The 70,373-nt window shown below is 31.5% G+C and overlaps 6 protein-coding genes and 1 pseudogene across 8 annotated transcripts; 1 reads left to right on the plus strand and 6 right to left on the minus strand.

Moving 5' to 3' along the window:
* The first annotated feature begins 7,145 nt into the window (after positions 1 to 7,145).
* Positions 7,146 to 10,328, plus strand: LOC105630054 (cytokinin riboside 5'-monophosphate phosphoribohydrolase LOG1). The gene is given in 8 exon segments (XM_089724015.1): positions 7,146 to 7,417; positions 7,509 to 7,606; positions 7,792 to 7,822; positions 7,912 to 8,011; positions 8,084 to 8,154; positions 9,934 to 10,077; positions 10,162 to 10,215; positions 10,217 to 10,328. Coding segments are annotated over 8 exon segments (630 nt in total). The 5' UTR covers positions 7,146 to 7,321; the 3' UTR covers positions 10,253 to 10,328.
* Positions 10,329 to 10,599: 271 nt separating this feature from the next.
* On the minus strand, positions 10,600 to 14,192 carry SUB1 (calcium ion binding protein). Its single transcript, XM_012211699.4, has 2 exons — positions 12,122 to 14,192; positions 10,600 to 10,801 (listed from the first exon to the last, which is right to left on the minus strand). The coding sequence occupies exon 1, from the start codon at positions 13,800 to 13,802 to the stop codon at positions 12,126 to 12,128; it is 1,677 nt and encodes a 558-aa protein (XP_012067089.1). The 5' UTR covers positions 13,803 to 14,192; the 3' UTR covers positions 10,600 to 10,801; positions 12,122 to 12,125.
* Positions 14,193 to 26,376: 12,184 nt separating this feature from the next.
* Positions 26,377 to 28,979, minus strand: LOC149494532 (protochlorophyllide-dependent translocon component 52, chloroplastic-like; annotated as a pseudogene).
* A 2,251-nt stretch (positions 28,980 to 31,230) lies between these two features.
* LOC149494533 (serine carboxypeptidase-like 17) lies at positions 31,231 to 35,134 on the minus strand. Its single transcript, XM_089723739.1, has 14 exons — positions 34,999 to 35,134; positions 34,734 to 34,876; positions 34,401 to 34,480; positions 34,190 to 34,312; positions 33,960 to 34,062; positions 33,818 to 33,855; positions 33,647 to 33,748; positions 33,413 to 33,493; positions 33,164 to 33,325; positions 32,935 to 33,006; positions 32,109 to 32,242; positions 31,889 to 32,002; positions 31,570 to 31,624; positions 31,231 to 31,481 (listed from the first exon to the last, which is right to left on the minus strand). The coding sequence occupies exons 1-14, from the start codon at positions 35,118 to 35,120 to the stop codon at positions 31,398 to 31,400; spliced, it is 1,413 nt and encodes a 470-aa protein (XP_089579865.1). The 5' UTR covers positions 35,121 to 35,134; the 3' UTR covers positions 31,231 to 31,397.
* Positions 35,135 to 37,991: 2,857 nt separating this feature from the next.
* Positions 37,992 to 43,674, minus strand: LOC149494534 (serine carboxypeptidase-like 17). Its single transcript, XM_089724007.1, has 14 exons — positions 43,528 to 43,674; positions 43,006 to 43,148; positions 42,739 to 42,818; positions 42,281 to 42,403; positions 41,752 to 41,854; positions 41,625 to 41,662; positions 40,722 to 40,823; positions 40,443 to 40,523; positions 40,235 to 40,345; positions 39,565 to 39,636; positions 39,331 to 39,464; positions 38,342 to 38,455; positions 38,153 to 38,207; positions 37,992 to 38,075 (listed from the first exon to the last, which is right to left on the minus strand). Exons 1-14 carry the CDS (start codon positions 43,659 to 43,661, stop codon positions 37,992 to 37,994), a joined length of 1,374 nt encoding a protein of 457 aa, XP_089580133.1. The 5' UTR covers positions 43,662 to 43,674.
* A 9,787-nt stretch (positions 43,675 to 53,461) lies between these two features.
* On the minus strand, positions 53,462 to 56,422 carry LOC105630023 (2-oxoglutarate (2OG) and Fe(II)-dependent oxygenase superfamily protein). 3 transcript variants are annotated; one of them, XM_020677763.3, is made up of 5 exons: positions 55,587 to 56,420; positions 55,294 to 55,469; positions 54,626 to 54,696; positions 54,445 to 54,543; positions 53,462 to 53,813 (listed from the first exon to the last, which is right to left on the minus strand). In XM_020677763.3, exons 1-5 carry the CDS (start codon positions 56,253 to 56,255, stop codon positions 53,791 to 53,793), a joined length of 1,038 nt encoding a protein of 345 aa, XP_020533422.1. In that variant the 5' UTR covers positions 56,256 to 56,420; the 3' UTR covers positions 53,462 to 53,790. The 3 variants fall into 3 exon arrangements, with proteins under 3 accessions (XP_020533422.1, XP_012067091.1, XP_020533423.1); XM_012211701.4 differs by having other exon boundaries at positions 53,462 to 54,543; positions 55,587 to 56,414; XM_020677764.3 differs by lacking the exon at positions 53,462 to 53,813 and having other exon boundaries at positions 54,334 to 54,556; positions 55,587 to 56,422.
* A 180-nt stretch (positions 56,423 to 56,602) lies between these two features.
* Positions 56,603 to 60,771, minus strand: LOC105630024 (protochlorophyllide-dependent translocon component 52, chloroplastic). Its single transcript, XM_089723624.1, has 7 exons — positions 60,166 to 60,771; positions 59,596 to 59,783; positions 59,386 to 59,476; positions 59,077 to 59,286; positions 58,755 to 58,952; positions 57,651 to 57,838; positions 56,603 to 57,102 (listed from the first exon to the last, which is right to left on the minus strand). The coding sequence occupies exons 1-7, from the start codon at positions 60,688 to 60,690 to the stop codon at positions 56,847 to 56,849; spliced, it is 1,656 nt and encodes a 551-aa protein (XP_089579750.1). The 5' UTR covers positions 60,691 to 60,771; the 3' UTR covers positions 56,603 to 56,846.
* Between the last annotated feature and the right edge of the window lie 9,602 nt (positions 60,772 to 70,373).

The following is a 70,373-nucleotide window of genomic DNA, read 5'->3' on the forward strand; positions in this document are numbered from 1 at the left end:
AAGTCAATCAGTTTGTAACGTCTCGACTCGGTTTATTCGGGTTTACGGGTGGACCGGGAAGGGATGTTACAATCCATTTGCAAACCTTAATGATCGGACCCATTTGCATAATAATTGCCTTTGGGGTTTATCTAAATAATAACATGCCTTTGGAAACTTTCTAATAAGTACAGATTGCTTGAGTTATGGTCGACGATAAATTTCCTTTATGTCTGCTCTCGCTTTTGCATTATCCTTGGATTTCCCCTCAATGTTCATAACAGTGTTGAATAGATTTCAAACACATTTTTTTCTATGTGCATCACATCAAGGTTATGATGGATAAGAAGTGAACTCCAGTATAGCAAATCCCAAAAGATGCTTCGCTTTTTCCATCCGCTATTCCTGCCAATTCTACCATTTACCTCTTCTGCACCTAACTCTGTAACTTTCATAAGCCTCAAATCTTCAATTTCTTGTAATATTTTAGCCCCAGACTTCACAAGCGGAGGGGGATCAGCAATAGTCATGTTCTTTCTAAAGTATTGTCGATTCCTCCTCCAAGGGTGAGATTCTGCTAAGAATTTGCGATGACAATCAAACCAATATCATTTACCTCCTTTTTTAGTGTAAATGCATTAGTGTTTTCCACGCAATGAGGACAAACCAATTCGCCTGCCGTACTCCACCCAGATAACATTCCAAATGCTGGAAAATCTCTGATGGTCCAAAGCAAAGCAGCTCGCATTATGAAATTCTGATTGCCCGAAATATCGAACGTTTCAACCCCACACTCCCATAAATAATTAAGTTCGGCAATCAAAGGTTGCAGAAATACATCAATTTTGTATTTTGGATTATTAGGGCTAGATACAATAACACACAAAAACATGTATTCATCTTTTATACACATTGAGTGTGGTAGATTATATAGTGTGACAATGACAAGCCATGATGAATATTGTTGTCCTGATTGTCCAAACGACTGAAACCCATCCATACAAAGTCCCAATCTCACATTTCTCATATCAGTAGCAAACACAGGATGATTTTTATCAAAGTGTTTCTAGGCTTTAGAGTCTGATGAATGAGTCATTGTACCATCCTCATATTCATGCAAAGCATGCCATCTCATGTGTTCGACTGTTGCTTTAGATTCATATAACCTTGCAAAACAAGGAACAAGAGGGAAATAATACATTTTCTTGAAAGCCTTCTCTCTTTGTACTCTACCAGTCCCTTGACCCCACCGTCGATATTTTGGAAGATTATAAAACTTGCATTCTCTTAATTCAGAGTCAACACCCTAGTATATCATACAATTATTTCAACAAGAATCAATCTTTTTTACGGGTAGCCCTAATCCCTGAACTAATTTTTTTTTCGGTAAAAATTATCCACCATCGAATGGCCTTCAGGCAACATTTCTTTTGCTAACTGCACAAAATCATCGTAACACCTTTCTGAAAAATGGTGCGCCGCTTTCATGTGCAGTAATCGTGCCACTACAGATAGAACTGAATGATTCTTGCATCCAGGCCATAGTTCACTGTTAGCTGCACTTAGCATGTCAAACAATTGTTGTGCTGCATAGTTTGGCTATTCCTCCATATTATCCCAACGAAATTCTGCTTTACCTGCATCGATTACCATATCATTGTATCGATTATCATACTGAAATTGATAAAACTGACCTTTTGAACTTACAAAAATAGAGTGGCCTGACCCGCTGGAAACTCAAGGTTCACCATGATGTATCCATTTGTAATAATTTTCCACGAATCCATTTTTGCATAAATGAAGTTTAATTGTATCGATATCTAAGAAGGTTATATTTTGACACTTCTTATGATTACATGGATACCTCAACTTATTACCATCCATACAACTGGGATTACCAATTGCAAACTGTATAAACGATTCCAATCCTTATAAGAATTCTTATCTTAATATCCCATTGACCCTGTACCTTCAGTATATCCAATCTCGATTATTCCGCATTTTTTTACCCAATTAACACTCTATTTATAAAGGGCAAATTATATGTAGTTGCATTAGTCCTAAATCATCTTTTGAAACATGCCAAAAGTAATGTTCCATTTACATTTGTAACTTATTAAATTTATTTTTATAATAAGGGTAACTATATATATGTAAACTCACTAAGGTTATTATTTCTAACTAAGGTTATATATATATATATATATATATATACTTACTGTAATATTAGTAAGTGTACGATTTCTCATATTCAGTTTTTAAAAAAATTTCAGCAGCACTTCGGCATAACATAATCAATTCTCAAGTCAAAATACACTAATATAAACACTTCTATATCATCCCAACATTCTCCAAATCAAAATGGCCACTACTAGGCCTCCAACTCAAACGCATCATTCATGTGATTTCCAATCAAATGAAAATACAAATCAACATAAACTAATTTAAAAAAATTAATTTTAATACATAATATAGAGTTGGTTTTTTAAATTTGATTAGTGATTACTATTAAATTACACTCATTAATTTTTTTTAAATTACAATTATTTCAATACTATAACTAGTGTCATAAATTACAATCATTAATTTTTTTTTTTTTACAAATTACAATTAACGAAATATTTTCATTTTTGTTTTACTCTCTTTCAGGCTTATCTTTCGGTCTTTACATAATTACTAGAGAGTAGAGACCCATTATATTCTTTTATATAACTTTAAAAATAAAACTTAAATTAACATTTTCACATTTATATTTCGAATTATTTTTTAAATTTGAAACAAATATTAGATAATTTCTGAAGTCAATAATCCGATGCAAACTATGTTAATTGAACCAAAACTATATATAAATACTACATAAATACAAGTTGTATACCCGTAATATATATTGTTTTAGTAACATACTTTTAAATTTTAAAATTTTATTTTCTTTAAATTAAAATATATGAAATTATTTGTGTAGAAATCACAAAAAATATTACTTGTTACTTTACTTTTTTACTGACTTGTTTACAGAATTGGAGAAAAAAAAATATTACTGAAATGAATTTTTCTATAATATTCAAATTATTTTTTTAATTGAACGATTACCATTTTTTATGTTATTTAAAAGTAGTGTTTATTAAGCTGAATTTCCTTCTTTTCCATTTAGTCAAAAATTAATTATACTAAGTAAGTTAATAAAAGAAAATAAATGTATACTATTATTTCAATTGTATTCATTACTAATTTATTTAGTCATTTTTTTATTTAAATAATTGTTATTTCTTAAAATAAGTCATTTGTTTACTTAACTATGTATTTCTTATATTATTTGCTATTGATATTTACTAAGTATTTTTCATTTTTCATTTAGTCACTACAAACACTATTTCGTTAATTGCATTCAAATTGAAAAAAAAAAAAACAAAGAAAAAAAAACAATCATAACTATAATAATAACTACAAAAAATGAAATTGCATTCACATTGAAAACGAAATCCACAAAAAAAAGACAACAAGAGGCATTCTTGACTAGGCGAACGCGAACGAAGAGGGAGGAAGAATCTCCGGCGACAAGGGCTTCTCTGGCCACCAGCGCTGCAACAGAGCGGAGAAGGAGCCCGCTGGGCTGGGAACGGCTGCGACAAAGAGGAGAAGGGGGAGGAAGAACGAGCTGCGCTCACGCAAGGCGACCAAAGGCTTATGAAGCCTTATTTTTTTGCGATCAATTAAAAAATCGATCACAATTTTTAATCATGCGATGTCATTTTGTTGTCAGAAAAATTGCGATCGACTTGCGACCAACATAATCAGTCGCAAATCGGTCAAGAGTCGGTCGCATAACGAAAACTAAATTTGGTGCTGAACTGCAGTGTGCAATTTTGTGACTGATTTTGAATCTGTCGCAAATTCGGTCGCAAATTAGTCACAATAGGATTGCAAAATGAAAACCAAACTGGCGGGAATTATTAGCACTACAATTAGCAACGAATCTAACTTTAGTCGTAAATTTTGTCGCCGTTTGGTTGCAAATTCATCGGTGGATATACAATCTACCAATCATCGCAATTGGTTGCAATATCATGGCAACATTGCAACCGATTTACGTCGGTCGCAAAAGTATGTTTTTTTTTTTTTTTTTTTGTAGTGTAGCATCTTTTATTATTTGGATAGTAATGTAGAAAGAAGCGCAAATCTTCTCTCTAATAGAAGGAAGAAATTTGAAAGTAATAAAATCAGACTTGTAGAAAGACCATAGTATCGAACAGTGGCCATAAATAGCCATCACGTGGAGCAAACGATCACCTATGGCACAAATGTTATGCTCAAGTTTATTTTTTGTATAAATGGTTTGTTGTTATTCTTCCTATGTAAAACTATATAAACATATTAATCTGTATCTCATAACTATATACAGTTTTCTTTTAATGAAATTTATAGTTTGAAAAAAATATTGAGTCATAGGATTGATCAACGTTCAATGAAGGAAATTTATTTCAACAAGTTATAGCTTAAAATATAAAGATGTTCACTTATTTCTTATTTTGTCTGAACTTTTCTTTTTCCAAGAGAAAAAAAAAATTATTTAATAAGATAAAAAAATACTGAAATATAATATCTTTAAGATGCTATAATTTAAAAAAGGGTAAATAATTATTCCTTTAAAAAAAAAGGTAAATAACTCTTTAGTCTCTAGATTTAGATATAATTATAATTTCATACCTTTCATATAACAAATTCACTGATTAGTTTGCGAGATGTAGTTCTGTTAAATTATTTAGTTATTTCATTCAAAAAGTGTCATTTTACATCGTTAAATATTCTTTTATATTTGATAATTTTGGTCCTTCATATTTAATTTCATATTTAATACAACGTTACTATTGAATCCTTCATATGTATTATCAAATTATTATTTAGTCCCTCATTTTGTACAGGAAGGACTAAATAATTTAATGAAACTAAACCTCATAGATTAATCAGTATATTTACCAAACACGAGGATAAAGTTGTAATTATAACTTTATTTGAGAGATTAATTAAATAATTATTTTACATTTTTTCAAAAGAAATATTTTGAAATATAAGAATAAATTAGGAATTTAAATGGTAAAAGTATTGGAGAAGGAAAGATTCGAACCTGGATTTATTATGGTCGTAATGCACTTACTACCAAGCTATGTCTTGGTGTACAATGGTAAAAAGAAAGTTGATCGTACTCTTAAAACATAAAAATTTAATGTTAAAGAAATTTAGCATTAGTATTATCTTAGTATGCATAAAGCTTGAAGTAAAAATAGTTAAGATGACTAAAATATGGCCCTAACTGCATAAGTGGTTATTTGAAAATTTGTAACTTGCAATTATTGTAGTATGTATGGATTATATAATTGTTGTTGGTGATTTGGTGAGTCCAGCTTATAATTGATATTATGGACATAATAACTTTAAAAAAAAAAGAAAAAAGAAAAAATAAAAAATGTTTTAGAACATTGTTGGAGTGTCGTTTAGAATAGAGGATTAGCGTTTTTGTATACCAATAAAAAGAAAGTACGTTTTGATATTAGCTTAGAGGTTATTTGTTGGGCTGAATTTTGAATTTGAATGAATAGCTTATTAAGCTGAATGATTAAGAAATGATTGTTGAATGATTGATCATTATATTATATTATTTTATAATTTTGGAATGTTATATCTTTTATCAATAACTTATATAGTTTATTGAATTTGCTGGAAAAAGAAATTTTCTCATTCAAACAAAATTTAGCTTATAAATTCAGATAACCAGCTTATTGATTAACTCCAGATAAACAAGCTTATTTATTATTATTATTATTATTATTATTATTATTAGATGAATTTTAAATGTTGAATATGAATCCACTGACTTATTAAGCTAAATAATTAAAAATCAATAATTGGTTGTTCACCATTTATTGAGAAGTGATATATAATGTCAATTATATTGATTGCAAAGTGATTAATTAAGAAGTGATATATAATGTCAATTTTATAATTATAGGGAGAATTTTATTTTTTTTTCATGCAATGAATTACATAACTTACTGAATCAGCTATAAAAATAAACTTTTTCATTCTGCCAAAATTTGATTTGCAAATTTAGAGATAAGTACACTTATTTCATTATTATTTGAATCAATAAGTTGGAGGTTGAATAAACTGTTATTGAATTGAAACAATTCAGAAAACAAATTAACATTTTGAATGTATTTTATTATTTTCCTCAGAATTTGTTAAAAATATAGGATTTTTTTTTTTTTTTTTTTTGTTAATTTGGTTCCAGCTATGTATGAATTGGAGACTTCATATTTCTGAAATTGATTTTAATATTATTAAATTAAAATTCATTATTAAAATTTTTAGTTTGGTTTAGGTTTAAGGTAAGATAGAATCTCTATGTACCTTTGAACTAAATAGTCATTTTATTAATATTTTATTGATTTTTTTTTTGTTAATCAACTTAAAAAATTCATCAAATATTTACCCTTAGGAAAAACACATCAAATTTTATAAATCTCATTAACCTACAGGGATTAAATAATAATTCACCCTAAATTCTTCTACCAACTTTGGCTGAAGGACTCGCTATTAGTTAAACCAAAGGCATGGTTTTAACCTTTAGCTTTTAGGGTTTTCCATTTAAATATATATTCTAAGAAAGTATAATAGGATTTGTCCAATTATGGCAACGTGGCAAAAGAATAGCCAACTGTCTCATATGTAGGGTAGCAGATGACTTTATTTTTTAATACAATAATTGAACTGATATGCATTTTTTTTTTTTTTTTATAACAGCCCGGTATCAGAAGTTTACTGGTCTGATTATTCTAGATTTGCACTGGACAGACCTACGAAGAGGGCAAAGCATTCACTTTCGAGTGTTTAAAAGTACACTCTATACCTAAAACTCGAATTTAAAATCTTTAATTAAGAAAAAATGGATTTCTGCCATCAATTTCAGTCGGGAGGGAGAACTGATATGCCTATTAGTTTGTTAGTTGAGTAATAGACATTATTTACTGGGGTTTCCGATCCGAGAGGGAAAAAAAAAAAAAAAAGAACAGTAATGCATATATATATATATATATATATTGTAGTTGTAAGGTGCACCCACCAAGCAAGTTGAATATAGAAAACAAAGTTTGGAAAGAAAGAGAGAATCTCCTTTGACCCAAAAACTTGCATTATTACTCATTTTATGGACCATGAAACATAATTTCTCACGTGTCATGCAAGTCCTACAAACAGTGTTCAGATTAAAAATTTTTTAAAATTAATTTATATATACACTCATTTGTGGAGGAGTACTTGACTCTATAGTGTTTGTTTAACATTAAAAATGGGAAAGTTCAAAAGGGTTTGTGTGTTTTGTGGAAGTAATTTAGGAAATAAAAAGATTTTTAGTGATGCAGCTCTTGATCTTGGAAGACAACTGGTCAGTCTCTTTCTCTTTAAAGCTGTCTCTCTAATTCTTGAGCTTTTTAGCAGGATTTATGAAAGGGATTAGTAACTAATTTAATTTGCAGGTGGAAAGACAGATGGATTTAGTATATGGAGGAGGGAATTTTGGGTTGATGGGTCTTGTTTCTCAAACAGTTCATGATGGTGGACGCCATGTTCTGGGGTAAGTAATATATATATGTGGAGATATCATGTAGATACATGCAAAAATTGACTTTTTTATCAAAAACTTGAGAGCTCCAGAATGCTGTTCTTGTTTTTCTTTGTTAATGGATGATATAATTAAGTTTTATATATTGTTTTATTTCATCTCTTTAATTCACTTCAATAATTTTTTTTTTTGGCTAGAGTTATCCCAACAGCTCTTATCCCAGTAGAGGTATATGAATTACCTCTCAATTTGTCTTTTTCTCTCTTGAATGTGTTTGTATATATATGCATGTGTTTGTACCAATGATTTGTTATCAGATTTCAGGTCATGCAGTGGGAGAAGTATTGATTGTATCTGATATGCATGAAAGGAAGGCTGAGATGTTTAGGAGAGCTGATGCTTTCGTTGCTCTTCCTGGTATATATATTTAGTTTCTTTAATGGATTTTTTATTTTCTTTAATATATTTATTAATTTTTGGTTCATGAAGGAGGGTATGGAACCTTGGAGGAGTTGCTTGAGATTATAACATGGTCTCAACTTGGAATCCATGACAAACCAGTTAAGTTTTGTTGCATCTTTCTTTTCATTTGTTTGTAATTATATATCAATGTATGTTAATTAAGGCAATTAATTTTGAAAGAGATGCCTAAATTCAAAAGAAACTTTTTTGCTATATATATATATATATATATATATATATATATGAAGAATTATACAATATGAATTCAAGTTATTCTAAAATATAAAAGAAAAATGATTTTTTTTTTGTAAACAAAATCTAAAAATTACATTAATCTTATTCCAAAAAATAGCAGTTCATTTTAATTTGAAATAAATTAAATATGGCCAAGAGTCAAAACCTCATGAGGTTTTTTTTTTTTTTTTTTTTGAATGCTTCTTTAAACTTTTATAATATTTTTTTCAACCACTATTTGTAGTTTTGCTTATTCTAATTAGTAGTTAGCAGAAGACCATTTCAAGTCTAGATTAGAAAAGATAGGAATCAATAGTAACTAACTACTCCTTAAAAAAAAAAAAAAAAAAAAAAAAAAAAAAAAAAAAAAAAAAACGCTTAAAACTATTTTTCAATTTCTTTTGTCTGGTTTTGGAAATTCCTTAATTACTTTGGAAAATCTATTGGTAAAAAATGAATTCTCTCTGTTAATTAACTAATTTTACTTAATTTCATAGAAGTGGAAATTTAAAATAATAATAATAATAATAACAAAAATGCATCCAAGTGGTAACTCAAACCAACTATTTTTATTGGATTTTGTTTTAATAATTTAAAATTATTCTGAAATTAAATCATTTTTTTACCATTTCAGTCCATGTTATGTTGGTCTACATATATAAATGTTGGTCTCTTTCTCTATTTTAGGGCATCAACCAGTTGAGTTGCTTTACCCTAGCTTGTGCTCTTTAACTCCTATTACTTGAATAAATTTATTTTGCAGTGCATATAAATATTTTGAGTCAGAAATATAAATTACTAGTTGTGATCTGCAATTTGGGCGCTGCATTTTTATATTTTATTTAAATAATAATGATTATAAAAATATTATATAATTAATTATATTTAAAATCTCAAAACATAAAATTGATTGTTTGAAATTTTATAAAAGAATGCACATCACTTCAAAAGGTAATAAATTAAATTGATTTGTCTCTGCAACACTTTAAATTCAAATGAGTTCCAATAACCACAAATAATAAGATGCATTAGATTCATATTTGAATACTATAATTACATTTTTGTATTTATTTTAATTGATATATTGATATTATTTTTTAAAATAAAATTATTTTTATTTTAATATTATAAAAAAAATCTAAAAAGCTCTTATGAATATCCTATTTTATTAGACTTTATCTTAATAATTTTTTATGATCAACTTTAAATATTTAAAATATATCTCAAGCAATCTAATCAAAATGTAAGTAAAAATAAATGAAAATTATATATATACTCTGGATAATTTTTAAAGAAAAATATACTCTTGCATAAAACTCTTGAATGCAATTTTTGAAATTGGTCTCTCCCGCTGCATAAATTATTATGATAGAAATAATAAAAAAAAAAAATTGTATATTTACTTAAAAGGTCTTCTTCATTCACTTGAATTAAGAACATATCCCCATTCATATAGTGCGAGCTGTAATATATTCAATGTTAGCTATCTAAATATCTAAATATTTGGCTCCCTATTTAAATTTTTTTCTTTATTATTTTTATACAAGTTTACAAATCAACTTGGTTCATGCATAAAATATTATGCATATATATATAATATGTTATTTAAAATTATTTAATTAAAAAAAAAAAAAAAAAAGCAGGTGGGTCTCTTAAACATAGATGGGTATTATGATAGCTTGCTTGGATTGTTTGACAAAGGTGTAGAAGAGGGATTCATCAAACCTTGTGCAAGAAACATTCTCATTTCTGCAAAAAGTGCTCAAGACTTGATCCACAAGATGGAGGTATTTAATTATATATATATATACCTACCAATTTAGTACATTTCAATTTTTGATGAGATAAATTATTTGGATGTGTTTTTGTAGGACTATATACCTCTTCATGATCAAGTTGCACCAAGTCAGAGCTGGAGAACACAAGAAAACAATGCAAATATATAGTTGTTTGCTCTCATAATTGTAAAAATAATTGATTCAATACACATCAAATAATGTATTAAATTTCCATTAATGCAATATTTGATTTTAGAATACCTCTTCAGAATTTTTTTACAAAAAGTATTTCAAAATTTTTCCTGACTTATACTTTGCCTTCGATCGAAATTAATTTGATCAGAGAGGATATTTTTGAAATAAAAGTTTCATATAGCAGATTCCAAACAAGTTTGAGAATAAATAACTGAGTGGAGCTTGATAGCAGAAAAAAGCTCCAAGCTCCAAGATTGCTCTTAGTTCTAATTTTCAAGCTCTAGCTCGACTTGAATTGGTACTTGAAATACTCACCTCAAATTAACTCTAACTCGATTAATCATTAAAAGGATATATAAATTTATTTATTAGTATCAAACTCAAACTCAAACAAATTTCAAATCAGCTCCAGTTCGAGTTTGAATTCGGCATGTCAATCGAGTTGTTTACTAATACTTGAATTCTGCTGAAGCAAATTCAAACAAAACCCCTGTAGCTTGACTCACTCACCCTCACAAAGCACAGATTTTTAACACAACTACAAGACGAAAGAAAATGCAAACAGAAGGATCAGTCCAGTGTCAAAAGGGTAAACTCTACTGATAGGAAAGAAATACTGAACATATGCAAATGTACTAGATTATAGAGATCTTGCTGACTATAGAAGTTGAGAAATTAATTAACATCATAGAATAGAACTCATCGAATAAAAAGAAAAAAACATAAATTTCTACAACTAATGATTGAAGGAGACATCATAATGAATCCAGAAGGGCAATATGGCTGTTCTATAACTAATGGTGGAAGGAGAATTGAGTGGCTGTTCTATAACTAATGGTGGAAGGAGAATTGAGAGGCAGCTCAACAGGAGAAACATGGTGTTGAATAGAGACGTAATTGGTTCAGTAACTCAAAAAAAGAAGTCTTATACAGAAATTCTCACCAATCTGTAGCATCTGTTATTAATTTTCTCCTTGATTTCTAGTTGTCTAATTACATATAACATTTTCTGCTTGCTTCTCCTAGTTCTCAAATAAAATTGTTCAAAACATAGATGAAGCAAACTACACAGCAGGACAGAAATGAACTCTATAAACATGCATCTTGTTGTAAGAGACAGAGATATATATAAAATGACCAAATCATTGCCAATTATCAATTTCAAATACCAAAAATAAGCCTAAACACATTTCCCGTTGTTTGGTAAAAATGAATTTGAAATATAAAATTTATTTGCAAATGCTAGAATTTGATTTACTTGTGTAATTCCGTAAAACTTGACTTTCATAAGAGCGAAATGAATATTTTCAATCATATACCAGCCAAATATAAAAAGTTGAAAACATGAAATTGAAATTCCAATCTGTGAAGATTCGTAGCATTGCATACCTCTGTAAGGTTTACAACTACTAGTGAAAACTCATACACATAAATCTCAATGCCAGAGAATTCAAGGAAATCAAAAGTACTCATAATGTAACTTCACTTATTAAACTATCATAATAGGCAAAATTGGATGTTCACCAAGAAACAAGAGAGTCATTTACTTACTTTGAGAACAGATCTTAAGAGAACAGAACAAAATAAAGGCACATATAGTTAGAGAAGATATTAAATAAATGAATAAATCACATCCATTCACTTCAGCAAAGATCATAAGAGAATAGAAAAAACTGCAAATTTATATTACAGATATATGGATGTCATGTTCAGTTGGAATTGCCAATCAATAGAATAGAAGAACAACAAAAAAAGACAGGAGTAGCCAAAAATGAGCTCAATAATATATTTCTCTAACTGAACAAGAAATCAAGTGGTATGAATCAATTTGGAAAAAGAGTGTGAAGTAGCATCCAACCTTGTTAGCATGTATTGATCCCATCCTTGCAGTCGCTCGTCAAATTATAAAATGTTTCAACACGTGTCTTTGCCCTGTAAAGAACCTCAGTGTCCACTGCAACTCTCATGTACCCATCAAACTCAACCGGCCGTCCATTATTCAACAGCACTGTTTCATTGTACCAATCACTGGTATTACCCCACAACTCCTTGTAATCATCAAGCAAATGAACCTTAAAGTGAGATCTCAATTTATCGAAGTAATTGTAGAATGGCTCATTGGTTGCAATATACAGATTCCTCCAAGGCTGAATCATGCCTTGAAGCTTTGCAACGAGTGCATCAGGTGAAGTATCAGCATCCAAATGAGGCCAGAGTTCCTTATTCTGTGCTTTCTCTCCTCGAACCACATGAACTGCATCAAAATCCCAGTCCATTCGCCCACTGATAGCTGTAACTATGTTCATCAACCTCTTTGATTTCCAAAGTGCATACCATGGCCTCTGAATGTACTTTGAAGCTTCTCCTTCGCACACCCGGTACCAATAATTTTCTGGCTCCGGAGCATCAAACTGCCTCCATATAATTGTGCTCCTATCTTTCTTCAATTGCATTGGTGTCATCTTATGTGTCACAATCTTCCTAACTGGCAATTTCTTCTTATGAGCGCGATCCCATTTCTTCCAATTTCTCAAAAATTCACTCTCTTCTACAATTGATGCCACCTCCTTAAGATGCTCAAAATCAAAATAATACCGAAAATCTTTCCCTTCCTCATCCTTCCCACTTGAAGTATAACTACTTGCTAAGCATAAACTCAAATCCATCACAAATGTCCTGTTCAAATACATAGCTTCCCCTAATCCACACAAGAAACTCCACATATAATGATTCATTCCTTTACAATAATCCCCTCCCCTTGAATAATACAAATACTTCCCTTTCCTAAAGTTCACCTCCGATCCCAAGCTCGGGATTGTGTCATTTATCTCCTCATCACGAAACGATGATACAACTTTTGGAGTATTTCCACCATTTCTGGTAGTATTAATTCTACTTCTTTGTCTTCGAGCATTAATGCCCGAATGCCAACCATTAGCATGCACAATCTTATAAGTACAATTCTCTCCAATTCCAACCTGAAACCTCCTAAAATCTCTATACTTTCTCCAGGACTTCTCCTTCTTGTTTCGAAACCTCCATGCCACATCACACTCATCTGGCTTTGATCCATTGACAGGAGTTTGATATTCAAAAAACACAATTGACTTAAACCACTTCAAATTAAACTTCTCAACCGCTATCAAAACCCTAGGATCTGAGCAATTCACAACCTTCAAATCCTCACAACCAGATGATTGGAGGGTCATATTAGTGACTTTCTCCTCAGATTTCTCAATCACTTGCTCAGTTATTGGTTCAATCACTGAAGCAGGTGGTACTGCAGGGGCTTGCACGGATTGCAAATCCTCACCAGTTTTGAGAATTGAATTATCATTTTTAAAAGTTGCATTTTCACTTTGAGTAAAGAATTTAGTAAGGGCGGGAGCTGATTCTAGCCATGGATCCGGAGGTTGGTAAGTGATAGCAATAACTGTAAATATTAAAACTGAAAATACAAAAACTGAGAAACATAAATTGCTTATTAACTTTATCAGGTTTTGCCCAATAGGCTCAGTTGCTGGATTTGTCTCTTTCATGGGTTCTTTAGCTCAACCTTTAAGAATCCAAATTTTGAAATCTACCCAGATCTTAAAAACAACCAAGAAAAATGAAAAGATCCAAACCCAAATTTACTAATGCCACATACATTCATGAGTTCTCTTCATTTTTTCCAAGACCGAGTAGTAAAAACTTGAAATCAGTTAAGAAACTAGAGAGAAATATGAAAAAATGAAAGAGGTAGGATTGGATATACTTACAAGGAATTGAAAAAGAGCTCAGATCTAAAATTGAAGAAAATTTTGAATAAGAGATTCTACCGTTACTGCGTGGGGAAGAAATGATGGGAATGGCTTTGGTTAGAAGTTAAGCAAAAGATTTGTCTGAACTCGAAAGTAGAAGAGTGAGTTGTTGCCAGCAGTGGGCTGTAATTAACACCTGATAATTGTTTGATGCCGCGTCATAATCCAAGGATTTGTCATTTGGAGGTTAAACAAAACCCATACGTGTTAACGCTTTAAATTTAGGCTTTTTTACTATAGTAAAATCAAGGTACTTAAATTTTATAGTAATATTAACTTTTAACTTGTAATATTTACAATATTTCATAATATTCCATAGAAAACTAATTATTTTTTTGTAAAAATACTTTTTAATAAATATTTTTAAATATTTTATAAAAGAAGGATATTTGTTGTAAAAAGTAATGATGTACAAAATAAAAAAGTATAATCATACGTAATTTGTAATATGTATAAATATTTTGTAAAGGGCAGTGTTAAATGGCACAAATTGTGCCTACCACAACATGTGTATAGTAAATATAAATTATCCATAATGCCTTTAATATATTTAATTATTTTTTGGATAGAGAAAAGTGAGAAAGACCCCTTAATCAAATTAAACTATCAAATAAAGGTGCAATGTTCTCATTGTCATTGTCATTGCCATTGCTTGCCGGACTAACGCCGACCACCGTGCTTGATGACCGAAAAATCAAACCAACCCAAAACCTTGCCCTCTACATATATCAAAATGATGAAAATTTCATGAGGGATTTAATTTTGTTATCAATTTACTGTTGTGCGAACTACTTGAGCTTTTATTCTATTCTAACTACATAATCAACAAGAGGAGCAGGTCTCTTAAGAGCATACTATACTACATGAAAAAGAAGGAAAAGAAGCTTAAATTTCTATTCAAACTTCCAGGAATCACACTACTTTCATTTAAAGCAAGAAGTCTTAAAAGGGCTTTAAAGTAGAGCTAGGAGACGGATCTGAATACTGCCACACTCAAGGAACATGCCAACGAAGCTTAAGGGTAAGAAGATCAAAGTAAGGACTAGAGAAATGCGTATTTTATTAATTTTATCGATTTCATCAAAAATTCCAAACTCAAATTCAAATTTCAATTCACATAATCTTTCACTAAATCTTTAAGTGAATACAAAATCAAGTTTACTTTTATAGAAAACTATGAATTCAAGGTTACCTCAATTAAAAAATGCAGCCAGAATTGCAAAGCCCAACTGAAAAATTCAAAAATAATCAAAATTGAATTTCTTAGTTCACAAAAATATGAACTTGATCAACCAAATGATGACTAGAAATAGACTTAATATAACTAGAGTTGTATTTTGCAACCTTGTTCACGTTATACGGTGTCCGAGTTCAACCCGAGAAGGAGAGACAGTAAGTTATTTCGCTTGACGTAACAAAAGAGAAGATAATGAAGAAAATGACATTTACTCTCCCTCAAACTATTTATAGTCTGATTCAATCTGATTAGAGTTCGATTCTATCTGAATCACAAAATCTTGATTTCTTTAGTTTTTTAGTGATTTAACTTAATTGATTAGATTATTATGCATTGATTGATTATATTAAGAAATAAATGTGTTAATTGATTTTACATACTTCTCTTAATCATTAGAAGACTTTCCATATCCATTAGAATGATGATCTTAAAATCAGGTATAGTTCTAAGAATTGAGATTCAATACCTTAATTAGCAAATATTATTAACTAATGTCAAGGTATTTCAAATCATTGAAATATAACTACAATCTTTTTAATTACTACCTAGTATTATTCTATATAATAATAATAATAATAATAATAATAATAATAATAATAATAATAATAATAACATCATCAAAACGGCGTAATTTTGATGTAGTAAGTTTAAATCAATCCTTAACCAAAACTATATCATGCTAACTATGCTAATTATCATTCTTATTCTAATTGCATCACAATTATAGACATTCTAATTATAATTAGCATTATAATCAAATTTAGTATTAACTTATATTATATGATTATAACTATTATAATAGTACTATAATTATAGAATTTCTTATTATTACTAATTTATAATCTAACCTATTCATATTCTAACAATATTGTATACTAGTATAATTATAATTTACTGTTATAATCAAACTTAATACTAACTTCTATTATATGATTATACCTATTATAATTACTATTATCATTCTAATACTACTATAATCACAGAATTTTCAATTATTACTAATTTATAATCAAACATATTCATATTCTACATTATTGCATACTCGTATAATTATTAATTATGATTATAATTACAATTATAGCCAAATAAACTAAGTTAAAATGGTTCTCTTTGATAATACTAGGCGTTACATCTACTAAGTATTATAAAGCTAAGTATAACTACTTTACTAAAAGGACTAATAACCTTATAGACAAATGAATAATCTAATTATACTAATATGTAATATTGTTAGATTATAAATAGATTTAAATATAAACTAGTGATAATTAGAAATTTTATAATTATAGCACCATGAGAATGATAGTGATAATCATAATAGTTGTAATCATATAATAGAAGTTATTATAATATTAAGTTTGACTAATTATAATTAGAATGTCTATAATTATAATAGAATTAGAATTTAAAGGATAATTAGCATACTTGATAGTTTTACTTGTGGGTTGATTTAAATTCCCTGCATCAAAACTATATCGTTGTGATGGTAAAATGAGTATTATTATTATTATTATTATTATTATTATTAATGGTTTGAAATATCTTGATATTGATTAATTACGTATGCTAATTATTAATTAACACATTGAATCGAAATTCCTAGAATTATGCCTTATGTTAAGATTATCATCATTTCAATGGATATAGAAAGTCTTCTAATGATCAAGAAAAGTATGTAAAAATCAATTAATGCATTTATTTCTCAATTTAATCTAATTAATACAACAAGTTAAACTGCTAGAAAAAAAAAAAAAGAAACCAAGACTTTTATGATTCAAACCGAATCGAATTTAAATCAGACCAAATGGGACTATAATTAGTTCGAGAGGAGAGAGAAAATTCTACTTTCTTCTTCCTCCCCTCCTTTGTTGCCTCTTATGATAGAGGTCGACTTACTGCCTCTCCTTCTCCAATCAAACTCCGGTCATCGATTGTTTAACAAGAATAAAATGGCAAAATACTCCTCCATTTACGAAAAACCTATATTCGGTCACCATTTGGTCGATTGAGTTCCTATTTTGGGACTAAGAAATTCAAGTTTTGTTGTTTTGAGTTTTCCAGTTGGATTTCACGATTCTGGCCATATAATCCTTATTGAGATAAGCTTGAATTAATAGTTTTCTATGAACTAAACTTGATTCTGTGTTGACTTGATTTGGTGGAAGGATTTTATGGATTGAAATTTAGGTTTGAGTTTAGTAAATTTGGTGCTTTATTGAAATTGATAAAAAATTTATAGAAATTGATAGTAGAACTAAGATCCTCACAAAATTCTGATCATTTTAATATATAAAAAGCAACTTTTTGAATTGGTTCCATTTTTGGCCACCATGTATGGTTGTTGGCAGTGACGGTCCTCACAAAGTCCGATTGATTGAAACTCATAACATTCGTCATATCACAAAACAAACTATTTAAATTCTTTAAGGACATTACTGTCTTTTTATGTCATATCATAAAACAAAATTTTAAATTCTCTAAGGGCATTCCTGTCCTTTTACCACAGTGCAACTGGACTGTCCCAGGCACAACTTGTTTCAAAACTATTTATCGTTTTGTAAAAGATGGTAATTTTTTTATATAATTATCGAATTATAAAATAATATCTCTAATTGGAAATATTTTGTTATAATTGTTAATAATTTATAAAAGTGATTATTTTCTTTAACATGTCGAATACACAATAATGACTCTGACCATCAACATTTTGTAATACTTCCTAGCAATTTATATTATTTCTCTTAAAGTTGCCAGATTACAAATTAATAGGTCTAATTTCCAATATTTTATAATACTTTTATATTATTTTGGAAAAGCTAGTTGTTTTTTTATTACAATTTCAATTGTCACTATTTTTGTAATTTTCCTAATCTATTGTAAAAAAGATTGTATTTTTTATAAAGTCAGTGGTCTATAAAATAATAGCTTCAGTTGCTAATATTTTGTAATATATGAATTTAGGCTAGCCTATGTCGGATCTATTATTTATCAAAAAAAAAGCTATAGGCTCACTCATGGACTAAACTAATAAAAATAGAGATTTTTTAAATATCATTCCGATTTTATCCTTTTCTAGGGTATAGTTAGAAATACACTCATTTGAAAAAACTTATTTTCATTAGTTCAGTCACCAATGAACTCATATATTCAATCTAGGTAAATCAATCTCGTAATATATTCAAATACATTGTAAGATGATGTTTTTTTGTAAAGTTGCAAGATTATAAAATAAGAGCTCTAATTGCCATTATATATAATATTTCTTAATATTTTGTAAAAGGTACTTATTACTTATAAAAATTGGTGATTTAAAAAATTAAAGCTCTACTTGTCAATATTTTGTAATATTTTCAAGTATTTTATAAAATGTGGATTTTTTTATAAAATTACTGAATTACAATATAATATATTTAAATTCCAATATTTTGTAAACAAAATTTAATATTTTGTAAAAAGTATAAGTAAGGAAATTTCCTTAATCAATTTCATTTTTAAAATAAGGATTTACATTTAGGTTCAATTTGATATTCACAAAGCCCTGTTCTTTTAATAGTTGTTATCTTTCTCAATAAATATCAGTTGTTTTATTAACATTTCATTTTGTTTTTGAAGAAATGCTGTGCTCAGTGCATATTATTAATATCAAAAAGATAATGAATCAAACAAGAAAGAAGGAGGACATATCCCCCCCATTCAAAACCAGACATAGAATTAGCCGCCCTTACTACTGAATGAGCGATTTGATTCACTGGCTTCCTAACAAAAGTGTATGAAACATCCTGGAGCTCATTAAGAAGAGGCCCTTACTATTGCGTATAACCATTCCCAAGCCAAAAGAGCCATTTGCTAGAATTGCCACATCCATGTTGCATTTATATTGATTTGTTAATGGAGCTTGCCACACCACTAAACCTTTAACAGGTCGAGCCACCATTGATGAGGATAATCTACCTGCCTTGATTCAAGCAAACTAGCTTGAGCTCTATTCAGAATATGCTGAGGCTGGTGAGACTTATTTTGCGAGACCACATCATTTCGATGGTTCAAAATACTGCAGATCATCATACACAACTCCTCCTTTTGCTCCTTGCTGATTTTATTAAAAACATGATCCAGTTATAGAATAACACATGGAAAAGGTTGTCAGCCCACAACTGTCAAAAGCCAAACCGAGCGAGCAAAAGGATAAGAATACAAAACATGTAGGTCTGTTTCTGGGGCATCACCACATACTGGACAAAAATCGTCCATTTTGACACGACATTTTCTTAAACTGACTTTGCAAGGGAGAGCCTAATGTAAAATTCACCACACCAGTAATTGTACTTTCCTCGATACCATGATTTGCCATAATTTATGCCATGGAAAGTTTGCATTGCCATGATCAAGAAGTTGACCTTCATTAGCCACCTTATACCCTTCTTTTTCCATATATTCCCCTTTTCTATTCAAATTCCAAGTCCAATCACTTGCAAATCGTGATCGAGCCAAAGGAATCTGAAGATAAGCTTAGCATCCCTGTGTATGAAGGCAGATTGAATTAATTTCTCATTCCAACGATTGTTTACTATAAGTTCAGACACCATGCTCGAAGTAGAATCCCCCATGAACTCTATTTGAATAGTAGGATTAGAAGTGTCTAAAAGCCAAGGGTCCTTCTATATATGAATAAAGTTACAATCACCAACCCTCTTACAACAACCATTCCGCAAAATCGTTCTTGTTAAAATTGCCTTAGAATTCTAAGATTCACACTACAAGTCTATATTGGTTAGCCACATGTTTTTCATGGCTTATACTAGTCTTTGGTTGGCTAAGGAAATTCAATATTGGTTGGTTATGTTGGTGAGCTAACTTGGACTAGGATGGCACATCTTCAACAATGGAAGGAAGACTTAAAATTTGTTCACATGGTGATTCACCTCTATATAAGGCAACCTTGCTTGGAGCAAATTCATTACATCTAACAAGAGAAATTCATCCAAGAGAGCAATCCTCCAAGACTTAAACTATCCACTCTCTTCATATACCACCTCTTCATATATATACACACTTCTATTATATTCATTGAGTGTAGTGAGGTGTTATCTTGAGTGTAATTTTGTGTGGGTGTAAAATCATTTGTCTCTCCATATTTTTCATAGTGCATTTACTCCTCTCTCACCCCGTGGTTTTTTCCCTCTACATTGGAGGGTTTCCACGTAAATCTTGTGTCTCTTCCATTTATTATTTTACTTCTCATTTTATCATCAATTACCAAAACTAAATATTTGTCCATTACCACGCTAAATCCGCAACAAACTGGTATCAGACCGTTGTAATATTTATTTGGGTTTCACAATATGGCTTCTGTCATGAAATTTGATGTTGAGAAGTTTGATGGAAAAATTAGTTTTGGCATTTGGCGAGTTCAGATGATGGCCGTTCTCACCCAACATCTGTTGAAAAAGGCCCTTGCAGGAAAGGCGAAAAAGCCGAACACCATGTCGGATGAAGATTGGGAAGACTTAGATGAAAAAGCCTTGTCAGCAATCCAACTTTGTTTATCCAAAGAAGTTCTGCGAGAGGTTATCAAGGAGGATACAGCTGCAGGTTTGTGGCTTAAGTTGGAGTCATTGTATATGACGAAGAGTCTTGCCAACAAGATTCGTCTCAAGGAGCACCTCTATACCATTAAGATGGTCGAAGGTACACCCATTCAAACTCACCTTGATGAGTTTTATTCCATCATAGTTGATTTGGAAAATTTGGATGTTGAAATCAATGATGAAGATAAAGCTGTTTTGTTAGTTTGCTCACTCCCCAGGTCATACCGTAACTTTAAAGATATTATGTTATACGGTGGTAATGAGACCCTAAAATTTGATGATGTCAAACAAAATCTCTTATCAAAAGAAAAATATGACTATGAAAATAATTCAAAGGATGAAGCTGAAGGGTTAATTGTTAGGGGGAGAACTATGGATCATAGTAGTAGCAGTAGAAGTAAATCCAGATCAAAGTCTAGAGGCCGAGATAATAAGAAATTTTGTCGCTATTGCAAGAAAAAGGGACATGTAATTTCAGAATGCTTTAAGTTGAAAAATAAGCAGCAAAAGGGCGAAAACAATAATCAGAAGAATTAAGAAAATTCAGCTGAAGCAAGTATTGCTCAAAAAGAGTCTGAAGGTTAAGTTTTTTCTGTTACTGATTTTGGAACTAGATCTAAAACAGAGTGGATTCTAGATTCTGCTTGTTCCTATCACATGTGTCCTCATAAAGATTGGTTTACCACTTATGAATCTGTTGATTGCGGTATTGTCTTAATAGGGAATAATGCTCAGTGTAAAGTTGTTAGAAAAGGAACAATTAGAATTAAAATGCATGATGGCATGATTAGAACTTTAACCGGTGTTAGACATGTTCCCGACTTGAAACGGAACCTTATCTCTCTTGGCACCCTGGAGTACCTTGGGTGTAAATATGCAGTTGAAGGTGGAGTTCTAAAGGTCTCTAAAGATGCTCTTATTTTAATGAAAGCTAACAGATCTGGGAGTTTGTACGTGTTGCAAGGATCTACTGTTACAAGTTCTGCGGCTGTATCATTATCTATGTCAGATTCAGACGTCACAAAATTATGGCATATGCGTCTTGGCCATATGAGTGAAAAAGGAATAACCATCCTAAGCAAGAGAGGTCTTTTGTGTGGTCAGAATACCGGTAGGTTGGAGTTCTGTGAACATTGCATTCTCGGTAAGTAGAAAAGATTAACTTTCGATACCGGAATTCATAGAACCAAAGGTACTCTTGACTATATTCATTCAGATCTTTGGGGACCCTCACATGTTCCTTCAAAAGGAGGACATCGTTGCATGCTGACCATTATTGATGATTTTTCTCGTAAAGTCTGGGCTTATTTTTTAAAGCAAAAAGATGAAGTTTTTTCCACTTTTAAGAAGTGGAAGATTTTGATGGAAAACCAGACCGGGAAGAAGGTCAAGCGACTCAGGACCGATAGTGGTCTAGAATTTTCTGGAGGTGATTTCAATGCTTTCTGCGAAAATGAAAGAATTGTGAGACACCGCACGGTTGCCGGTATGCCTCAACAAAATGGAGTTGCAGAACGGATGAACAGGACATTAATGGAGAGAGTTCGTTGCATGCTCTCTAATGCTGCCTTACCTAAAGAATTTTGGGCCGAAGTTGCATCTACCGCATGTTATTTGGTGAATCGTTCCCCACACACATCACTCGACTTCAAGATTCCAGAGGAAGTTTGGTCAGGTAATCCTGTTGATTATTCGAATTTGAAAATTTTTGGATGTCCTGCATATGCACATGTAAATCAGGGAAAATTAGAGCCTAGAGCTCGAAAATGCATATTTATTGGTTATACATCTGGTGTGAAAGGGTATCGCTTGTGGTGTCCTGAACTTAAGAAAGTTATTATCAGTAGGGACGTTACTTTCAATGAAAATGTGCTAACTCTCCCTGGAAAAGAAACTATCAGTTCTTCTTCTTTTGACACAGGTGATTCAAAGAAAACCGACAAGAAGGTGGAGCTTGAATTTGAGATACCAACTCCTAGCAAGGAGAATATTTCCTCATCTCCAATCACATCGGAGGTTCCTGATTCCACTGAACCAGTTCGTCGTGAAGACTATTCTATTGCCAGAGATAGACCCAGGAGAGAAATCAAACGGCTTGAAAGATATAATGAAGGGAATTTGGTTGCTTATGCTCTTGCAGTTGCAGAGGATACAGTTGAAGGTGGAGAACCTCACACATACTCTGAAGCCATCTCATGTCCTAATTCTTCTGAGTGGCAAGTTGCGATGCAAGAAGAAATTGAATCTCTGCACAAGAATGATACTTGGCAGTTGGTGAAATTGCCAAAAGGCCAAAGAGTTGCAGGCTGTAAATGGGTCTATAAGAAGAAAGAAGGCAACCCCGGAGTTGAAGATGAAAGCTAAAAAGCACGTTTAGTTGCTAAAGGCTACACTCAAAAACATGGTGTAGACTTTAATGAAGTGTTTTCTCCTGTTGTTCGACATAATTCTATACGTGTACTTTTTGCCCTTGTTGCCTTGCAGGATCTTGAATTAGAACAACTTGATGTCAAGACTGCTTTCTTCCATGGAGAGCTCGAGGAGCAGATTTATATGCAACAACCAGAAGGATTTGTTGTTCCTGGAAAAGAAGACTATGTTTGTCACGTGAAGAAGTCTCTTTATGGACTACAACAATCCCCGAGACAATGGTACAAAAGGTTTGATTCCTTTATGGTTGAGCATGGGTATTGTCGTAGTCAGTATGCTAATTGTGTTTATCATAAGAAGTTTTCAGATGGATCTTTTTTCTACTTATTGTTATATGTTGATGACATGCTACTTGCTGCTCGTGATAAGTCACTAATCAAAGAATTGAAAGATCAGTTGAGTAGTGAATTTGTGATGAAAGATCTTGGTGCTGCAAAGAAAATTCTTGGTATGGAGATTCATAGCGACCGATCAGCTGAAAAATTGTATTTATCTCAAAGAAATTACATTGAGAAGGTTCTTGATAGATTCAACATGAATAACTAAAAACCTGTGAGTACACCTCTTGCAGCTTATTTTAAATTATCATCTGATTTTTGCCCTCAGTCTAATGAAGAGAAAGAGCAATTGTCACATGTGCTCTATTCTAGTGTAGTTGGTAGTCTTATGTATGCTATGGTATGCACTAGACCTGATCTTGCACATCAGCTAGTGTTGTGAGCAGGTACATGAGTAATCCAGGTAAAGAACATTGGCAAGCAGTTAAATGGATATTCCGCTACTTGAAAGGTTCAGCGGATATTGGATTGGTTTTTGATAGGAATCAGGTGACACCGAATATTGTTGTTGGATATGTTGACTCTGATTATGCAGGTGATCTTGATAAGAGAAGGTCTTTGTCAGGTTATGTATTTACTTTATGCAATTCTGCCATTAGCTAGAAAGCTAGCCTCTAGTCCATTGTGGCACTGTCAACTACGAAGGCAGAATATATTGCAATCACTGAAGGAGTCAAAGAAGCAATCTGGTTAAGAGGTTTGGTTACTGATCTTGGTTTAACCCAGGATGTGGTTACTGTATTTTGTGATAGTCAAAGTGCTATTCATTTAACCAAAAATCAAATGTATCATGAAAGGACCAAGTACATTGATGTGAGGCAGTATATTATTCGGGATGTTGTGGCAGATGGGAAGATCATCGTGAAGAAAATTGCTACAACTCATAATCCTGCGGATATGCTCACGAAACCAGTTCCAAATCTCAAGTTCAAGCATTGCTTGGACTTGATCGATGTTCACCAATTCTAAAGACCCTTTGGGGCATGGCGAGACAGGAATATGCACATCATTTTGTAAGGAGATCATCTTAGAATTCAAGTCAAGGTGGAGATTGTTAAAATTGCCTTAGAATTCTAAGATTCACACTTCAAGTCTATATTGGTTAGCCAAATGTCTTTCATGGCTTATACTAGTCTTTGGGTGGCTAAGGAAATTCAATATTGGTTGGTTATGTTGGTGAGCTAACTTGGACTAGGATGGCACATCTTCAACAATGGAAGGAAGACTTGAAATTTGTTCACATGGTGATACACCTCTCTATAAGGTAACCTTGCTTAGAGCAAATTGATTACATCTAACCAAGAGAAATTCATCCAATAGAGCAATCCTCCAAGAGCATTTCTCTAAACTATCCACTCTCTTCATATACCACCTCTTCATATATATACTCACTTCTATTATGTTCACTGAGTGTAGTGAGGTGTTATCTTGAGTGTAATTTCGTGTGGGTGTAAAATCATTTGTATCTCCATATTTTTCATATTGCATTTACTCATCTCTCGCCCCATGGTTTTTTCCCTCTACATTGGAGGGTTTCCACGTAAATCTTGTGTCTCTTCCATTTATTATTTTACTTCTCATTTTATCATCAATTACCAAAACTAAATATTTATCTATTACCACGTTAAATCCGCAACAGTTCTCACGACACAAATACTTTGCCGAATTTGGCTTGGATTATTACCCACATCAGCTTCTAAAAACTCATTATCACATAAATAACGAGCTTTTAAAATCCTTGTTGCCAAAGAAGATGGGAACTTGAAAATATGCCATCCCTGTTTACTAAATTAAACTGTCAGAGATCTTTATATCCTAGACCACCATAAATTTTAAGAGTAGCCATACGTTTCTAGCAAAGCCATTGAATTCCTCCCTCACCTTGACCTCCATGACACTAAAAGAAAGCATTCATCATAGTTTCAATATCTTTGCAAGTATCCAACGGCAATAAAAAACAAATCTAATATTATAAATTGGAAAAGAATTCAAGCTACATCAAATCCCTAGTATGAGGATTTAGTTCGATATAGTAATTAAATAAAACTCAATAATACTTGAATAAAACTTCATAATCAATGTGAATAATGAAAAATAAAACAAGATTAAGAGTTTAGAAATAAAAACTAGGTAACAGATACGTGGATGGCTTCCTTGAATCTTGGCACAAATCTTGAATGCTTGAAGTCTTTGAGAGAGAAAAGAAACAATTTGCACCAATTATCAAAGACTGGAGATATCCTTTACAATGAATGGCCCTTCTCTTTATATAGGCTTCTTGGGAGAAAATCTGATTGCGTTTAGGAAATAGAATCCTTATTAAGTAAGAAATCTTTTTGGAGATATGAAACTAATTAGGCTTTGGATTTCTTCTAAATTAGGACTCTTCTATCTTCCTAAATAGGATTAGATCTTGATTTGCACGTCAGGAAAATATCTGAGGTGGGCTCATGTAAGTTATAGAGATTGGCTAGCGTTCTTAATTCAAGACAGCATCAAATTTGTAGCACGGGCGTGCTATTTTGCATGGTTTGGGCATGCCAGGGCCTGAGTTTTATGGATGGCTCGGCACGGGCCATGCTGCGCAGCACGTCCAGAGAAAAATCTATGGCACGGGCGTGCACCATAGCACGGTCAGGCGTGCTAGGCTCTGTCTCTTCAGCATGAAATGCGTCATGGGCGTGCTTGACACTGAAGTTCTTTCAGGCACGGGTGTGCTAGATAGCACGGGATTGCCGTGCTAGAGTCTGAGTCTCCACTTGATTTTCTTTAAGTTCAGCATGGGCGTGCTGATTTGCACGAGCAGGGCGTACTAGAGCCTGAGTGTTTTGCTTTATAATGCTCTTTTCTGTTTCAAAACCCTGCAAATTTCTTTAAGATCATGTGGATTATGATTCAAGGAAGCTTTGAACAAAAACATTAATAAAAAAAGTGAAAATTAGTTAAAGTGATTAAAATTACTAAAATTCCTAATAAGAACTATAATAAAAATGCTGTAAAAATAACACCTATCAGTTGTGAAGAAAACAATTGTTTAAATGTTCAAAGACCTTTCATTACTACAAATTAGTTTATCATCAAAATCATTTAACATAACCCAAATTAAAATGTTGCAGGTTGTGGAAATGAGATAAGAATTACCTCCAAATGAAGAAGATATAAATCTGAATCAAGAACAAGAAGTTGGTTCACATGAAAAATCCATCGTGGAAAAATTTTGTTCTTCCATACTGCAAAATTTCTTGGAAAGCTCCATATTACTCTGCTTTTACCAGGACTAACAGGAAAACATATGAAAATTAAGGGAGATCTTCGTTTGTGTGCTACTGCATGGTCCTAAACCAATTAAAGCAATAACAAAAAGGAGGGTATCACTCTTTTAGGGGGAAAAAACATATTATGGAAATTATATCATTGACTACATTTTACCTGACTTTTTTTAGCTGTTGATAGTAGTTCAGTTCCTTGATTTGCCACATTGGTTTGACCATATGCAGTATGAGGAAATGTATAACACACACAAGGTGCCATAAATTTACTAGATCTCCATTCTCTCTCTGCAACGAAACCAGTAATGTCTAAGCTTTTTACATTTATTTCAATTGGCATGCCTCCTTCTCTATCATACTTATCTGCAAAATAACTAAGCCTAAATCACTGATACCTTATAAAATATTTGTAGAACTCAATGAATACAAGATAAATTGATGAACTCATATCTACTTTTGGGTTGTGGAACTCGCTGCAATCCGTAATGTGCATATGGTACATGAGCTGGGTCCAGCAGATTTTCAGTCAAGATTTCGTATCTGAAAATAGCATTCACCAGTCAGTTCACAGAAATGAGAACATGGCAATAGATCAAAAGGGAAATTACTTTCTTTATTCAGTTTAATAAGCAGCAGTAAATGAAAAATAATCTTGACTTTTGCATACCCAAAAGGCATATCTCTCTTTCCCATTATGTTCGAATAAGAAGGATCATCAAGTTCTGGGATATAAGGAGGCTTTTTCTTTGAAAGAATATCTTTATATTGAGGATCACTATTCGGCCAAAACCATACAATGCCATTCTGCACAGTACTTGGATAAACAGCAACACTTGCCTTCTTGCTTGAATGAACCTGAACAATGACTAATAATTTGTTGAGCAAAAGTGGTAGTTATTATTGATGCTTAGGATCAGATTATCATACTTTTTCTTGTAAGTTTAAGTATTTATCGCCAGTTTAAGTGTCATTTGGTTAACATTGTATATATACATCTATATTGAATTGAAGACTAGAGATGATTTGGTTTTATAGAAAAGCAATTACAATTAGATAGATCGGTATCACTGCAAATGCATTTGGATAACATCCTTTGTTCTGCAGACTTTAACTACATAATAATCAGTAACCCTTCTCATTAGGTTAGTATCCCAAAGTTAAGTATCTCATTTGGTAACTCAGGAGTTACAGGTTCAAAACCTCTAAAATTTCTAATGCGCCCAAAAACAATTTTACAGAGTTCATGCCTTCAAAATCCTTTAAAAGAAAACCAAAGGTGTAAGCCTCATCACTTGCTGTGAACTGTAATCCTATCCCACCTCAGAACCACTTTTCACTTTTGTTTCAAATGAAGATCAAAATGAGAAAAAGAAAAGAAAGCTAATTAAATATCAATAAGCCAGTGCTAATACTCGTTAGGTCCAATTGGTTCAAATCATAATCTAATATAAAAAGCATGCTTGGTTCACCTTGTAAACGGAATGCAAATGGGAGTATATTTCTAATCCAAATAATCTTATTCAAGTTTATTTTTTAAATAACGAACTAGAATGTATTGGTAATGTTAAAAATTATACTTAAAAATATATATTATTTCAATATAACTCCAAATTATTACCAAAATATCTTGAAAAAAATTGATTTCTTATATGAACCAAAGTAAAAATGGATTCCTAATCCAAGAATTGCATTTCATTCCTAAATCCAACCAAAAGGATATGAACCGGAAGAAAATGCCAAAATAGATTACAAGAATAAAATTCTAGTGTAAATCAAAGAGAAAAATACCTGAGATTCTTGGTTTGCCTGAGGGATAAATTTACAATCACCACCGCCATTGAAGCACCAACCATGATAAACACATAGCAATCTCCCCCATTGATCAATCCTTCCTTCAGATAATGGAGCCAATCTATGAGGACATTTATCATCAACACCTTCCATGCATTCTCATTCCTATCCCACCAGACCACCACATCAAGACCGATCACCCTCTTTGCATGTGGCGTCCTCTTGACTAAATCACAAACAGGCATAATCGGATACCATTGACAAAACCAATCAAATTTCTCTTCTTTTGTTTGAGTTTCAAGTTCTGGGTTTGTTGAAACTGATGTTGATGGAATAGAAAAAGGTTTGAACTTTGGGATATGGTTGCTGCCATTGAAGAATAATTAACTTGGTATGGAATTGAACTTTGATTTTCTTGTTGGGAATTCGGTACATTTTCGAAGTGTGTTTGTTATGCTTGAAATGTGAAATGAAAATGTAGAAGAAGCTAACCAAGATTCCATGTTTGCAAGAGAGAAGACGCATCAGACTGACTTCCACTACATGAGTAAAGTTCTAAACTATATCACATTCTCAGCTTCCTGTTTCTCTGGGGATCGCAAAACACGTGCCCAGGCCTTGTAATTAGGAGGCTATGAACAGAAAACCTGTGCGCTTTGCCTAATCTTGTCAACTCATTACCCATCTCTGCCGCAAAGCAAATATTAAAATTAATTTAATTCACTCTAGGGAGGAAAAGAGAAAGATTGGTGGATTTTCTTTTTTTTTTTTTTTATACTTGAATAAGTAATGTAATTGATTATTATAAAAAAAATTAAAAAATATTATTTATATTTGAATTTCAGGATGGAAGATTTCCCAAGAATATCAACCCACAGTAAACTTCTAGCATGTCAACCACATTCACTAGAAAAATAAAAGAAGCTCAAAATTAGAGATGATTATGTTGTCGGAACAGATTTTGAAATATCCATATGTGATCCAGCAGCAGTAAAAGAATAATTTTCATCGAGCATCCGCGGTGTTAATATACATAAAATTATTAAAACAGCTTATTTTTTATATAAAAAAGATAAAAATAATTAATGGAATCGTGTTCGAATTAACTTAGTAAATATCTGTACCTATTTTACTTTATTTATAGATGGATCAAATTTTATTCTGCGAATTTGAATCGGTCAATCAAAATGATTCTAAATGCTCACTATAACTTAATTTTACAAATCATGTGAATTTAATAATTGTTAATACTCATTACAATTTAATTTTACATAAATATCCTATAGATTTTAATTCATTATCATTATTACCTCTGATTATTGAAGAATGAAATTCAAACTTGTATCTATTATCAGAATATATATTTATATACTATTAAATTATGCCTTGATGTGCTTTAATTTTTCATTATTATTGATAAACAATGACAACATAAACATAACCGATAATCAAATAATTTATAATCAAAATTTTCTTATAATAATAAAAAAATACAAGATATAACTATCAAATATTTGATTAAGATTCGATTCAAATAAACTTATTTTATAGTGAGGATTAAGTACAATTGCAAGAAAGATTATCAAGTTCATCCTTTTGGACTTTCTCTAATAATTGTAATAGTTCTCTTTCATTTTATCAGCCATCAAAAATATGTGCAAAGTAAAACTCTTAGTAAATTCATTTAAAACAGCAACCATTACAACCCCATTTCATGAAAAAAAAAAAAAACATAAGATATCACATACAAGGAGTCAATCCATTTCTCTTAACTAACTTTCATAATGAGAATTTTCTAAGTCACTCCTGTCAAATGCTTTTTGAAGCTTGCAAACAACATTTAACTCATATATATAGGTAGAGCTCCGGCAAGTATAAATATCAAGACCCAATGACTTTTTATTTTGAATATTCTCCTCTTACATATATTTCTTGAATGTTTCCAATCTTGATTGAGATAATTTCACATATTGTATAGCGATTTAGGTTATCTCAAACTATCAAATTATTATATGAGCCACGCATCTGATTTATAGAAAATTACCATTGAAAACACTTAGTAACATCCCAACTATTAATTTGTCTTTCCATATAAGCTATAGGTAGATTATTAGAACTTGCACCGTCAACTGTGATAGTGAAAACCTTTTCAATGCTCTAGTCTAGTAAGCGTTTCTCAATTATTTTACTAATTTGTTCATATTTATAACTACTGATCGTATAAAAATTTATGATTCACTTTGCAATTTCCAATTACCTTCCATTCAAATTAATTAAAATTACATTTGAAATTCAAATTCAAATTACATTCATTTGAAATAAGCATTATCCAAATAAATTATTATATTTTTTCAATATGGTATCTTTATCATGTCCCGATAATAACATTAACTTAAGTTATGCAGTCAATCAATTTGGTTCAAAATTTAATTTTATCTAAATTGATTAAATCTGACCAATTTAAATTTTATATATATATATATACATGATTTAAGAAAAATGGCTAGATAATTTAAGAAAAGGATTTATTGGAAACTACAAACAAACCCACTAGTGTGAGTAGAAGATTAGTACAAACAATGGAACTGTTGATAGGAAATGGAACTGTTGATAGGAAGTGGAACAGCTCTCTACTGATTACATTAGAATCACTTATTGAATGGGTTTTAGTTTGGACATTAGAGAGGTAGACCAGAGGTCCAATTATATACCATGTAGTAGCATTCCTTCGGCTTGTACTCTGGAGTAAAGTGCCCTGCTCCCTATATAAATATATATACCAAATCAGATTTTTTTTTTTATTATTATTATTTTTAAATCAAAACTTAAGTTGTTAAGGATTTCTCTTACCTTCACAGTTGCATATGTTAAACTGAAATCACCATTTTCAAACTTCCTTGTGTATCTGAAAAAAATAAAATAATAATTCAAAAACATTAATTAGATTAATTAGCTTGATCATTGAATTACTTTATTCCTACCACAATCCTAGAGGCTCACTTGATTAAGTTCATTAACAATCAGTCTATCGGTTCTTATCACTTAAATATTATACTAACTTTGTTAAGTTAATTCCCATATTTTTTGACTTTTCACAAAAATTAAAAAATTAATTGAATCGTCTCGATTTAAAAAAAAAAAAAAAAGAGAAAGTAATTGACTAAATTACCCTGCAGTTTCATTGTCAACAGACCAAACTCTCCAGCTCTCAACAAGACTCAAGCCAAGTGACCATATCCATTGTTGTGTTGAAATATTTGGAATGTCCATGTCGTGACTGCCACTGTTAAAAAAGTATATATTAAAAAAAAAATCAATTTGCCTACATTTGGGAATGAAAATAGAAAATCAAATTATTATAAATAATAAAAATGATGATAAGCACTTACCTAAGTATTATACCTCTGATGTTAGTGTTAGAGAGATTTTTGTGGTATGAGACCACACTCTTTATATCATCTTTGTAGTAAGTTTGATTGTCAACTGTTGTATTGCATAGTTGCCATTCAGAAGGCTGTGTTCCCTGCTTCCGAGCATCAATTTTGCTTGTTATAGAATAAACCATTTCTATTCTCAACTAAGACTTTATTTGGATGAAAGTAATTATGAAAAATATGCATAGAAGTGTATTTTTTTTTCCTTGTTTGGGAAAGAGAAGGAAAATATTGAAAGAAATATTTTACTTATTTTCACCGAGCCACAAGGTGAGAAGACCAACCAGAAACCGAGCCCACATGTAAATCTCTTCAATTTAGAGAAAAAATAACAGAGGAAAGTAAGAATTCCACTTATTTTTTATTAAATCACTTAATCCTTTAAATTAATTAATAAACTTTAATATTTTGTTAAATACTCCTTATTTAAGTGAGCATAGAATTGTCAATTTTCAATAATAACACTATTTTCTCTAAAATTTTGCCCTTTTTTCCTTCATTATATTTAAATATAAAAACAGAAAATAACTATGGGAAGAAAATTGTCGATTCCTTATTATTTTCCTTCCTCTTCTTTCCAAACAAAGCCTAAATATCAATGCTTATAAAAATTAGATTTGAGGATTAAAAAACTAAATTGAAAGGTAGAAGTGTCTATTTTTCTGATAAAAAAATAATTAATTTAATTTATTTCTAAAAAATAGAATATATAAGTCTATATTGTATCAACACTTGAGCATTTTTTTTCTAAGTCTATAATGTATCAAGGCAAATCACATACCTCCCGGACTTGAAGAGCCTCTTTGACACCCTCAAAATTCACCCAAACGTTTGCAACCTCATGATTATATTTCTAACAACAAATAAATAAGTTAATCTTATATTTCTACTCTTCAAAATAGAAACAATGCACATACATAGAAATTAAAATTTTAAGGTGGACAAATCCGATATATTATTATAAACGGAATAATCAATTTGATGATAAATCAAATTCGAAAACGGGTTACCCGGCACCATGGCATGGGAGGAGCATCGGCAGGCTGATCAAGGAAAGTTGTGAAGTCTTCTTGAAGAGATCTATGAAGTAGTGAATTTGATTTGGAAGAAGGTAAAATTGCATATCTGCAGGCTGGTTCCAAAATATGTGCTGTATTAATATTGCTAATAAGCTGCAAAAAATTTGAAATGGAGGCTTAATTATCATTCTCAATGCACTAATTCAACTTTTAATCAAATCCCATTTTTATCAAACTAACCTGATTAATAATCTCCATTGTTAATTTACATTCATCACTTGTAGGATTTATGTAGCTCCCATTGCAATACTCCTTAGCCACCTTCAAAGGAAAACAACAAGAAATATTATTACGGAAATTATATTTAGCTCAACAACTTTCATTGTAACGGGTCAAAATGTCCAAAATATCCCCTGCTCGTGCAGCGAAAGTTATTCTTCATTGCAAAAAATAATGTTAGAGGAAAAGAAATACCTCAAAAATTTCATCTGAGATCAGTCCCATTCTGTTAGCATAAGGAATTCTTGAGTTAAAATCAAGATCAAAATCTGTTCCTGGGCTCACTAGAACATAACCCTGTTCAAATTATCTTACGTTAAAAGTAATAAATAATTTTTTATTATTATTTTAAATTAAAATATGTACCCCCATATTCACATATGGCTTCACTCCAGCTTCATTATCTGCATTTTAGCAATGATGATGAATAAGATAAAAAAAAAAAATTAAAAAGAAAAATAATAGATTCTGTAACTGTAATTTATATTGAAAATTTAATAATTTTTACCATTTAATATCTCCTCCAAAGCAATTGGAATAGGATTTCCACTAAACCCATCACCAGAAATGTAGATTGCATTTGTGCTAAATTGATCATGGCTTTCCAACCACTGTCAAATTGATAAAATAAAAAAAAAATAATTAAAATTGAAAAATCATTAACTTAAGATTATTTTTATTGTTTATTACCAAATAAATAAATGTAATTATAATTTTCCTATTTTAATTTAAACATACCTTGTGAATAAATTCATTGAGATTAGCAGCAAACTTGAAGTTGGAGGTGTTGTAACCTTCTTGGGTAATTGAATAAGAAAATCCAGTCCCAGCAGGTCCATCTAAATATAATATATTCATGAACTACAAAACCACCATAAAATAAAATAAATTAATTTTCTTGCAAGGGCCCAATAGAAATCAAATATTAAAAAATAAATATATGTTTCACCTTGGTCCAAGCATACTCATTATCAATAAGTTGTGGCAAGGTCCCATCAAATGTGTAGCTCAAATTAAAATTCAAGGGACCTAAAAAATAATAAAATAGTACAATAATTAATTATTTTTCCTTACAAATACAAAATTGCAAACAATTGGATTAGTCCACAGTATCTAGGGTGTTATGATTAATTTTTAAGTGAGAATACCAACCAGATCACCACGATTGGCAATATTATAGTCAGTTTACAAATTAATTATAAAGAAAATATTACAAAAATTAAATATTATCATATCTAGAAATAAACATGCTAATAAAAAAAAAATAGAGAAAATGACATACCATTCTCATAAAAGAAGGCCCAAAGACTAGAACAACCAGGACCTCCACTAATCCAAAACAAGATTGGGTCTGCTGAAGGATCTCTTTGAGATTCCACAAAATAGTAAAACAGCTGCTGCTTCTCATCATCCACACCCACATATCTACATGTGAAAATAATAAAAACAAAAGCATTTATTAATAAATCTTTTGTTACTTGAAAAAATAAAAACTAAGAACCACGAACAAAAAAAAAAATAAAAGAAGAAAAAAGAAAAAATCAAACCCAGTTTCAAGTGTGAATGGGAGGGAAGCATTATAACCAGGCAAAGTGGTTATAATAGCTGCTGCAGAAGAAGAGGCTAATTTGAGCAGTAAAGAAAAGAAAAGGAAAAGATGGAAACTCATTTTGAAAATTGCTAATTGATACAAAGAAAGGTCTTTATGGCACATTATATAAATATCGTAACTACAAGAGGACAACTACATTAATTGCCTTAAAGACATGTGTAAATCATTGTGGAATTAATTAAAAATTTTCTATGACTTTAATATATTACATTCCTTATACTATACGACAGTACTATCTTTGTTTTATTAATTTTGATATTTTTTACTTTATCTTTGATTAAATATCTCGACTAAGAGCTTGTTTAATTTAATTATTCATACCAACTGATAACCGATAACGGTTGGTGATAATTGATAGTTGATAACTGATTACAGTGAGATGATGAATGATGTAGTGGTTGCTATTCAAATGTAAAATGACTATTAAGAGTATCTTATTTTTATAAATTATGATCTAAAATGTATATATATATATATGCACATGATTTTTGTTTTAAAGTATTATATAAATTAAATTATTTATTAAATTTTCAAAATAATATTTAATAAGAATTATTATTTTTGAATAACTATAACTAAAAATATATTAATTTAAACAGAATTTGATTAATAATTATTTTTATGAGGTTAATAAAGTACAAATATAAATCAACTAGTAGCTAATACTAAAGAACTCCAAAATATAACTAATGGAATCAACTACTCAATCTCAATCAGCTATCAACTGTTGTTGATTAAAAAATTTACCAAATACCTACAATGTAGCCGTTGGCTATGAAACAGATACTCGTTACATGAATCAGTTGAACCAAATACCCTATTAGTATAAATCTTAAGTCCCATCGGAGAAGTTCTCCATTCCACAGTTGCTTATGAGCTAGACTTGCATTTCTGATCACCTTCTTAATCAAATAACATTGTAGTCAAATACCCATTATTTTCTAAACTTTCAAAATTTATACAACAAGGATAGTGATATAATAATATTATTATTTAACCGCATTTTTATATGTTTAAGTTTATAAAAACTATTTTTTTTTTTCTCTCGTTGTCTTGCTTCTCTCTCAGCTCGATAGCTTTTCCAAACTATTAAAGTGATTATTTTAAAATTTCAGTACCCAATAAAAATTAATTAAAAGAAAATCAAGAAGTTTAAACCTAAAGAAAAAAAAAGAAGAAAAAGAAAAAAAAAAGCACACATAATTAACACATGGCTTAATTATTGTCTTGGTTTCTACCAAAAGATTCGATTCATGCATACATGCTCTTATATGGACAAGATTTTGGTCTAAACTATAAACATTACTGTCGTTTACCACGTAATAAATTTAATTAGCGTGGTAATGACTCCAATCTCAAAGTGATAATTATTTATGTTGTCTATTGTACTAACTCGCAAATTGTTGTACTATAATAATAATAATAATAATAATAAAATTGTTCAAATACATAAATTTATTTGTGTTGTGGTATTCAAAACTTTACAAATGACATATTATACTCTTGAAGTTACGAATTTTGATATTATTGTACATCGTCCATATTAGCAATCACAGTTTTTATTTATATTTTTGCATTTATGTGCAAAATATTCACTTCATATGTGATTACTATAATTTTTAAAATACTAATTTTCTTAAAATTTTGAATTATTTAATATTGTTTAATGATCTAAATTTCAAGTTCGAGAATCCAATAAAATAATTTTTGCAAATTGAAGTATTTAATCATTGACAGAGCTGCCCCTCAATAGAAATTTTTTTTTTAAGAAACAAATATAAAATATTGAAATTTTTATTTTTATGCCCTAAAATAATAATTTTTTTCAATTTCAATCCCTAAACTCTTAAAATTTTTTTTAATCCCTCCTAACTTTAATTTCTGACTCCGTCACTATATCTAATGGATACAATTTTGTAAATTAAAGTGTTAAATAAACATATAGTCATGCCACTTTTCTCATATCAAGACTAGATTTTTTAATACAATTTGTGAAATTTTCCTTGTATTTTAAGGTTTTTGAAAGACTTATCATGTTTATAAAGTTTCGATTTTTATTTTAAAAGCATGATGGTCTCGAAAATTGCATTCACGAATCTCAAAGTGCAAATTGTTACTAAAAATTACACAACTTCATGAACATAATATATCTCTCAAAAACTTTAAAATTTCACGGTAACAAACCCTGCAACAGTCCTCTGTATTGGCATAATATATATATATATATATATATATATATATATATATATATATATATATATATATATATATATATATATATATATATATCATATTTAATTAATTTCTGAAATTCATTTATCGAAAATTCACGGGAGGCTGAAACCCAAAAAAAAAAAAACAAAAAGAAACTCACGTGCGGCGTCCTATTCATTGTCCTAAACGAAGGTACAAATTTAAATACTTGAAAGTTGAATTAATTAACTATTTTTTGAGGTTTAATTTACTTTTAATTCAGTAGAGTCAACAGATTTTTTGCATCTTAAATTACTAAAATTTTCTTCAAATAATCAAGGTTTTAATCTTAATTTTAAATTGAAATATTAGGATGTTTGAATCCATCTATTTATATTTAAATAATTATATGATATTTATTATTATTAATGATAATAATTAATAATAAGGTAAAACCCCTCTTTAAAAAAAATTAATAGAGTAAAATTCGAGTAAAAATTTCAAGATTTCTGTATTAGTGTAGAATTATTTTTTCACTATAGTTAAATATAGACCATCAGATTTAAACTAAACCAAATGACTTGATACGTATAAAATACGTTAACAAAATACACATTCCTTTTCGATTCTAACAAAATACAGATTCCTTTTGGAAGAAATATTATTAAAAAAAAAAAAAAAAAAAAAACAAGATGGAAACACCTATGAAACAGGTTTAATTTGGTTTTGTAATTTCTATATAGCTAAACCAGCAGTCCAATTATAAACCATGTAATAGCATTCCTTGGGCTTGTATTCTGAAGTAAAGTGACCTCCTCCCTAATCAAATTAGCACAAATATTATGTAATTAAAAATTATTAATTTTTCAATAATTATTATTAAATATTTTTCTTACCTTTACACTTGCATATGTCAAACTAAAATCACCATTTTCAAACTTTCTTGTGTATCTGAAAAAAAAATCAAATTAAACTAAAGTTTCTTCCGTTTTTCTGTATATAAATCAAAGCAAATATCTAATAATTTAAAAATTGAACTGAACAAAACCGAATTGGCTTTTTCGAAAATTTCCAAATATACCCACCCTGCAGTTTCATTATCAACAGACCAAACTCTCCAACTTTCAACCAGATTCAAGCCAAGAGACCATATCCATTGTTGTGTTGCAATGCTTGGAATGTCCATGTCATGATCACCACTGTCCAAAACAACACCATAGTATCAAATAAACATGCAAACTGGATTTAATCATGGGCTACTGGGCCTTCCTAATACACAAGCTAGGCCCAATAAAATTTTAGAATGTTTGGTTTGTCTGTTCGGCCTAACACTTCCCCCTCAAGCAAGTATTCTGGGCTTGACGTGGACCCAACTTGACTTGAATTTTAACCAAATTTAAAACTATGTTTGGCAACAGCTTTTTAAGTAGCTAATCAAAATGTTAAATATTATTTTTACAGTATTTGGTAATATAGCGTTTGAACTAATTTTTAAAATTTAAGGTAATATTTTTAAAAAATTAACTCATTTAATGTTTAGCAATTAAACACTACTAAAACAACTAACAGTTATAAAAAAAAAAAAAAAGGTAATTCTGCTCAAAAATAGCTAATTTTTCTAAGCAAACCCTAGTTGTAGCAAGCGATTTCTCAAATTATTTATTTAGCCAATATAATAGCAAATATAAATATTTAAACTTGATTAGATTTTTAAGTGAGTGGAGTTCATTTTAAATGTTGTAATACTCAACTCAAGTAACTCATTAAAAAATATTAAATATCTTTTTTTTTTGCAAATTAAAAAATGTATTACGTATTAAACATCATATCATATTTAAATAATGAATATTAATTGAATTTTTAGTAACAATTAAATGAATTTCAAAACAATCTTAAATATTATGTTAAATCGAGCACTTATAAACTAAGATGCACATGTAACAGATCGATTCTAAGAATATGAATAATATTTTTGAAAAAATAAAATCGATATGGGAAGTACGCTCTTAAAATTGCTGATAAAGGAATAAATTTAGTTTTGATAAGTGAAAGAAATAATTTGGGAACCACATACCTTAAAATTATACCTCTGATTTTGGTGTTACTGAGATGTTTGTGGTATGAAACCACACTCTTAATATCATCCTTATAGTAAGTTACACTGTTAACTGTTGAATTGCAGAGTTGCCATGGATAAGGTTTTGTTCCCTGACACAAATAAAAAAAAAAAAAAAAAAAAAGTTTTATACATGTAATAATATTAATTAATGTATATATATATAATTTAAGGTTTGGAATTTGTAATTACCTTTCTAGTCTTGAGAGCTTCTTTAACACCCTTAAAATTAACCCAAACGTTGCTGACTTCATGATTGTATTTCTAATAATAAGTAAACAAATTCATTTTATCATTTCATTATTCTTAATCTTTTGCATATATAATTAAAGCACTAAACTAATTAGAATTATTAAAAAGAGAATTAAGGCTCCGTTTATTTCAAAAAATAACTTGTAAGAATATTTTTTATAATTTTTTGTTGTTTGGAACCTTTGAGAAAATAAATTAACAGAAAATATTTTCCTAATCAAAAGAAAACTAAGTCAATAACTTTTCATTTTCAAGAGACAAAAATAATTTCGGAAATCGACAAATTTATTATAACTTTATAAATATATATTTTTTATTTTATTAATGATTGGAGGCATTACCATTAGTTATTGTTCACCACCAGTCACCACCAATCATGTCAGTCGCCACCACTGGTCACCAGCGATAATCATAATTTACATTTTTTTTTTGCATTTTTCTCATATTTAACAATAAAATTTTAAAATATAAAATTTCTATTATTATAAATATTTTTTGATCTTATGAGTTAAATATTTAATATTTTTTAACTAATTTTCAATATTACGAAAAATGAAAATATTTTCTAAACGTCAAACAAACAAAGCCTAAGAGAAATTAGTTTAATTACCCGGCACCACGGCATGGGAGCAGCGTTAGAAAGTGAATTAATGGAGGATGGGATAATTGCATATTTGCAGGCTGGTTCCAAGATGTGTGCAGTATTTATATTGCTGATTAGCTGCAAAATCAAATTCAATAATTATGATTTAAAATATAATTAATTTAATAATTAATAGAAAAAAGCAATCTTTTTCATTAGAAAAAAAAAAAATTACCTTATTGATAGTTTGCATACTTGAATTACAGGCATCATTTGTTATTTTCAAAAAATTGCCATTGCAATTCTTGTCAGCCACCTTCACAGAAGAAGGAGAAGCAAAAAAGCAAGACAGAAATGAAATTTGAAAATCCATATTATAAACTTCAGTTTTTGTTTTTGTTTGTAATTTAATTCTATTTAAACAATATATATATATATATATATATATATATATATATATATATATATATATATATATATATATATATATATATACATGAGATTGAAAATATACCTCAAAGATTTCATCTGCTATGAGTCCCATTCTATGAGCATAAGGAACTCTTGAATTGAAATCAATATCATAATCCGTCCCTGGGCTCACCAATACATAGCCCTGTCCAAAATTATATATATATGAGAAAAAAAAAATTAAAGGAAAAAATAACTTTAGATTAAAATAAAGCTTAATATAAGAAAATAAATGAAATTTAGATTCTATATAAATAAATAAAGCATAATATAAGATCAGCTTTCAACTGTCGACAATAAACCTACTTTATTTTCATAATTTTATTAATTAGTTATGCATATTTTTTAAAAACATAAGAGAGAAAATTTTATATCCATGAGATTAAGATCGTATTCAATAACAACCTTTTGAGTAGTTTTTAGCGTTTTAATTGATCAAAATGCTAAATGCTATTTTTTGACTAGCTAGTTTTTAGAAGTTAAGGTAGCGTTTTATAAAAAGTTAACTCATATCACGTTTAACTTTTAGCGTTTTATGAAAAGATAATCAAACAGCTAACAACTATACGTTACTAAAGCTGTATTCGGCAACAACTTTTTAAGTATTTTTTAGCGTTTTGATCAATCTAAATGCTGCGTTTTATAGCATTCAATACATAGTATTTGAATTACCTTTTAGAGATCAAGGTAGTGTTTTGTGAAAAGTTAACTCATGTAACGTTTAGCTTCTAACATTTCATGAAAAGCTACTTAAACAATTAAAAATGCTACTAAAATAGTCATCAGCTACCAAAACAACTAATTTTGCTAAAGACACTTTAAAACAGCTAACAACTACCAAAACAGTTAATTCTGCCAGACAGACACTAAAATTCTAATTTATATAGTTTCATTTTTATCGCCAGACTAAAATACTAATTTAAAATGCATTACGAAATCTATTCACCTTTATATTCACAAATGGCTTGACTCCTGCTTTGTTATCTGCATTTCAGTATAGAAAATAGCAAAACGAAAAAAATTAGAGCAATAATTATTAATTTAGAATTAGAATTTAATTATTTTATTTTTACCATTTAGTATCTCCTTCAAGGCAATTGGAATAGGGTTTCCACTAAATCCATCACCAGATATGTAGATTTCATTGGCCTTGAAACGATTATGTCTCTTCAACCACTACACTCAATAATCATTTATTTGTGTTTCTTCAGTCATATATCTTAATAAAGACAATAACTTTTTTTTTTTAATTCATATTTATTTTTGCTTTAGATAATACTGTGAATTATTCAAATATTAGAATTTTTCATTAATTATTAACATAGCAAAAACTTTTGAGTATTTTTTTTTTTATTTTTTCTATCAAATAGTATTATGTAAAGGGAAAAATTTACCTACACTCAGTGTATATGGACACCATATATACATCGTGTATGAGTGGCCTCATTAGGTCTTACATGGTATTTGAATTTCAAGATGTTAACTTTAAAATTTTCATATTTTTATATTATTATAGAAAAATTATAAAAGGATAATTTTTAATCTCAACAATTTTAATGTTTAAAAGTTTAAAATTAAAATAAGCTTGGATTTTTCACATACCTTGTGAATAAATTCATTTAGATTAGCAGCAAACTTGTAATTGCTTGTCTTGTAACCTTCTTGAGTAGTTGAATATGAAAACCCAGTACCAACAGGACCATCTATGTATAATATGCTCATGAACTACAAAAATAATTACCAATTCACTAACAAATTGATATTTGCAAATAACTCTTAAATCTGCCATTAGCCTTACTAATATAAGGAAAAATTTATCTAGACTGAAGCCATGGCCTTCCTTATAGACCAAACCAATAAAATTTAGAATTCTTATTAAAACGAAGATATTTTTGATCATACACTTAAAAAAAAAAAAAGATAAGGTAGGAATATATTTTAAAATATCTTTAATTTTATTAATTTAGTCCGTAAGTGAAACCATAAATCCAGTATTAGCAAATATTTTCCTACTAATATATGTACCAAATTGTGAGCAATTGAGAGAAAAAAGTTTCTACCTTTGTCCAAGCATACTCATTATCAAGAAGTTTTGGCAAAGTCCCATCAAAGTTATAGCTCAAATCAAAGCTCAAAGGACCTAACACAGACAAACTGAAAATGGTCAAACAATAATAATAAGACATTTTACCTCTTGATGATATAAACAAATTACTAATAATTTATTTACAAATGTTAAAAAAAAAAACAATTAAAAAGGGCAGCAGAATTTAATGGAAAATAATTTTCTGAAAAAAAAAATTAATTAAAATGAGTTAATTTGATACCATTTTCATAGAAAAAAGCCCAAAGACTAGAGCAACCAGGGCCTCCACTAATCCAGAACAAGATTGGATCTGCCTTTGGATTCCTCTGTGACTCCACAAAATAGTAAAATAGTTGCTGCCTCTCATTATCCACACCTACGTATCTGGATAATAATTAAAAGAAAATCATGCAAATACAATTCTGAGTTATGCTTCATTTAAGGAAAAAAAATCATTTATATAATATAAAAAATCTCATATAAAAAATATGTATAATTTCACTTCAAAGATTAAAAAAAATTGAATGGAAATGCATAGAATAAACAAAAAAATGGAAAATATATAAAAAATAATATTAAAAATAATATATTTAATTGAAGAATTGTTATTTTGAACCATCTTTAAAAGGTTTAATCTATTAGATGGATAAAATTAAGAATTAAATAATTTTAAATCTTGGGTGAACAGAAGATATATATATATATATATATATATATATATGTGTGTGTGTGTGTGTATGTATATATGTAGAGAGAGACTAACCCAGTTTCAAGTGTGAATGGAAGGGAACCATTATAACCAGGTAAAGTGGTTATTCTTGCAGGTGAGGCTGAGGGTGAGGGTGAGGCTGCTTGCACCAGCAAAACCAAGAAAATGAAACCATTTAATTTCATCATTAAAAACTACTGATTAATTGATATGAGCAAAGTCTTGTGATCAACGACTAAGCTTTCATTGCTCTTTATATTGAAGATCATGACGTGAAAAAGGACAAATAAATATTAAAATTTTTTAATTTCCACAAGGGATTCTTTAAAAAAATAATAAATAAATTAATAACTATAGGTTAATTATTAATAGGACCACACTTTATGTATCACTTAAAATATTCTTTTTGTGATCCATAGATTCACTTTAACGTTTATTTAATTATAATTACATGCCTAAACATTCACAATTTTTCAGTATAAAATTTAGTTCATCATTTAGATAATGTTGAAAGCTTTTTTTTTTTAATATCTATTTTTTTCTGCAATACAAAAAAATTATTTCTTTTTACTAAATATTGTGGGATATTTAAACTGAATTCTGAAACCCGAAATGGAAAAGCTTTATTTTATAACAAGTAGTTCTAATTGGTGGTCTTTTTCTTTTTTCAAAAGAATTCTTTAATCATTATCCCACCTTGAGTTTGAATCAAGTTTATTTAATTTAATAATTCGTTGAAATGATGAAAATTTTTAGAAAAATAATAATGTAATGCATGAATTTTAATGTTTAATTTAGAAAATATTTTAGAAAAATAATACTATCCAGATCACAAGTGACTCTTTTTAACGTTTGGGACAAGCATCTTTGAGTTGGTGGGTATCGGTGGGTAGTGTTATTTGACCTTGAGTCACCATTTTTCCTAGAGAACCAGCAGCGTTTTTGTACCATGGTTTTGAAGTCTAAAACGAACAAGCCATGCACTTGGATCTGCTTTCCATAAACGTTGTGCCAAGCCCCTTGCCTATGTTTGGATGTAATAAAAAAAATAGAATAAAAGAATGAAATGAAATAGCAATTTTGATTTTATTTCTTTAATGAAGGAAGGGATTAATGAAGAACAACTAAAAGAATAAAATTTGAGGACATTTGACCTTTTGAAAAATAAATATCTTCCCTATGTATTCTAATTAGAATTTCTCAACAATAGAATGATAAATTAACATTCATCCTCTGTTTTGACTTGCTTTATTGGCAATCGAGTTAAAATTATTAACGAGTGAAAATTATATTTAAAATTTAATAAAAAAATTGATATATCTATTATTTTTATTTGTTTCTATGAGTTGCTAAGGATGTCTAACAAATGGAAACTTTCTGTAAGACTAGTGAAACACCCCGTAATTTTATTTTCAAAAATTTAGAATTTTTATTAAATCAAAAATCCGAATGTTGACGGTATGGGCTGTAAATACCAAACAATTTTAATTTGAGCCCAAATTTGCCAATTGGGCCCAAGCCCAAACATATTCTATTGGAAATTCCGATTCGAGAACCTTTAAATTTCCCGAGAAATAATATAAAACTCTATCAATATGATTAATATTAATTAAATGGAGGAAATGTTATGGAACCTAACTAAAATAATCAAAATAAATCGAACCGGACCCGAAAATCAAATTGATTTTTCGAAAACCACGCGAATAACTTGAAAACCAGTGGAAAAACTCGAGAATCAAGCAAAATCGAGCCAAATTGTTGAATCAGATCAAACCAGTTCGAATCGAACCGGAATGATCTAGAAACCGACTTGGTTTCTTCTTTTCTTCCTCTCTCCTTCTTCTTCTGGGCGTGCGACAGCAGCCTCCTCCTCCCTTTCCTTCTCGTTTCCGGCCACCGCTCAACGAAAGCGAGGTGGCGGTCGGCTCGTCTGGTACTGGTGGTCGTGTTTCCAGCCTCCTCTCGCGCGGAAAGAGCTTCAATGGGAGCGAGACGGAGCTGTTCTCCTGGACAGTTCGTGTTCAGCGAGACGGAGCTGTTCTCCTGGACAGTTCGTGTTCACCAATTTCCGGCGATCCACGCCGATTCCGGCAGCTTGAGGTCGACGGACACGCTTCGGTCGACTCCCCTCTTCTCGGAGATCTTTTTTCCCCCAACAATTCCGGCGATGAAGCTCGGATGACGGAGCTGCCATTAATGGCAGTGGCGAAGCCACTGTCGGGGCCATTTCCGGCTAAAGCAGGCACACCCAGTTCAAATGGAACATGCGATTGGAGTCCCCATAAGATTTCGAGCATTTTGGTGTGCGAGTCACAAATTTCTGGGTAAAAGTCGATTTTCCGGCCACCGTGGACGGCGGATACGGCGGCGGTCCGGCGACCGGCCGGCGAGCCTCCGGTGAGGCACCAAGGGACAGAATGTTCCTCTCTTCGCGAGGATCGTGGAATTGTCGCCCAAATTTCAATCGGTACGCCCTAAAACTCAATTCTCAATTTTCGTATAAATTCTGAATTAGTTAATTACTAAATTTAATTGAGTAATTAAGTAAATTAAATTGAATAATAAGAAATTAGGTTATTGGAATAGCCTAAATATATATAGAACATTTTTAGTCCTTTGTCATTAAATTAAATTGATTAGTATGCGGATTTTGCGATAGCGGAATATATTTAGTTAATTGGTTTAGGATTTTAGAATAATGTAATTGCAAATGAGTTTAGAACTTTGTCAAATAAATTACATGAACTATAATTATATTTAGGAGGTTTGATATTGAAAAAAAAAAAAAAAAAAAAAAAAAAAAAAAAAATTTTAATTCTTAGCTAATATTTATGTAAGCTAATTTAGGAACTTTAATGAATATCGTCTGGAGGTTAATAGTTAATATAAATTGTTAATTAATTGATTTGGAATTCTTAGTTATTAATATGTGAATTGATTATTTGTTGATACAAGAGCTTAACAGATGTTGAGTTACGAATGTGGCGGATGTGAAATGTTGTTGTGAGTTGCCCGACGGATGGGCTGTGTGTATTGATTGATATATATATGATATTATTGTGATATTTAAACAGGTAGATAGTCCTACTTTTAGGGGAGGTGCTGCCGAAATTTCAATAGAAATTAGATTAGTTGTAAGTAATAACATAATTAATAAATTTATTTAGATTAATTCTATAACTCAATACATAATAAATATAGTGCTCTAATCATTTTATGATTATCATTATTATTTATTTAATTATTCAATTATTTATTTATTTTGATTATCATTGTTTATTATTATTATTATTATTATTATTTATTTTATCTTTGTTGTTGTTAATATCATTTATTTAATTATTTAATTGTATTTAAGAATGAATGCCTAATTGTGCATTGCATTATGATGCTCAACTGATCAATATGTCTGCATTTGATTGCATTGTTTGATTACCTGTGCTGTGAATATGTTATGCCTTGTTTGTGTGGAATTGGGATGAAGTGGACCACCATGGGTTTGTGAGGACGGTCTGTGATATGGATCCGATTATGATTTGACATTTGACCGTCGGCCGGGAAAATGGGAGATCGGCGCCCCCTTGTGCACCTGATGATATAGATTATATGGGAATTCACAGGATGGCTTCTTGTTGTTGCGCACCTGACAATCTAGATTTGATTGTAGCCCGCAGGGTGGCCTCCTGTTGTGAGCACTTGATGATCTAGATTGGATGGAGACCACCGGGTTGCCTCCTGTTGGTATGGAAAAGAAACGAGAGAATGGAAAAATAATGAGAGGACTGGTCAGTGAGGATTAGACCAGTTGGCCGTATGGGGGATCGGCTCCCTGGTGCACATGTATGAGAGGGCGAGCCATGTGTGAGGACGGCTCGTTGGGGTTTCAGGTGGCGCCACTGACTAATTTCCACGTGATGTGATTACATGAAGATGTTTATGATTGTGAGTGCTGATGATATGCCATTTGTGTGACTGGCTGCGTGAGCATATAACTAGTCGGATGACTAGATTGATATATTTATTCATTTGTGTGAATGAGTGTGTTGTGCTATAGGTATTACTTCTTAGAAGGCTCACATATCTTGTTTAACTTTTTAGGAAGTAAATTTCTCTTTAATTCGGTTAAGTTATGTTCCTTTGCCGCAGGACTAGAAGAAAATTTTCCCAGTTTTATAATTATTTTACAATGTAATTATATGTATAAAAAGAAAAGCTATGTATACTAAATAGTTAGTGACTCCGCAGTTGTAGAATTTACATACGATTAGTCGTGTATTAATATAGACGAAATAATTTTGTGAATCCATATTAGAAATGTGATGTATTGTTAATTGGGCCCGAACTATGAAATGTTGTAGATGATGAATTTGGGCCGAGATTTAATAAAATCTTGAGGTTTATTTTTCTAGTAGTATGGGCTAAATGTTTGAAATTTATATTGAGAAAGGAGAATTTTATTGATTCAGGCTTACTACGGGCCTCGGGGGCCTTAAGCTTACCTGGGCCCTAGTGCCGGTCCGGCCCATGGTTTCGGGTCGTGACAAAGTTGGTATCAGAGCTTAGGTTAGAATTCTAGGACACAACTGCGGAATATAGGGAATTTCTTTATGTTGGGATCGGCCGTAACCAACATAAAGAAAGAAACTTTGTGATTTTCCTCCCTAGGGATGGTGGACGCACTAGACCCTATGAGGTGGGAAAATCCACACCTATGGCGTAGATCAAGGATTATAGAGAAAGTAGTTAGAGATTTGAAGTGAAAGTAGTAAACAATAAGATAAGTCTATTACAATACTTATAGGGGCCAGAGCTAGTATCAATTTTTAGGCTAGGGAATAGAGTAATACCTGGATGGTAGTGGATTGGCCTGATCACCCAGTACACTACTTTTCATGTGAGCTCTGTTCCTATCAGTGAATAGGATAGTGTAGAGAATAAATAGGTTTTTCATTTGTATGGCGGATTGATGAACTTTTGGTGATTAGGAATCGGTATTTTAGTATTCAGCTCGGCTACTGAATTTCTTTAGAATTTATTCAAAAGATAATCTTTTTATTGTTTTATTTACTTGATATTTGATATTTAAATTTAAGACCCCATTTTAATTTTGAATTTAAATTGTGTTATGATAAATAATTTGAAATTGATTATTTATATAGAAAATTATTTTTGAAAGTTGTCTATTTATATCACGGGGCCAATTGGATTAGATCATAAAATGAAACGATTACAAGGATAGTAAAATTTGAAAGAAGATTGGAAAAAGAAGAATAAGACTGGGGGTGATAATAATAAGTAAGTAGACAATTAGTAGTCAAGTTGAGAACATGAACGCTGGAAATGTCGGGTAGCCGATTTTGGTATAGAAGTTAAGTGACGATTAGATTTAGAGTATAGGATTGTTTAACGTAATAAATGGAAGAAATAACATTAAGAATGAAGTTGGATAGTTTAAGGTATAAGGAATAATCTATGACGAGTTGTAATAAATATAAGAGGATTAACTAGTAGATAAAATATTAGAAGAATTCATGAATATCTTACTAGACTTAGATAAGGAAATTTTATTGGAAAACTTTTGTGTTGATAGGTGTTAGATAAAGGTGAATATTTAAGGTAGGTAACGATGATTAGGAGACGAAATAATTAATGAGAGTATTTAATATCTTTAGGATGAACTAATAAGCAACATTGGTGCAATGAAAGGTTATTAAAAAGATAAGAACTAAGAGAGTGTGCTCGAATTGCCTTGTGATACTATAGACAACTAAAGTTATGAGAATGATTTTCTTGAAAATCTTGGATTAAAGTAATAGTTTTCAAAATTTTGATTGAGAAGAGTTTTAGTAAAAGTATTACTGAAAGTATATGTGAATTGATGAGTTAATTCTTATCATTATAAATAAATTAAATTTTGATTGTTTTATTCTTTTGGTGAGTTATATGTTGGTTTTTATGGAGAAATGCCTAATAAAAAATTTGGATTTTCAAGTGGAACTATATAATCTTGAGAAAAATATATACACGTTATGCATTTTATTATTAAACCCGATTTTCTTGTAAGATTTTATTCAAAGAAAGATTTTCTAAAGATTTCAGTAGCTTTCTGCAGATAGTAATTCGAGATTTAGGTAATGATTTTAAGTTCCTTGTAAGCTTTAGCTAGGTGGTACTAAATAGTTAAACGGAATTTTGTTTTTTAAAATATGATGGTTGGTGATAGAAGTACAATTAGAATACCCGATCCTCTTTCCTTCCTCGATTTATATTAGCTACTCTTGAGCTGTCTCCTTCATATTGGAAGTAACTTCGTATGACTTTGAAATTCCCTATGTATCCATTCTTATACTTTCCACTAGATTTCAATTCGAGGACGAATTGTCTTAAGGGGGGGAGATTGAAACACCCCGTAATTTTATTTTCAAAAATTTAGAATTTTTATTAAATCAAAAATCCGAATGTTGACGGTATGGGCTGTAAATACCAAACAATTTTAATTTGAGCCCAAATTTGCCAATTGGGCCCAAGCCCAAACATATTCTATTGGAAATTCCGATTCGAGAACCTTTAAATTTCCCGAGAAATAATATAAAACTCTATCAATATGATTAATATTAATTAAATGGAGGAAATGTTATGGAACCTAACTAAAATAATCAAAATAAATCGAACCGGACCCGAAAATCAAATTGATTTTTCGAAAACCACGCGAATAACTTGAAAACCAGTGGAAAAACTCGAGAATCAAGCAAAATCGAGCCAAATTGTTGAATCAGATCAAACCAGTTCGAATCGAACCGGAATGATCTAGAAACCGACTTGGTTTCTTCTTTTCTTCCTCTCTCCTTCTTCTTCTGGGCGTGCGACAGCAGCCTCCTCCTCCCTTTCCTTCTCGTTTCCGGCCACCGCTCAACGAAAGCGAGGTGGCGGTCGGCTCGTCTGGTACTGGTGGTCGTGTTTCCAGCCTCCTCTCGCGCGGAAAGAGCTTCAATGGGAGCGAGACGGAGCTGTTCTCCTGGACAGTTCGTGTTCAGCGAGACGGAGCTGTTCTCCTGGACAGTTCGTGTTCACCAATTTCCGGCGATCCACGCCGATTCCGGCAGCTTGAGGTCGACGGACACGCTTCGGTCGACTCCCCTCTTCTCGGAGATCTTTTTTCCCCCAACAATTCCGGCGATGAAGCTCGGATGACGGAGCTGCCATTAATGGCAGTGGCGAAGCCACTGTCGGGGCCATTTCCGGCTAAAGCAGGCACACCCAGTTCAAATGGAACATGCGATTGGAGTCCCCATAAGATTTCGAGCATTTTGGTGTGCGAGTCACAAATTTCTGGGTAAAAGTCGATTTTCCGGCCACCGTGGACGGCGGATACGGCGGCGGTCCGGCGACCGGCCGGCGAGCCTCCGGTGAGGCACCAAGGGACAGAATGTTCCTCTCTTCGCGAGGATCGTGGAATTGTCGCCCAAATTTCAATCGGTACGCCCTAAAACTCAATTCTCAATTTTCGTATAAATTCTGAATTAGTTAATTACTAAATTTAATTGAGTAATTAAGTAAATTAAATTGAATAATAAGAAATTAGGTTATTGGAATAGCCTAAATATATATAGAACATTTTTAGTCCTTTGTCATTAAATTAAATTGATTAGTATGCGGATTTTGCGATAGCGGAATATATTTAGTTAATTGGTTTAGGATTTTAGAATAATGTAATTGCAAATGAGTTTAGAACTTTGTCAAATAAATTACATGAACTATAATTATATTTAGGAGGTTTGATATTGAAAAAAAAAAAAAAAAAAAAAAAAAAAAAATTTTAATTCTTAGCTAATATTTATGTAAGCTAATTTAGGAACTTTAATGAATATCGTCTGGAGGTTAATAGTTAATATAAATTGTTAATTAATTGATTTGGAATTCTTAGTTATTAATATGTGAATTGATTATTTGTTGATACAAGAGCTTAACAGATGTTGAGTTACGAATGTGGCGGATGTGAAATGTTGTTGTGAGTTGCCCGACGGATGGGCTGTGTGTATTGATTGATATATATATGATATTATTGTGATATTTAAACAGGTAGATAGTCCTACTTTTAGGGGAGGTGCTGCCGAAATTTCAATAGAAATTAGATTAGTTGTAAGTAATAACATAATTAATAAATTTATTTAGATTAATTCTATAACTCAATACATAATAAATATAGTGCTCTAATCATTTTATGATTATCATTATTATTTATTTAATTATTCAATTATTTATTTATTTTGATTATCATTGTTTATTATTATTATTATTATTATTATTATTTATTTTATCTTTGTTGTTGTTAATATCATTTATTTAATTATTTAATTGTATTTAAGAATGAATGCCTAATTGTGCATTGCATTATGATGCTCAACTGATCAATATGTCTGCATTTGATTGCATTGTTTGATTACCTGTGCTGTGAATATGTTATGCCTTGTTTGTGTGGAATTGGGATGAAGTGGACCACCATGGGTTTGTGAGGACGGTCTGTGATATGGATCCGATTATGATTTGACATTTGACCGTCGGCCGGGAAAATGGGAGATCGGCGCCCCCTTGTGCACCTGATGATATAGATTATATGGGAATTCACAGGATGGCTTCTTGTTGTTGCGCACCTGACAATCTAGATTTGATTGTAGCCCGCAGGGTGGCCTCCTGTTGTGAGCACTTGATGATCTAGATTGGATGGAGACCACCGGGTTGCCTCCTGTTGGTATGGAAAAGAAACGAGAGAATGGAAAAATAATGAGAGGACTGGTCAGTGAGGATTAGACCAGTTGGCCGTATGGGGGATCGGCTCCCTGGTGCACATGTATGAGAGGGCGAGCCATGTGTGAGGACGGCTCGTTGGGGTTTCAGGTGGCGCCACTGACTAATTTCCACGTGATGTGATTACATGAAGATGTTTATGATTGTGAGTGCTGATGATATGCCATTTGTGTGACTGGCTGCGTGAGCATATAACTAGTCGGATGACTAGATTGATATATTTATTCATTTGTGTGAATGAGTGTGTTGTGCTATAGGTATTACTTCTTAGAAGGCTCACATATCTTGTTTAACTTTTTAGGAAGTAAATTTCTCTTTAATTCGGTTAAGTTATGTTCCTTTGCCGCAGGACTAGAAGAAAATTTTCCCAGTTTTATAATTATTTTACAATGTAATTATATGTATAAAAAGAAAAGCTATGTATACTAAATAGTTAGTGACTCCGCAGTTGTAGAATTTACATACGATTAGTCGTGTATTAATATAGACGAAATAATTTTGTGAATCCATATTAGAAATGTGATGTATTGTTAATTGGGCCCGAACTATGAAATGTTGTAGATGATGAATTTGGGCCGAGATTTAATAAAATCTTGAGGTTTATTTTTCTAGTAGTATGGGCTAAATGTTTGAAATTTATATTGAGAAAGGAGAATTTTATTGATTCAGGCTTACTACGGGCCTCGGGGGCCTTAAGCTTACCTGGGCCCTAGTGCCGGTCCGGCCCATGGTTTCGGGTCGTGACAACTAGCTTCCAGAATTAGTTCACATACATAACCTTTTTAGTTTCTTTCTTCATAAATTGATCCTACATAAATCACTTCTATTTGGCAATCATATCCTATGCATTTTGGTATATCCAAGCACATTTGGAGAAAGAGGAATTCCAGAATACACCCATGCACATCAAAATAAACAATTACAGGTAATTTGTAACCAATAACTTTTCAGGCTACAAGGAGAATAGTGTCAATTGCATCCTCACAACCATAAATATAGAGTACAAATATCTCCACCTATGATTCTTTATAATAATTATACATTTCATTTTATTAGATCAAATATGGATAATTTTATTTTATATTAAAAAAGGGTATCATTAATAATAATAATTTTTATTATCATACAAAGTAAAGAGTAAAAAAAAGAAAAAAAAAAAGAGCTAAATAAAGGAGAATGGAAAGAAAGAAAGAGAACATCGGATACATGTCATTTGTCTAAATTAAAATGCAAAAAGAAGCATATTGAATTACAAAATCATAGACTGTCAACAAGAATCACATCTAGATATATATGAAAATATAATGCCTCCCTTCAAAGCATAGGCCCCATCATTCTGGGAAGAATTAAAACTAGTTGGTTGGGGGGAGAGTCGTACCTGCAAGAAAATGCCCTCAAATAACTGCTCCAAAGCAGCCACATAGCACTTGCCTGGACATATGCCGGTGCTGGCGCTAACCATTGCGTCAGTAAGCAACCATTCCAATATCCGAACTTGAAATATTGTCTCCCTCATTTCTCCTCTCCAATGCATCCTGCAAATAGGAGGCTCATCCTAGGAGTAAGTGCATATCCGAACAGTACAAACTACAAAGACCCTCGAATATTCCTCTCCCAATGATAAAAAAAAAGTTTGTGTCCTGGGAACAGCCATAATCAAGACATCCCTTGGAAATAACAATCAGGGGAGCCATTTTGAATTTAACCATACAATCATCCTAGGCCTTCTACATCCTCCATATCAAGCACCTATACCAAACAACGAGCACCTATAAACAATCATTTCGGGCCTTCTACATCCTTCATATGAAGAAAACTCAAAAACAACAACCACCTATACCAAGCTCAACAGATTTTGTTGCAGCAATCATGAAATTTTATATGCAATATTGCAATATTTTTATTATTCATCAAAATTAACATTGACAAATCCTAAGGCCTCAAAATAACAGAGGATAACTACTTGTCCATCAAATAATTGGTCGTTCTTAATTTCTTATAGCATAAATCATGGGATAAGAAGAATTCCACTAGTATAGGATCAAGCTATGCGGGTTAAGAAATCAGTTCATTCGTCTTTACTATCTTGGTTTGACTCCACTCCCACCAATACAAGTGCACCCTTACATGATTTATCACTCAAGTTACAATTAGATACATCAGAACCTGAAGTCTCATGTTTTGTTTGAGTCAATCTTGGTCCACAATGAATTGATTGCAGGAAGTTGAAATATGCATACTTGATATCAAACTGCATATCATACCCTGTCACACACACCTATAACTTAGAATCAGATTTAAAAAGAAAATGAAACAAAATTATTGCAGAAAAAGGCTTCATACTTACAATAATTTATGGCAATAGTGCATCCTTTCTCATCCGGACTTTGTCGCACATGATGAAACCACATACTTGGCCTGCATCACTTTTTCAAATTAAACACTGACTTTCTAGAAAATTCCACACTGGAAAAGAAGTTTAGCCCAACCCTAGGTGCTTCTAATACTTTGCTTCTCTGAAGAAGACAGGCTTCCTTCTCAATTTCCTTCACTATATTCAAATCGTGCCTTAATACTATTTTGTATTTCCCTGTGTCATATTTGTTTTCTAAATACACCAACGTTATGTTTTATATAAGAACCTGTTTGAATTACTTGACCCGAAATTCCTCATACATATTATTTCCATTCCATGAAATTCAATATAACTAAACTAAATTCCACCTAGTGAATTACACATTGCTTTTCATTTATTAATAAAAAATGTGCTTCCTCAATCTGTTTCAAAGGTCATTTTATGAAATAAAGGAACTTAAATTCAATATCATATGTCTTCCAAAAAAAAAAAAAAAAAAAAAATCTTATACTGGGGTCCTGTTTGGTATAAATGAATTACACATTTACAATTTCATGTTTTCATTTCAGTATATGAATGAATCTATCTCTAGATTACTTCCAATAATTTCAAAAACAGAACACATAAACAAAAGGCAGAAAAAATGAAATAGAGCTTACAAGTAAAGAACCTCTCCAGCCTTGACTGTACATTTAAATGGCTTTGGGCCATTAAAATACGAAGGAAATTTAGCCCTTTCACTGTCTTCGGCCTGAGGAGAAGGGTAAGGATCCACACTACACCATGGCACATACCTCACTGGTTCCTCCATTTCCAATCTAAATTCTCCATTTTCCTAAAAACCCACATACAAAAATCTAATTATAAATCAACAGAAACTGAAAACCCAGAGCAAAAAGCTAACGATAATTACAAATAATAATAATAATAATAATAATATTAATAATTAAACCTGAGAATAAAAGTATTGAGCAGCAGGATAATTACGAATATACAAACGGTGAACATCGGTGGGAGGAAGCAACAAGAAATCCTTCTGCCCCGAAACGACAGCGTATAGATTCTCATAATGATCCTTGTGAAAAGAAGTCTCAGACAAATGATTACCAATCCACAAATTCACAGCCTCGGGAAGACAACCGAGCGCCTCCGTTGCCCAACCAATATGGGCATCGCAATCGGAGCCCAAAGCCGCCGCATACTCCGTCCTAAAGCAATCATTCTGCTGCTGGAGGTATGCCACGTATTTACCGCGCTCACTAGTGAGAACGCGATCGAGTGCGAGCGTGAATGGCACGCGCTCGACGTGGGCAGAGGCGAAGCAGAGAGAATGAGCATTGGTGCTGGTGGGGACGAGAGAATCGGCGCGGCCGTGAGGTGTGATGTGGAGGGAGACGGAAGAGTTGGAGAGGGAATGGGAAAGATAGGAGTGATTGGGCCAAAGAGAAAGGGCTGGCCAATGGGAAATAGCATTAGAAATGATGCAGGGTTTGTTTGGAGAAACAAAATTTCTTAAGAAATGAAGAGGAGATGGAGGTGAATCTAGGCGTTCTATTTTTGTTGCAGAAGTTCCTAAACTTAGCTCTCTCACTTCATCCCATAGAGATGCTATTGGCACCATAGCTTGCTCCTCCTTCCTCTTCCTCTTTCTTCTTACTTTCTGCTGTTATGTTTGCTGTTTACTGTAAAACCCATAACCCTTTGGAGGTTGAGATATATTTGGGCTTGGGCCCATAAAAGATTTCAGCTTGTGCGAAGAGATTTGTAGTTGAGTTGACGGTGCATATGAAAATGAAAGAAATACATTAAAAATGTAGAAAATTTATAAAGAATACTGAAAAAGTCGACCACCAAGTCAACATTTTAAAGATTTTTTTTTTTCAGGATTATATATATATATATAAAGATAAATAAACAGATAATAAAAAAATATAATGGGTGTTGTAAACTATATGCTATTTCTAAAAATTAAAAAAAAGAAAAAATATATATAAATCAGATTTTCAATTCGGTACCATTTTAGTCTACTTCTTTGTAATAACCAGAATCGGAACCGAAACAATAACTTGTACTTTGATATGATTTGGTTCCTAGAATACCAGTTTTTTCTTTCAATTTAGGTTTGGTACGGTTTGTCCGGTTCAATACGAATCCCATGCACAACACTATACACTATACCCATTGGGTTTTTGTACAGTATAATACAATAAGTTTAAACAAGGGCATGGTTGTAATCATGGAAATGAAAATTCTTGTAAATGAAGTGAGCCAACCATCTTGAAGCTACAAAACATAAAACTGCCATCAAGACCAGTGCATTTCTTGCAACGGCAGACTTCAAACTCTGCTTGGTTGCAGCAGCAATGCCAATCGAGATAATGGACACTACTTGCAGAATAACCTCAAGTGCATTTAGACCCTTATATGCAGCATTGCAACTGCTGCAATTCACAACATGTGACCAGTACCTGAAAAACCAGATGCAAAAGCTTCAACTTGATCCCAACTGTCAATTTAACTGAAATACCATAAGGGTCTATCTGAATACCCAGTCCTTCCAAATGATTGAGCATTTAGATTTTTCTTGCAACACTTAGAAAACAAAGAAGTTTCATTTCTTTTCTTGCAGTTTCACTAATCAAATCTTGCAATAATGCGTATATGTATATAGATTTTCTTGCAACACTTTAGAAAACAAAGAAGTTTCATTTCTTTTCATGTAGTTTCAATAATCAAATCTTGCAATAATGTCCCGGATGGGACGGCCCAGATTTCAGGTTCAAATGATGCTAATCAGTTGATAGATATGGAAATTGGTAGAGCTCGCCCGTTAGACGAAAAATAGAAAATGTTTCACTGAAGCTTTCATGTTGCAACACCAAACATAAAAAGATTTCATGAATCTATCAAAACAAAGGTTTTGTGATAAAGCTTCCTCATAAAATTTCAAAAGAAGACGTTCATTTGAAAGTAAAGAATTGTTCAATTTGAAGCTCTAAATCTATTCTATAATTACCTGTCCATCAATTGCTCTTTTGGAGCAGTTGGGGGAAGTGCTCCACTGAACCTCCCTCCCCAGTTAATTTGACCATCCGAGTACTTTCTTAACCACTTTCTGAAAGCAATCACTTGAGCATCTGATTTTGTTGGTACATAACAAGCCTTTTGCCAATTGGATGTGCCAACTTCCATTATTTTACGCTCCTAGATAGAGAGAGAGAGAGAGAGAGAGAGACAGAGACAGAGCTCAGATCTAGAGTTAAGAATTGGTTCTTTCTTTATGTTCCTAGGATTCATAAAAAAGAAAATTTCAGTCATTAAAAAGACTAATTTCTATCTTTATGTTCGTTTTCGGATCAAACCATCAACAATTTAAAACAATCAATTGGATACAAAATATAGAATTTCCTTTCTTTTAGCATTCTAGTGGATGAAAAAAAGACAGAAAATATAATGTTGTTATTTTTTCATACTGAATTCTAAAGTCAGAACCAAAATACTAAACAATTGTCATATAAATGAATTATAGATCTACTACATTAAACATTGAAATTAAGTAGGATTTATTTGAATAGTTAGTCATTTGAAATGAAAAGATTATTTGGAATTTGTGTTTAGGTGTAAATCATAAAAAAAAATATCAACATGATGTCAAATTCCTAGCACTATCTGTCCAAATAGATCTTAAAGTTTTAGCATACATTTTTCATGAATTTTATTGTTTTCTAGTTGAACAGATTTTTTTTTTGTGCCTTTGCAATTGAAAGATTCATTTGTCTCAGCTTTTCACTTCTTAAAAAGTACTTAATACATTTTTCCTTTCTAGAAAATAAATCAATAATAAAAGTGTAACTAATTAATATATATTAATTTCTCTCACAAGACATTTTCCATTTACAACAAGATTTCATTTTTACTTTGCAACAAAACAAAAAAAGTACTTCTTATGTATTCATTTAAATGTGTAATTAAAATTATTTTTCGCTTTCTATTTCGATATTAGAAAAGTAAAGAAACACGAAAAGCAAGCTACACAAGTGGGCTTTATATTCCATCTTCCATTGAATTGTTGACACTATGCATCAGAAAAATATTTAACCCATGGCAATGATGATATTACCTCTAAATGAAGAAGATACAAATCTGAATCCAAAACCAGATTTTGTCCCAAATGAAACACCCATCTTGGAATAATTCTGTCAATCCAAACTCCAAAATTTCTTGGGAATGTAAATATCAATCTGCTTTTACCTGGACTAACTGGAACACAGATAAAAACAAGAAGCCCCCGTCTTTGTGGTGCATTTGATGATGATTCCTGGACCAAACAACCAAATAGGAAGCAAAAATATAAATCAATAAATCTTTGCTAGTACATCAAACATATAAAATGGAAAGGTCAAAAAGAAAAAACAGAAAACAGAGTTGAACAGTTGTATTACCTTACTGTTTACAGTTGATGAGACTGATCCATTTCCTTGATCTTTGGTTTTGCCTGAATTCACTGAAGCTGGGAGAGTAAAGGCAGAATAATATACACAAGGTGCCATAAATTTGCTAGCCCCTCCATATCGAGTAGAGTGGTATCCATTTATGTCTAACTTTTCTATGTTTATGTCCATTGGTGCTCCTCCTTCTCTGTCGAGCTTAACTGTGAAAGAGTAGTGTTATCATGTAAAACAAAAGGTTTTGTATGAAGCAATATGAAAGATAATGCCAATCAAGAAGAGGAACTGATTTGAAAGTTCTTATCTGTTCTTGGATGGTGGGCCTGGAAGCAGTTTAAAATGTGCATATGGAACATGAGCTGGGTCCATCAGATTTTCAATCAAGACTTCATACCTGAAATTTACCATTTGGTTCTTACTTTAGAATAAGAAAGCTTCAATGTGTCCTTGCAGCAGTTACATTTTATAGAAAATATGATGTACGATGGAAATTGAAGATCATATTTTGCATACCCATAAGGAAACTCTCTATTTGCCATTGGTTTGATGTATGATGGATCATCCAGTTCTGAAATATATGGAGGTGTTTTCTTTGAAAGGATATCTTTGTATTCAGGATTGCTGTTTGGCCAAAACCACACTATTCCATGCTGCACTGTACTTGGATAAGCAGCTACACATGCCTTTTTGAACGTGTGAACCTAGAAAAAGTTACGCAAAGAGAAGTTAAGACTCTCCTTCTCTTCTATGAAGAATAACAGCTTTTTGTTTAACCTTAACCAAAATAAATATGAAACCTCCTCTTGGGATGAAGAAAGTTGGATTTCAGAGTTCAGACATTAGCAAGTTTCAATTAAGCTAAACACAGTCAGGTGTCAAGAAAGAACTCAAATGCCTTTTGGGTTCAATTCATAAGGGACTAATGAAAAATTACCAATGCTATACTAAATTTATTATGCAATACCCAAAAGTAAAATTTAAGAAAAACACCAGAAGCCAACAAAAAAAAAAAAGGATTAATAATGTTCATTAGTTTAGGCAATGAAAATGAGAATTTAGGATTTCTGCGTAGATGTTCAATACCGGAGGGCCATCTGGAGGTGCTTGAGGAATAAATTTGCAATCACCAGAGCCATTGAAACACCAACCATGATACACACACTGCAATCTTCCCCATTGATCAATCCTTCCTTCAGACAATGGAGCCAATCTATGAGGACAACTATCATCAAAGACCTTCCACGCATTCTCATTCCTGTCCCACCAAACCGCAACATCAAGACCCATTACTCTCTTTCCATGCGGGACTCTCTTGTCTAGATCACATACTGGCATAATTGGATGCCACTGACAAAACCAATCAAATTTCTCTTCTTGGCTTTCATTCTCAATTACAGGATCTGTTGGATATATGGCATCCTTTGAAACTGTAGATGATGATGATGAAGTGGTGAAAAGTTTGGATCTTGATGTGTTTCTTTGAATTGATTGGAGAAAAGAAATGGGTTTTGAATACAACTGAAAATACAAGAACTGGGTTTTCTGGAGTCTGTTTGGTGTTGGTGAGAAGTGAAGTGAAGAGAAAAAGGAAGCATTGAAAGCTTCCATCTTTTCTTAGTTTGTGGATGAGAGAGGCATTTCGGTTGCATATTTATACTTTAGTGGATAAGTTTTCTTGTGGTTTTAAACAGAACCAACTAATTCTAATTCTACAGTCTATGCTCTATATAAAAACATAGTTGTTCTTTAAGAGTCTGACAATTGCATTTGCAGTGGCATTTGGTTGTTTGAAATGATGGCCTTTCACTGCATTTTTTTACTTTATTCATTTTTCTAGATTGTTGCCTTCCTTTTTCGTCTTTCTTTCTTTTATTTTTTTTTAAATCCCGTTTTGGAACTGAAATAAAATTTAAAAAAAAAAAGAAATATACGATGATAAAATTTTAAAAATGAAAAAAGAGAAATGAATTTAATAGTTATTTATGTTTGATATAATGAAGTAAAGTTCTCCAGTTTAATTTTTTGATAAAATAATCCGAGCGAGCATATGCACTCAATCAAAAGTTTTTGTCTGTTCAAATTAAGATGCTTAATTTATATATATATATATATATATATATACTTTAAGTCATAAACTTTGAGTTTAGGGTTAATTTATTTTATTTTTAGTAAAAAGTAATAAGGTACTAATGCTCCCAATCTTAAAATGATAAAAAATAAAAGTTAAAAAAATTAAAAATTTATAAAAATTGAAGTTGGTTCATTTTGATTCCTCTTTTTGTTTGTTTTTTATTTTATTTTTTGAATTTTCAAATGTTTGGCATTATATCAAAAGTATTTTAAACTAGTCAAAATCTGGGGCTTTCCTCATGAGTAATTTTGATATTATTTAAATAATTATTAGTCTTTTTTATGAGGTATCTTGTACGTTGATTATAGTCATTATATATTTATACTCTTTTAATTTTTTTATTTATATAATATTAAAACATAAGTTTTTGTATCTATATTTAAATAAATACAATTGCTTAATTTATATTGGATTTTGTCGTACAAACTACTTATAATTTTTATGTACTTTATTCTATTTTTTTAATAAAGAAGTGGTCGCAAAATAAAATTCAACTCAATTTCTATACATAATCCTTCAGTTCCTAATTTATAAATGTAGTTTCTTAAAACCTTAATAAGTGTCTAAAAAGAAAATCAAGTTATCACTCAATCTCCAACCTTGTGCCCTCAACCCCAAATCAATATCTATACAACTGTAATAAAAAATAATAATAAAAAATTATTTTTTACTATTGGGTAAAGAAAAGAAATGAGTAGATAAATAATGGTAATTATTTTGGGTATAGTGACAATATTAGTTACCCCATGCATTATAGAAACGAATATATGCACATACATACAAATTCTTGAAACCCAAAAAGTGACCCAAAACCGAAATATATAGTTCAAGTTTTTTTCCAGTTTTATAAACATTATTTTCTTTTAAATCAAATAGATTTAGAATATAATAGAAAACATATTAAGAAAATTAAAAATGTTTAATGATCAAGAGGTCATCTATTTATTGCGAGTGAAATATAAATCTCTTACTAAATTAAAGTGATAATAGTTACAAATTAATTCCAGTAGTGAAAAAGAAAATAAAAAAAATTATTATTAAGAATAAAACTCTTTTCGGAACTCAACATATAATAGGGAATAAAAAAATTATTTGCAATTTTATGTTAAAAATAATAATAAAAGTGATTGAATAGATTTTTTTTATACTGTTATCTCTCATTTTATTCGTTATGGATATATTGTATATATAAATTTAAACTAGAAATAGAGTATGAATTTAAATTTAAGTTTTAGATATAAAATTATAAGAATTAAGCATGTTGTTAAATTTTTTGTATATAAATAGTTATATATGTACCTAATAAAAAATGAAAAATCAATTAATAGGTATGGAATGTATTATAGATGAATCAATTGACAAAAAATAAAATTTATTACATAATGAAAATAAAAAAAACTAATACATTTGATTTTATCAAAATAAATTGATAATATTTTTGTCAAATAATTGGTTTGAATAGATAGAATTTATTTAATTAAATATTCTATTGATCAATCTATAATTATGTTGGGTGATGCCCTGGGACCTTAACCTTAAGATACTATCCTTTAAAGGGTTTTGAAATTATTATGATTGCTGCCAATATTGCATAATGTACGGTATTAATTATATGAATGGCAACAAAAATCTATATATTATGTACATACGCACATGAGATCACATTTTGGTATTCATAATGTGAGAACTTCATTGGGGCTAACAAAGGTAGAAGCACAAGATTTTCTAGAAAGCCTCTTAATTATTCCACAATAGCTAGAAAAATATTCTTTAATATGAAAGAATTCAAACTAGTGCTAATAAGAGAATCTAAAGAATAAATAAAATATTGGATGCCAATCTGAATAATGTAAAATTAAAAAAAAAATCAATCTATATATAATTTAATATATTTTATATAATAAATTTGATATTAATTAGCATCCCTCTTGATTTCATCTATAAGCATCCTTCAAAATTTTCCTTTTAAATCACATTATATAGATAAAATTGAACAATTTAAATAATTCAATATGGATAACGTATAATCAATATTAATTAAAATACTTAAGTTGTCCAATCACAACATAAAAAAATTAAGAAAAACTTCAAAAATTAAAAAAGAAAAATAGAATGTTGAGCAAAAGAAAGATTCTTAAACTTTCTTTAACTTTCTTTTTTGTTTCAGCTTATGTATATATATATATAATTTAATGTTTTATTACTTTCGCTCAAAAATAAAATACATAAATTCTAAACTCAAAATTTATGTTCTAAATTTTTACACAAGTTAATTCTGAGCCAAATTAGTTTTGCAACAAAGAAAGCATGTATCCTCTCAACAATTAGAAGAAAATAATTTGCATTCGCTTTGATACTGGCCATCACTTTTCGCCTTCGTTCTTGTTCAAGCAGCGCTAATGAGAGAGACAGAGGGGCTTATTGATCGAGACAACCCTCTTTCTCCTTTATTTTGGCGTTTTCGGTGACCTGAGCTTTAGTCGTATCGACTAGAGCTTCTTGTCATCGTTCCTCCATCGCTCACTCCATCATTGGTCTCTCTCTTTCTCTTCCAGTGAGCGTAGTAGAGAGCGAGTCACAATCTCGCAGTCTCTCTCTCTCTCTCTGCGCTACTTTTCTGCTTCTCCGGCAAGACCAGCCACAAGACCGCGAGACTAGTCAAGCGTCGACTGATTACACCCTCCCGCCGTCCCTAATAACTTCATCGGCGGTCGCTCTCATCAACTCCGGCTACCACAGTGAGATGAGATTGGTTTAGTTTAGGAATAACCCAAATTCAGCGTGAATTTGCAGGAAGAAAATAGGATGGAGAGAAAAAATAGGTTTAGCAATAAAATACCATCTAGGACTATTTGTACAAGTTCACACGCAGGAAAAAAAAAAAACTTTTCATAAGTTGCTAATTGGATTAATAAGTGTGTGATGTTAATACTTTTATAATTTTAGGGTGCCACAATGTCACTTTGAAAGTAGAGGAGGCCACAAGACTTTTTTACACAAATTCAGGAGGCAAATGATGTATTCAACCAACTTTATTTTAAGGAGAGTATATATACGGTTAAAGAGAGGGTAATTTGAGTTTTTTTTTTTAATTTTCATTAGGTTATGTTAAGAGTAAGGAGCGGTTACTAAATTTCCCTAATTAGAATCATAACTAGTCAAGTTACGTAGAGTTTTGCTGAGTTCGAAGTCATCTTAGGTTTGATTTGACTTACAAAATTATTAGGATATTATCATATAATAGGGGCTTGAATACTCGATTGTAATAAGTTAGGACCTAATTATTTCTTATTATGTTTTATTTGGTATTTTAATTGATTGCTGAATATAAGCCCATGTGGCTATTATTGCTGAGTAGGATAGCCCATGTGGACAAGGTACTTAACTAAGCTGTAATGATATTTTGGCAATCAATGAATCAATATCATTTTCTATTCTCTCCCAATCTTCTCCCCTTTCTATGTCGCCTCCAAACCCTAAATCATCTAAAAACCCTAATCCTCCCTCCATTGTCAGATCTCATACCCAAAGGTTCTGACAAACTGGTATCAGAGTCGTCCGACCTCGATCAAACACTCGCTTCTTTATTTCCCATCTTAAGCCATAAGACTGTGATGACTAATGCGACACGAATGCAAACCCTTAAGGAGCGACCCTTGGTTCATGAAAAATTGATCGACAACTTAAGCGATTGCTTCTTGAGATTGGAGGAGACAGTTAACTGGAGCACCGCAAACATGCAATCGAAGCTCTTGGAACTCAGATCGATGGTGGATGCCCTCTATGCAAACCAAACAAATACGTTGTAGGATTTTACATAACAAGTTACATAGTTGATCGATTTGCTCAAGATAACATAGAAAGGTAAGATTTATGTCCCTCCTTTGATAGATGTGGAAGATAGGGGTCCTAATGGGGATAAGGGTATATTGCAAAAACCGAAACATAAGGAATATAAGGAATCCTTTATGCTATTGAACCCTTTTTTCCAAACCCTAAGGGCTGAAACTTCATTTAACCCCACAAAACCTAAACCTTAATTTCGGGAATTTGGGAAAGGGACGTTCTTTTCACAATCAAAACCTCAGTTTCAGGAATTTAGGAACTGGATTGTCTCCACACACTCCAAACCCTAATTTTGAGGTAGGATCATCGCATGTCCCTCCTACTTTCATAAATTCTCAATTAGTAGGGCATGGCAATCAAAACTTAGAACAGGGGGGACTCAATGTTCATCACAGACTAATCACCTCTTAGGACAGACTATGTTAACCAGTTTCCCAATTTTACCCACCCCACCAAAAGGAATCCTTAGAATAGCACACTGAACCTGAAAATGGACCTGCCTTTCTTTAATAGCCAAGCCCTAGTTTTGAGGTAGGATCATCTCCTATCCCTCCTACTTTCATAAATTCTCAATTAGTAGGGCATGGCAAAACTTAGAACAGGGGGGACTCAATGTTCATCACAGACTAATCACCTCCTAGGACAAACTATGTTAACCAATTTCCCAATTTCACCCACCCCACCAAAAGGAATCCTTGGAATAGCACATTGAACCTAAAAATGGACCTGCCTTTCTTTAATAGGACTAACTCCAGGGGCTCGATGCGTAAATGTCACATATTTCCTTGTTTAGGTATCCAAGAGCCTCAAATGATACGATTAGCTAGTTTATTTCTAGAAGAAGTCCCAGATGCATGGTTCCAAGGTGGGCAAATTCATAATGCAAATGCCTTTTGGACTCAATTTGCAAATGATTTATGTGCTCGGTTTGGAGAATTAAGCCCTACTGATATTATGGAGGAGTTCAATAAACTCCTCCAAGATAAGATAGTGCCCTTATACCAAGAAACATTTAAAAATCTTAAATCTTTAATGCAAAAACATAATCCTGACCTGTCTGAATCTTACTTTATTTCCGGCTTTATAAGTGGACTTAACTCTCAACTACGACCTACGGTTAAACTTTTGCCCCTAACTACCTTGATTTAGGCTTTTGAACAAGCTAAATTTTAAGAACAATTAATTGATGCTATGTTCAAAAGCCATAGACCTTCCTTTAAACCCTTCCCACCCAAACCTCCCTTTACTAATCCCACCCCCAAACCATCCCTCTTTTCCCCAAAACCCTCTATGGTGCCTCAATTAAAGCCATCTGACCCCCCAGAGTTCCTAGACCCTGTTTCAAATGTGGGGATAAATATTTCCTTGGTCATGTTTGTAAATCAAAAATCCTCTTGACAATGGATGCATCTGAACATGAGTTAGAAAGTCAAATTGTAGAATGTGAGGAGGGTGTAGAGGATCTGATGGAGACAATACAATATCCTTTAGTGCCTTGGAGGGGAGTGTGTCACCAAATAGAATTAGGATTAAGGGAAAGCTTAACAACCAAATAGTGGTCATTTCAGTTGATAGTGGAAGTACCCACAATTTTATTGATTCCAAATTAGTTAAGAGCCTCCACCTTAAGTTAGTTAAGAATTTTCACTACATGTTAAGGTTGCAAATGGGCAAACCCTTGTGAGCAAGAATAAGTGTCAAAACCTAAAGTGGGAAATGTAGGGTACTGCTTTTACTTACAGTCTTAAGGTCCTACAACTAAGTGAACACCATATAGTTCTTGGGGTGAATCGGCTTAAATAGTACAATCTAGTGTTGTTTGATTTGCTTACCCCCTATCTCACTATCCAAAAGGAAGATCAAGCTTTAGTTCTAAGAGGTATCATTGAGGCACCCTCTCTTAGTAACATTACTTGCAAATCCATCTATAAATAACTTAGAAAGAAATGCCATAAATTTGCTCACCTTTTTTCCATTTGAGCTCTCCTTAGCTAGTTTTTTCTTCTTTACAAGTAGCCACACCCCACCCTTCTCTTCAACCTTTACTGACTTCTTTTTCAAATCTCTTTGAGGAAAACAACTCCCTTCCACCCCTTAGAGGTCATAAGCATTTCATCACACTCTTACCCAATTCTAAACTTATCAACATTAAGTCTTATATGTATAACCATGCCCAAATAGATGAAATAGAGAAACAGATTCATACCATGCTTGAAAGTAACCTTATACAGCCTAGTCATAGTTCTTTTGCTTCCCCAGTCATCCTTGTTAAAAAGAAAGATGCTACTTGGAGACTTTGCGTTGATTATAGGCAATTTAACAACCTCACCATTAAAGACAAGTACTCCATCCCTATAATAGATTACATTTTGGATAAGTTAGCTTTTGCTAGGTCTTTCTCTAAGCTTAATCAAAGGTCTGGTTACCATCAAATTAGGTTGCTTGAGAGGGATATTCCAAAAATTGCTTTTAGAACTCACTATGGGTATTTTAAATTTACTATCATGCCTTTTTGGTCTTACCAATGTCCCTGCCACACTTAAATCCTTGATGAATTTTATCTTTCATCTCTATCTTAGGAAATTTGTGCTAGTATTCTTTGATTATATTCTTGTCTATAGCCCTTCCTTGGAGTCCCCTCATAAGCACCTTCAAACTGTCTTTGAGTTCCTTAGGCACCAAAAACTCTATACTAAGTTCTCAAAATGTTCTTTTGGCACAACTTCAGTTGAGTACTTGGGTCATATTATCAGTGAGCATAAGATAGCTATAGATCCTAAGAAAATAGAAGCCATGTTAGTTTCTCCTACACCTGCTAATTTGAAATCATTAAGGGGCTTTTTAGGGCTCACAGGGTAATTATAGGAAGTTTATTAAGGGATGTAGCCTACTTAGCAAGCCTTTGATTGACTTGCTCAAGAAAGATGCATTCCATTGGACAAGCTCAACCTAAACAACCTTCCAAAACCTAAATAGGTCCTTTCTACTCCTCCTATTTTGGAACTACCTAATTTCTCTCTCCGTTTTGTAATTGAGACAATGCCAACCACTCTGAGCTAGGGGTTGTGTTGATGCAAAATGGCAGACCTCTAACCTATATCAATAAACTATCAAGTCCAAGAAATTTGGGGTTATCTATTTATGAAAAGGAATTATTGATAGTTATATTTATTGTGTCTCATTAGAGGTATTATCTAAAGCTTGATACTTTTATAATTTTAATTGATCATTGTAGCTTGACACATTTATTGCACCAAAGATTACATAATTATGTGCGACAGAGAGGGGTCACAAAATTATTGGTCTTTCTTACACTATCTAATATAGGAAGGGAAGTGAAAATAAGGCTATTGATGGTCTTTCTAGGGTGTTCACCTTTTCAAACACTTCACCCCCACCCTCTTTTCATAGTATTTCTACTGTCTAGCTCTTTGGTTGCTTGAACTATCTAATAGTTACACTAATTACATTCTTGCCTAAGATTTGATCACTTCCCTCATAATTTCCCCATCAAAACAACCATACACTTTTTCTTTTGGGGGGGGGGGGGGGGGGGGGGGGGCTCAAACACAAGAATAAGATTTATATGGATAGTGCTAGTTCCCTTCGGTTCCAACTTTTTCAGTCTTTCCATGACTCAACTTTAGGGGGCCATTCTAGAATTAGGGGTACTTACCAAAGGCTACAATAATATTTTTACTAGCTTGCCATGCATAAAGACATTTATACTTTGGTTTCTCAATTTGATACTTGTCAATTGTGTAAAAATGACATAATTCCCTATCCAGATTTATTACAACCCCTTCTTATTCCTTCTCAAGCTTGGCTCCACATTTCCATGGACTTCATTAAGGGTTTACCAAAGCCTTATAACAAGTCGGTAATTTTAGTAATTGTTGACAGATTTACTAAATATGCTCATTTATAGCTCTATCTCACCTTTACACAGCTTCTAAAATAGTCTCTCTATTCTTGGAAAGTGTTTTCAAATTGCATGGCATGTCCCAAACAGATGAGACTATTCACTGCCTTAGGAACAAAACTGCATTTTAGTTCTGCTTATCACTCATAAACAGATGGGCAAACTGAAAGAGTTAACATTCTTAGTCTCTTGTTTGTTGCCACTGTGGAGGACCTATTATTAGAAAGATAGCATATGTCCCGGCTTTAAAAAAAAAAAAAAAAAAAAAAAAAAAAACCTCCTTCATGCTCAAAATAGGATGAAGCAATTTTTTGATTCCAAGAGGTTTAAGAGGCAGTCTTCTATTGGTGATAAGGTTTATTTAAAACTTCAACCCTATAGACAAATTTCTTTTGCCCTCAAAAAGAATTTGAAATTTTCTGCCAATTATTATAGTCCCTTTCCTATTGTGAAAAAATTGGTCTTCTGGCGTATCAGTTGCAACTTCCACCTAGCAGCTAGATTCACAATGTGTTTCATGTCTCACAGTTAAAGACATCCTTGATTGCTCAAACTTTAGTCAGCCTTATTCTGCCTCAGTTGGTTACTGGTGGCACCCCTGCAGTGGAGCCCCAACAGGTTCTCAAAACTAGAATGGTGACTAGAACTAACTAGCAACACCTCAAAGTTTTGATCATGTGGAAGAAGCTCTCACTCTCAGATTCTACTTGGGAGGATGTTTCCTTTATCAATAGTCAATTTCTAGAATTCGTTCTTGAGGACAAGATTGTGCTCATTGAGGGGGTTACTTTAGGATATTATCACAATAGAGACTTGAATTGGGGATACTCAATTGTAATAAGTTAGGACCTACTTGCTAGTTATTTCTTATTATGTTTTATTTAGTATTTTAATTGATTTTTGAATGTAAGCCCGTGTGGCTATTATTGCTGTGTAGGATAGCCCATGTAGTGAGCTGTAGTGATATTTTGACAATCAATGAATCAATATTATTTTCTATTCTCTCCCTAACTCTATTCTCTCCCAATCTTCTCCCTTTCTATGTCTCCTCCAAACCCTAAATCATCTAAAACCCTAATCCTCCCTCCATTCTTAGATCTCATGCCCAAAGGTTCTGACAAAAATCATGATTGAGCTCAACTCATTTACTGTTTATAGTGAAAAAAATTGTTCATTTAGACTCTAATTGAAGATTAAATTTAGCACATTAAATTTATCAAATAAAATTTATATGAATGAAATCTTAAGTTGCTCATGAGTGACTTGATTTATTTACAACTTTAAAATCAATGAAACTAATACGTAATTTAAATATTCTTAAAAATAATAAAAACATTCAAATTAGCAAATATAATTCTTGATTTTGATATCCAAGGACTCCATCATGGTTTC

This window comes from Jatropha curcas, chromosome 7, assembly GCF_041381405.1.
Source record: "Jatropha curcas cultivar XTBG-Jc1 chromosome 7, XTBG_Jcur_1.0, whole genome shotgun sequence".
NCBI classification, from domain to species: Eukaryota; Viridiplantae; Streptophyta; class Magnoliopsida; order Malpighiales; family Euphorbiaceae; genus Jatropha; species Jatropha curcas.

What these genes read in the sequence shown, in the direction of transcription:
- LOC149494533 (XM_089723739.1), bottom strand. Translation starts at nt 35,120, where the DNA reads ATGAGTTTCCATCTTTTCCTTTTCTTTTCTTTACTGCTCAAATTAGCC. An exon ending in CCATTCACACTTGAAACTGG is followed by an intron (nt 34,877 to 34,998) that starts GTTTGATTTTTT and finishes TTTCACATGTAG; the next exon opens with ATATGTGGGTGTGGATGATG. An exon ending in CTCCCATGCCATGGTGCCGG is followed by an intron (nt 33,007 to 33,163) that starts GTAACCCGTTTT and finishes ATTTGTTGTTAG; the next exon opens with AAATATAATCATGAGGTTGC.
- LOC105630023 (XM_012211701.4), bottom strand. Translation starts at nt 56,255, where the DNA reads ATGGTGCCAATAGCATCTCTATGGGATGAAGTGAGAGAGCTAAGTTTA. An exon ending in GCTGGAGAGGTTCTTTACTT is followed by an intron (nt 54,697 to 55,293) that starts GTAAGCTCTATT and finishes AAAGTGATGCAG; the next exon opens with GCCAAGTATGTGGTTTCATC. An exon ending in CACTATTGCCATAAATTATT is followed by an intron (nt 54,544 to 54,625) that starts GTAAGTATGAAG and finishes TGTGTGTGACAG; the next exon opens with GGTATGATATGCAGTTTGAT.
- LOC105630024 (XM_089723624.1), bottom strand. Translation starts at nt 60,690, where the DNA reads ATGGAAGCTTTCAATGCTTCCTTTTTCTCTTCACTTCACTTCTCACCA. An exon ending in CACCTCCAGATGGCCCTCCG is followed by an intron (nt 59,784 to 60,165) that starts GTATTGAACATC and finishes AACTTTTTCTAG; the next exon opens with GTTCACACGTTCAAAAAGGC. An exon ending in CATCAACTGTAAACAGTAAG is followed by an intron (nt 58,953 to 59,076) that starts GTAATACAACTG and finishes TGTTTGGTCCAG; the next exon opens with GAATCATCATCAAATGCACC.
- SUB1 (XM_012211699.4), bottom strand. Translation starts at nt 13,802, where the DNA reads ATGAAAGAGACAAATCCAGCAACTGAGCCTATTGGGCAAAACCTGATA.
- LOC149494534 (XM_089724007.1), bottom strand. Translation starts at nt 43,661, where the DNA reads ATGATGAAATTAAATGGTTTCATTTTCTTGGTTTTGCTGGTGCAAGCA. An exon ending in CTCCCATGCCGTGGTGCCGG is followed by an intron (nt 39,637 to 40,234) that starts GTAATTAAACTA and finishes ACTTATTATTAG; the next exon opens with AAATACAATCATGAAGTCAG. An exon ending in AAGCTCTCAAGACTAGAAAG is followed by an intron (nt 39,465 to 39,564) that starts GTAATTACAAAT and finishes TATTTGTGTCAG; the next exon opens with GGAACAAAACCTTATCCATG.